Source organism: Taurulus bubalis (genome assembly GCF_910589615.1).
Source record: "Taurulus bubalis genome assembly, chromosome: 9".
Classification (NCBI taxonomy): Eukaryota; Metazoa; Chordata; class Actinopteri; order Perciformes; family Cottidae; genus Taurulus; species Taurulus bubalis.
Window position 1 is genome coordinate 18628528 of NC_136597.1, and position 70577 is coordinate 18699104.

Here is a 70577-nt window from a genome sequence, read left to right on the forward strand (position 1 = left end):
CTTGTTGTTAGCTTCACTCAGCTGTTCTTGCACTTCAGAGTGATTCTGTCTTCTTTGATTCATCTCCTCTATTTGACTCAACAGCATCCTCTGTGTCTAAGTACACAGAGACAAAATGCCCAAGCATTACGATGGAAGTATGAAACAAAAACAAAATGGCAATACAACAGACAATTGCAGTGCACTTTGTGATTTTGTCGAAAAGAGAATCAACAGTACATTTTAAGATTTCCTATATATATTTTTAAACTGACCGCTGTAGATGTCTGGAGTTTCTGGAGAGCCTGGTTTTGTTCTTTTTCTTGTGTCTTTGCCCTCGCCTCAGTATCTCTCAGAGCCTCTCTCAGCTTGCACAGCTCTGTGTCAACCTTCTGCCTCTTCTGAATTTAAGTGTAAGAGCAGTGTTTGGCCAAGAATATTAAATTATTTAGAACATAGATCTATTTTCATGATTATGACGTGTACACACCTGTCTATTAAAGTCTTCCTGACTCATTGGTAATGTTTCTGCTGGTTGATCATTGCTTCCTCTCTCCAACATACACCTCATTTGCACGAGGTCCTTCTCCAGCTGTAGGACCCTTGTGAGTGAATTTTACACATAGGGACTTTCAGGCTTTTCTTAACTGTTTCAAAATCTCTGTTTCATGTCTTTTACGGCACTTACTTTTCATGAAGCTCTCTACGTTGCTGGCCCTTTTCAAACTGGGATAATTTAGCTGCCTCCTTCTCCTGCTCAAGAGCACCTATTGTGACTGACAGCTGTTGTGAAAAATAAAAAAGATGCTGTGCTCAGATGAAACACTTAGCAATCCCCTTTTCATCATAGAATAGATTATATAGTTTACATAGACATATAAAATTATATTTTTCTTTAAACTTACCTTATGTTTCATGTCAAGCAGTTGTGAAGTAGTTATGTTGTAGTTCAGCTGTGAATTTCTGGTCCTCAGCTGGTCCAGCTGAGTGTCTAACCGCTCGTGAGCATCCTGCAGCCATTGCACCCCTCCTGCTTGTCTAAAGCTATTTTCATCTCGGGCAGCCCTTAATTCAGCCCCTGGAGATGGAGGAAAGGGTCGAGTAGCACCCTCAGGCACCAGATGGGACAATGACTGCCACTTCCTCAGACTTGGGTCATTTGGTCTCAAGCCACCAGCGCTCCCAGATGTGCTGGAATACAGTCCGTTTATCAGTCAGAACTTCTTACACCACCCTGGTTTAAAAATTAATACAACTGTGACTCTGTCCCTTAAAACCTCTATAAATCTCCCCCTCACCTTGTGCTGACGTTGGACAGGAACCCTGTCCCAGAGACAGTTGCCATACCACACCATGCTGAGGTCTAAAAAAGAAAAACACATAAAACATTTACACTTCGATCAACATGTTCTACCAGAAAATATATCATATCTGGGTCTTACCTGAGCTGTAAAGCGTGATTTGGTGTCCCACATATCAAGGTCCGAGGTGGGGGGAAATGGACTTGAACTTCTGTATGAGGGTCTGAACATATTAGAGTGTCGTCTTAGATCTGAGTTATCTCTCCCCTTTGTATGGGAGAGGTTACAGTTCTCATCTGCCCACATGTCAGCCCACGCTTCAGGGAGAGGTTTTCACACAAAGGTGACAGCTTGAGGTGTTTGGCTATTCTTGGATCATGTGGCTTAATATTTCCACTGTTTGCTTGACGGTAAACAACTAGTTTTAACTCTAGATGGTTATTACAAGGTGTTTGTTATCTACAGATGTATTTTCTCTTATCATTAGTTAATTACATCTTTGCCATTGTACAAGTATGTCTCTATGAAGTGTATTGCGAACTGTACCGTGGTGCAGAAATCCTCTCCTCTCCACACTCTTGCTTGTAAGCAAGCTTTCCCATAGTAACCCATGTACACAGGAGGCAGTGAGGTGGGTGTGTCATGTGCTCACACTCCTGGGATAGTCTCCACATGATCTCACTCAGTCTGCTGACTGGTTGTTAAGAACATCTCACAAACAGTGATCATAACACTCATAGCTTAGCCTATCTGATCAATTATTTATTACAGTGAATGCGTCTGGACTAATTAATATTTACTTTGGGGACATATAGTAAAAACATTTTTTAGAATGCTCTGAGGTGAAAAGGTTTTTAAAAGGGAAAGCCAGCATGTGATGAATTGTCAAATAGTATACCGTGGCTATATAAACATGTTAAAACTCTACAGCTCTGTGTGAAATATTACATGCAACTGATTCAATCCAAGGATGTTTCTTTGCATGGGCCAGTCAGACCATTATTCAGCTCACAATAATATTGCTCATCTCAATTAATGCTCAAATAGTCATATGAGTATGTGACTCTATATTTTTTAATTAAACAAAACAAACGCGTAAGCGCTTATAATCAAATTCATTTGGATAATAGACACAATTTTAGATTTTGCAAATTTTCATCTTCACCGTTGTGCTCTTATTGTGAAAAACGCCTTGTATCGGAAGCAGGAAGCAGTCATCTTGAAGCTAGCAACAGCATCCTTTGACCATTCAATAAGCTAAAAGCTAGCAGTTTAAAGGAGCTACGGTTTTCCTTTCAGCATTTAATTTGACATTTCATTAATTAGAGTTCTTGGGAAGTGTGTTTCGCGTCATCTCCGAGAAGGTACAACACTTTGACTCCTCGTCTTTAATCAAATATAGCGTTTGCGTCTTGGAATTAACGCTAGATAACAGGCCGACGCTAATGCTAGTCAATTAGCATAACTTCGGTAACTCCACGCCAATTTTTGTTCCGACGTCCTGCTGCCAGAAAGGTAGCTTATTTGAACAGAAAGTGTGTTTTTTTTGTGTGTGTTTTTTAAATAAAGCTTCTCTGACAATTAACCTGAAATCAAAACTTCTGTTCTTCAACGTTGTGCAGTCATGGCAGCGGATTGGTTGGGTAGTTTGGTGTCAATTAACTGTGGGCCAACACTGGGAGTCTATCAAGGAGAAGTGGTGTCTGTGGACCAGTCCAGCCAAACCATCTCCTTAAGGCAACCTTTCCATAATGGAGTCAAGTGTCCTGTTCCCGAGGTCACATTCAGGTAATACTCGGCGGCCAAATGTTTTCTCTCTAGATGTTTTTCACGAATTGGGCTGTTTGACAACCACCGTTTCTTCCTGTTAATAAATATAGTATTCTACCCTGTTTTTGTCCTGTAGTGCCATCGACATAAAGGAACTCAAGATTTTAGATACCAGAAATCGCAATGCTAGGAACAGCTCTTTTGCAAATACAAAGGCAGGCAGTGCTCCAGTTACAGTGCCAAAGGGTGATCCCAGGCCTGTGGAGAAACTTAACTCTCCTCAGCACTGCTCAAAAAGCTATGGAGAACGTCACCTGGACATACCTGGCCAGCCAAAAGCATTTCGTAGAAGACACAACTCCTGTAAGTGCAATGTAGTACAGCTCGATCAGACGATATTATTGTTGTTGCTGTGTTGAGTTACTGTGCATTTTTTCCATCAGGGTCATCTAGTAGTCGAGGGGCAAACCAAGTGACACCGAAGAAGAACGGAGTGAAGAATGGTCAGATGAAGCACAGAGACGACGAGTGTTTTGGGGATTGCACGGACGACGGACTGACTACAGACTTTGATTTTGAAGGAAACTTGGCTCTGTTTAACAAAGCAGCAGTTTTCTCAGAAATCGATATATCAGAGCGTCGTAATGGTGCAAGGTCACGTGGGACTCCTCAAGATCAGACACCCACACGGTACCGTCACGATGAAAACATCCTGGAGACCAAACCTGTTGTGTACAGACAGATTACTGTACCGCAGCCTGGAACCAAAGAGTACTGCACCGGTAAGTTGTTTCACATTAATGAGCAAATGGTAGTGAGGGCAAATTATCTATAGTACACCGTTTTGATTTATATATATATATATATATATATATATATATATATATATATATATATATATATATATATATATATATATATATATATATTTTGTTTCCCCTTCCAGATTCTGGGCTTGTTGTCCCCAGTATATCCTATGAGCTTCACCAGCGTCTATTGTCGGTCGCTGAGCGCCATGGTCTCTCACTGGAGCGAAGACTTGAGATGACTGGAGTGTGTGCAAGTCAGATGGCACTTACATTGCTGGGTGGGCCCAACAGGTAAGCATGCAGTGATGGTTTGTAAGCACAGATGAGAACAGCCGTAGGTAAATGAAATGTAATTTATTTTAATTTTTATTTATTTATTTTCTTCCAGATTCACGCCCAAAAATTTGCACCAGCGTCCCACAGTTGCTCTGCTGTGTGGGCCTCATGTTCAGGGTGCTCAGGGCATCAGCTGTGGTCGTCACCTGGCCAATCATGAAGTTGAGGTCATCTTGTTTATGCCCAATTTTGTCAAGATGCTGGACTCGGTAACCAGTGGGCTCACCCTCTTCAACAAAACTGGTGGAAAACAAGTGTCAAGTATCAAAGGTGGGCATATTGTTCTACTTATAATTTGCTCAGTTTTTTAATCTCTTGCCCACCAGTTAAAGTTATGTTTTTCTTTTTCTTTTTTCTCCGTCTACACAGACCTTCCAGACACTCCCGTGGACTTAATCATAAACTGCCTGGACTGCCACGAGAACACATTCCTGATGGATCAGCCTTGGTACCGAGCAGCTGCAGACTGGGCTAACCAGAACCGAGCGCCAGTGCTCAGCTTAGACCCTCCTGGTAGTGGAAAGGGACATGCAGTCGAGGCCAAGTGGTCCCTCTCTCTCTGCCTCCCCCTTCCCCTGGCTGAGGGGGCTGGCAAGGTTTACCTGTGTGACATAGGTATTCCTCACCAGGTGTTCCAGGAAGTGGGAATCAAGTACATTTCTCCTTTTGGTTGCAAATTTGTCATCCCCTTGCACTCTGAATAATGGGACGAGTGGTAAACAAGACACCTCCGTGACCACACACAAGGTTGTGGCCCCTTTATATTCCAGAGTTCATCCATTTAAGTTTCTAGCTCTTCAACATGTGAATGGGACCACTAATTAGTTCTACAAGGAATAGGTTCTATGGGTGGGATAGGGAAGAACTTTATTGAAAAAAGTAAATGTGTTGACCATCAGAGGCCTCAGCCATCATGTAGATATCATTGAATTTACATGATACTAAAAGATATTTGGAAGATAGATTTTTTTTTTTTAAATACAGCTGAGGTGTCAAAAATAATACCACTAGTATTAAGTAGTTTTAGATTGAATAGGACTCTCTGACTTAACATGGACACATTTCTGAATGTCACTGTAATCTAACCTCATTCCAAAGTCATCTAGTAAATAAATGGAGATCTACCATATAATACATGCAAAGGCGAGGTTATTACAGTAAGCTGGATGAGACAACAGAAATCCAACTAGCATTGGCGCTTTCATTGCTAATGACTTGGCCTTATATTCTGCCATACTCGACAGCACTCTGTATCTGTCGCCTGATGTTTGGGATTTTAAATCCTTTGAAGAAAATGTGGAATACTTGTAATTTGAGTAATGTTATATTTTCAATCTAAGCCAGTATTGAATGGAGCAGTTTTTTCTGTTCATGTAAAATTATGCAGTCTTGATAAGGGCTTTGATAGGTTGACACAGCATGCAAATCCTCAAGCAATTTCGCTTTTTAGGGGGCTAGAACGTTTGCTAACTAGATGTGATAATATAGTCATGATGTGAGCATTTGCTCCACTAGCTTCTGTAAATCAATGCAGTCTGTCATTGGTCGCATGAAACAGTCGGCATCCATCAACAGCAGTTGTATGAAGTTAGACTTTTGTTAAACAAAAAATATTTTTGTAAGCATAGGAAAAACTACAGATTCCATGTAAAAACTACAAGCGTGGATATGGATGGATTGGTTTAGTCCATGTCCTTAAAATGTAAAGGGCTTATAAGAAATGGTGTTGAGTGTGTATGTATATATATGTATGTATGTATGTATGTATATATATATATATATATATATATATACACACACACACACCCATGAGGCGAGCCACACGACACACTGACTGTCAGTTCCAAAACTAGATTTTTAGTTGTTTGATCAGTGAGCGATGTCAATGAGAATTTTTCTTTGGAACAAAACCTGGAGGTTTCATTTCTGCTTTGGCTCTTTATTGTAACTGTTGAAGGACCATACCAGTGTGTTTGCAAGTTTCAGTTCCTAATTACAAATCATTTGTTTAATTTTACATTTTTTTTTTTTAAATATTTTTCTATTGGGTTCCAATTACTACTGTGTAGTATATAAAAATACATCATAGTTCACACAAAGTCTACAGTAGTGAAATAGTTGTTGTGTGGTGATGTAGTAAGCTTTAAAAGGCCACCGCATTACACTAACACAGAGGAATGCATACGTGGCATTTTCGGCGATGGACTATTTTTGAATAGTATCCTCGTAGATTTTCATGTTGTATGGAAAGAATAGAGTCCAACGGATGCCTGGAAGACATAAGACATTTATAAAACACAGTATTATGGTTTGCAGTTGTGATATAAAATGGAAGTGTAATTTGTAATAAATGGCGCTATAGGTCCTTTTTAAGTTTCCAACCGCCTTGCCGTTTACATTTGAGCATTTATTTTCTTTTATCAAAGTTGAGTTGTTTAACATAAGTTCAGTTTTATAAAGCATAAATGCTCTATATTTGGAATGTGTTTCTGGGAATCGTCTTGATCTAAACTCACAATGATTAGGATGCAACTAACTGTAGTGAGTACTCTCTGAACCAAATATATTGGGTTCATTTTTTTTGCTACGTGAAATCGCAAAACATTTCTTTTCATGAATTCTCTCTCCTGATATAAGAGTGTGGCTGTTTGTGTACTTAACCACTGCTGGTATTTCTAAAGTACAGAATGTGAAATATAATGCATTAAGAGCTGCTTGATTTGTGCGGCCTCTCGTCCTGAACTGAGGTGATGTTTGTGTCTCTAATGCCACATCGAGTTGACAATGTAAGTCAAACCCTTTGCTCGTTCTTTGACATGGTCACATTCATTTTGAAATGTGTCCAAAGTAGAGACGGTTTCATGAAGTTTACTGGACCTGCTGATTGTGTACAGCAACATGTTATGTAATACTGTGTTTACACATGGAGCTCACATGTGCAACATTAACTTGCACAGGGCTCATACGCTAATTCAGTGAAAAATACCTTCATGCGCAAGGGGTTTGTCCTTTCGCCAACATTCCTCCGGCCTGATGTGTTATGTCTCATCTGTTGAGACAAGTCTGGCTTAGAAACACCAGCCAGCGTTACTGAACGGGATGAGTTTATATTGTGTTCGGCCGCCAGGGGGCCATTAAACCACAGGTTTGATGGCTCTTCCTTTTTCTGTTGTAATGGCAGCTTTATCTACTATTTCCTCTTACAAATGTTTTTTCTCTTCTACGAAATGTGATTAGTCAGAATCCATGAGGTGATCTGGGGTATTTGGCGGAAAAGCATCTGTTCTTGAAGTGACTTTGTTTAATCAAACGTCGGTTACGCTTCTTGAGATGTAGTTTACATGTTTCAAATTCTCAGATATTCACTGCGAGAGTTTGCAGTTCAGAATTAAACAACCAGTGGGAGGTTGTGTCTAAACTGGACAACCGTTTCCTTTCGGGAGCAAAGTTCACCGTCTTGTGCAAAAATACTGAGACAATACAAAAATAAAAAATGTTTTAAAAAAAACTTCACCTTTGCTTCATCTTTGTGGACTTTTTATAAATATGGGTGATCAAATTCCCTCAACAAAAGTTGATTCAGTGATCCATTTTTAACCAGACTGGTTTCTTATTAACGCGCATGTGCACTGCAAAATCAAGGTGGGGCAAAAACTTGAATTTTTCAGCAGGGGAAAAGGAGTGTGGCAGTCTGAAGTAGACTCAAAGTGGTCTGAATCGCATTTTACTTGATCGCGGGGACGTTTAACCACTTGAGTTATCGCGTTTTTTCTCACACTCACACGGCTCTTTCTACAGAGGGACCGTCGAGACTGCAGCAATACGTTTTTAGAAACTTTTTTTTTTTTTTTTTTCTAATAATTTGATGCGACTTTTCCAAGTGATGTTGACAGGAGACGCAGCAACAACAGTCCTGGCTGGTTTTATTAAGCTACTTTTGGACTGCTGAAGTTTTGGGTCACCTGAGGCAGATTGCACTTCCTCATCGGGGACTTGATGTGTTTTTGCGCTTCGACATCAACTGTCAGTTAGTTATTTCGTGAATGGGAATTTGTCTTCTGTCGCTCAGAGGACGGGAGCAGAATCACCTCTTATTGCCTCAAACGTGTCGGTTGTTGCCTGCAAACAGGTAAGAGTTTATTTAGAGATGCAGCCTTAGTAGACGCAGTGAAGCGGCTGTGTTGTGGTAAAGCTTCACACGCATTTCTAAAATAGAGCCAAGCTGCCAGCTTGTACACTTCCGTTGTCTTATTGTACAGTAACTGACACCTCTGAAGAAGTGTATCAGAAATCATTGTGGTTTGGGACCTGTCACTAGTAGGCCAACATAATAGTCATGTATCTTTTCTATAATGAGTGTTGCTCAAAGTGCTTTACAGTAAAAACAAAAGAAGGCTTTGGTAAATGTGTGATTTCTTTATTTACGTCCTCCTTCAAACTTCTGCAACTTCCTCTGCCTTTTGGGGTGCAGAAGCTGCATCATGCAGTTCTCAAAACTGCCCTGTAAACTTAATGGTATATTCATGGTGATCATCCGGACTGTTTCGGGGCCTGCAACAGTTTTTAGAAACTGTTATGACGTTGCAAAACTGTCTGCAATTGCAGGAATGTGTAACTTGCAGATGGGTTGTTATTAAATGGTTTACTATTGCTTTTTTCCTCATTCAGTCTGTCCTTCTTAGGAAACAATCAAACTTAGTTAACAAGCCACCTGTGCACTAAGTGCCAAACAGAAAAAAGAGTTCAATGGAACAAGTAGGCTTAATGTCTGAGGGAAGCACCAAGGACCTCCTGGATCTGTTCAGGGCTGATGCCCCTCTCTGTCTCTGAAAAAGGCTGATGCAAGTCTGGTGCTGCTGCCATAGCCCTAGGGCTTCTTCCACAGAAGATTCTTCTTTAAGAGTATAACAAAACTGCAAAGAAGGATGAAGCTTATGAAACAAGCGCATGAAACCGCAGCAAACTGCTACTCTGTCATGTGTCAGGTATGGCTGCATCAGCAGAGCAGCGTTGCACTGCACTTTGTGCACAGCACCTCAGCAAGGAAGTGTCCATTCACTGCTCAGGCAACCCAGCTTTGCCTTACATGGTGTTTTTTAAATATGTTAATGTACTAAAAGCATCAATTACTCAAAGTGGGATCGGTGTCAAGGCCTTTATTGTGTTGTTTGAACTTTGGAATGAAGTAAAATGCAAAGTTTACTGTAAGGCCTTGATGGCAAATTAAGGGGTATTTCCCCCGACTGACAATCATTGATTTTCTCTTCCTGTTAGTCTGAAGACGGCCTTGTTTTCAGGGTTAAGTTGTATATTTATCTATGATAAACAGGACGCTATTTTACGTGTATTCCTTATCAGTATGCTTTAACGCCTTGTATTACTGAGCCTCACAGGCAAAACTGACCGTCATTAAAGTGATACAATGGCGGCTTGTGCTGCAGGGCCTACCACTGGACTCGTACTTCCTGTCTTACATCCTGCAGAGAGACCTCAGTTTCAGTGAGCAGTGCTGCTGCACTAGAGTCCAGCTGTTGTACCAGAGCCAGAGGGGATTTCCTCCTCTGAGGTACCTCAAGAACATCTGCAGGCTGTCAGAGCCAGCTGGGTGAACTGTTGGCATGCCATGCACTCTTTCTCTTTCTTTACATGTCTCGCCGCTCGATGAGTTGGTTTGCATACCTGCCAGATGATAGCTTGGGGGACATGGACAAAAAAATCATTGTTTCCTTCTCTCGGCACTCGGCCCTGCCACCCTGCTGCTGTAATGGGGATGATAACAGGGCAGCAGCATCAAAGCAGTCGCAGAGCATCCTGAGACTGGAGGGTCAGGATGAGGGGCAGATTACCCAGCTACCCCTACTGCAAATAGTAGAGAGGTGCAGGAGCACACAGGCACACTCTTACTTAAGTAAAAGCAGAGCAGCGTGATCAGTAAATTACCCGTAAAGTGTTCTTTACACAAATAAATGGCCCCTGTGACTGATGTATTATTACATATTATATTATTAGATTGTTAATACTGGTGCATCATTTTTGTAAGCAGCATTTTTGCTCGAATGAAACCATCTGGCGATGTTTAGAGGGCAAATATCTCTCTGGTGGAAATGCAAACAACTCATAGACATCAGAAATGTGACAAGGGGCCCCAAGTAGACAGTGCTTCTTTGTAAGGGGTCACAAGCCCCCAAGAAATGTGATCACTGATGTAATATTTACCAAGCCATTTTATTCAATGAGTTTGTTATATGTTTTGTTGTATGTTCATCTTAAATGTTACTAGCTGTCAGCTAAATGTAGTGGAATGAAAAATGCAATATTTTACTCTGAAATGTAGTGGAGTAAAAGTCTAAGAAGTAGAAGTAGCCTAAAATGGAAAAACTCAAGTAAAGTACAAGTACCTCAAAGTTCCACTTGAGTACAGTACTTGAGTAAAAGTGCTGTGTTTTTTTCCACGACTGATAAATATAAGTGTTAGGAGTTATATTTCAAAGACAACACATGATGCTGTTTTTGAGTGACACATTTGCAGGTCTGTCCACAGGACCTCGAGCCATTCTCACTTGCAACATCTTGCATGATCAGCATGTTCACCTCTACAGATAGACTGGGGAGTGGCAGATTTAAACAAGACCAAAGGAGACATTTCTACATTCCTGTCTTGTCTTGCTTTGTGTGCTCAGGCTACCACTGATTTGTACAGTTTAGACTAGGACTTACTTGCTCAAGACAAGAGAGACGAGACAAAATATAGATCAACAGGTTTTTATGGATGCCAATGATATGCCAAATTGGACTGGAATAGATTAGCATTGTTTAAAGTGATGTGAAATTTCTATGTATTAGTGATTGTTAAATTTAGAGTGAGTTTGTGCTCCTTGTGCTCTTTCCTTACTACATTCATGTTTAGTCTGTCACAGAGTTTGCTGGTTTCCTGTTGCTTAGGTCATGCCTAGCGTCTCCTAAAACAGACTATATATCTCAATGGGATGTACTAAGTCACTGGACCAATGGCTGTATCAGTGCATTTTGAGGTATTTGTGTCATGAGAGTCACTTTTATGCTATTTTTAAAATATCATTTACGTGATGATAACAGACCAGCAGACACAGGTTGATTGTACTCACTGAATAAAATCTGAAGTACAATTCATATCTCCAGACCTGCAGAACTGAATCATTGCTGCCCCTAAAGCTACTCACTGGACAGACTGATGATGATGGACTTCTCACTGAGACAGGGGTCAGTCGAAACTCGACCGACTCACAATGACAGCCTTGTCCGCTTCCTAAAAAGAGCAAGCTGTGGTTCCATGTGGAGCTCTCTGGAAGTGGCAATGTGACACCATGACAAACTGAGCGCTGTCCCATTCAATCGGCTGCTGGTGACCTGCCGCTGAGATGCATTCACTGTCCCAAAAGAGAGGAATTAAAAAGTGCCGTTGTGTGTCGGCCTTGGCCCCATTGATCCACACTTGGTGGGATCACTTTGCTCTTTCAACAAGGACTTTGCCTTGACAGATTCTGCCAATTCAGTTTTCAGAACATCAAAAGCATAGTTCCCTGCTTTAAGTTTTAATTCATAGAGATTTTAGTCAGAATAATGGAGTTATAAGGACGTATTAGCAGCATGGCTCTAGGGAGTCGGTCCACCACTTTGGTCCAGAATGAAACATTGTAACAACCATTGGATGGATTGGTCCCCACATGATGAATCCTACTGACTTTGGTGATCCCTTCACAAACAGCAGGTTGACATTTGGGATTCAGAGGGATATGTCTCAACAACTGTTGGATGGATTACAATTTGGCGCAGACATTTATGGTCTCTGTTCAACATTGGTGATCCCCTCACATTTGAACAGTGGTAGAAGAAGTGTTACGATCTTTCACATTAGTAAAAGTAGACAAATATCATCAATAAAATGCACTTAAAGTATAAAAGTAAACATACTGACTATCCAGCTAAAATAGGCTCTGTCATTGAAACTTTATAATATATTATACAATTAGATTATTATTATTAATGTATTTTGCTGGCTGTGGTACAGGTAATTTTACTCATTATTTATACTGTTGGCTGGTTATTGGCTTAATTTACCAATAATGCAATATAGTGGACTAAAGAGCATACATTACCATACAATATAAATCAAGGAAAGTACAAATAATAACTGAATTGTGTAAATGTAATTACTTACTTTCCACCACTGCTTTTTATGTCACACAGTGGTTGATTCATGTTATAGGAGGTAATCCAAAAATATTTCAAAGAAATACTGGATATCTTTAGCCTACCAGGCTTTTAAATATTATGTAAACAAATTAAAATTGAGAGGAGAAAATCTCTTTGGTTAAACTGCTCATGACTTGTGTTGAGCGGTCGGTCACATGGCACGATTAGTTTGGCTTCCTTCACAATGAGCACTACAGCCTCAAAGCAGCGCTAGCATGGCTTCAGACTTTTTTCTTTTTCTTTCCCCGTTATGACTTTCTGTACAGTGTGAAATGTCAAAGTGTAACGTAGAAAAGATGGGTTGGGATGAGCAGATGCAAAATGAGGGTGTCCTTTATACGTTGATGGGCGTGGGAAATGTGTCCAGATAGACAGCTGCAGTGCTCCATGGGGGACAACATCCGTCGCACCCTCATCCCACTCAGTGATGACAGTCCTCTTTGGGACGCATGAGAGTTTAGTCTAACATGTGTTGTGAAGAGGCTGGTCATTGAATGTGTGACAATGCAGACATGCCAGATTATATTTGCAATAGAAAAACGATATTTTTCAAAAATGAAGAGCTTGGAGCGTGACACACACACACACACACACACACACACAGAACGATACTTTTAAAAGGAAGAGCTTGGAGAGTGACACACACACACGCACACGCACACACAGGAAGTTGACAGCATAGTAAATGACATGTCGGAGGATGTGACCTCATGTAAAGTGGCAGATGTATCAACGCCAGGATTTTCCCTGAGCTCTGACCATTGAGCCCGACCCCTTCTCCATGGGAGCTAACACAAGGAGAGAGGAAGTGGGGTTTTGGGGGAGGATTGAGAGGGGGGTGTTGAGTGTGATTTAACCCATAGGTCATCAGTTCGTTATAACATTGTTGTGCATGTATCATGGAAACAATTCTCGTGGGTGACTCAGGCCCGAGGTTGCAGTCACCAGTGGCTGCTTTATTGACGTAAAGAAACGCTGGCTGGATGAGTCCCTTGCTGGTCAGCGCTCACCACAAGTTTGCATTCCAGCGCTGAAGAGAGCTATCTTGATCCCTACAAGGACCAGTCATTGAGGCTCAGCACCAGTGTGTGTCCACTTTGGGTCCAAATTAACTGGTTAAGCATATAGAATAAAAAGTACAAAGTAGGCCAGGTTTCATTCCTTTTATTCATTTGAATATTATTCCAAAACATACTTTATACTAAGTATTATCCATCAACAAAAGCCTCGTCTTTATGTATTAATGCGTCATGGAAACATTCTCCCTTAGTTGTGAAAGTGTGATTTAAAAAAAGAAAGACTTGTTAGTTCTGCTTTCTTTATCAGCGAGCTATTTTTACTGACACTGTCTGATCTGAAACTACTGTTGTGCATTCTGATAATAGTTGACTTGTTTACTATGAATGAACAAGCGCACCTACACAGCAAAACCACAAATTGACTTTCTTCCTGAGAATTAGTTTGTGGTTAAGTGAATATCTTTTGAAGCAAGGGCATCACTCTGATTACATTCTCTTTCCCTTTCTAGGTACTGTATGTGTGTGTGTGTGGTTGTGTGTGTGTCTATCAGCTCTAATGGTAGCAGCTAGAAAACATCACCTGTGAGAGGATTGAACCACCTCACCATGACAGAGGTCCAGGTAAGATAGAGCTCCAGAGTACATGCTTGTCAAAACTCAGATACACATCATAACATGTCCGATCTGTGAGACATTTGTTTACTAATTAGTGATCTGCCAATGTTCCCGTAGACTCCATGGCCACAGGGCACAGAGTGTGTGGCCAGGTATAACTTCAAAGGCACATCAGAGCAGGACCTGCCCTTCAATAAAGGAGATGTGTTGTCGATTGTTATTGTCACAAAGGTAATGTTTCATGGCCTAACTTATGTTCCAAAAAATATAGAGTTTAGCTCTCATGCAAAATGTCTGTAGATATAAAGACACATGGAAGGACTTCATGGTTGTGTTTCCTACTCCACTTAATTTGAACCATTTGTGACATTTTATGTTTCAGGATCCAAACTGGTACAAAGCAAAAAATTCAGCAGGTCGCGAGGGAACAATTCCAGCCAACTATGTGCAGAAAAGAGAAGGAGTGAAATTTGGAGGGAAACTGAGTCTAATGCCGTGAGTACCCAGATTATCATGGTTTACTTAGTTTCGATGCCCAATGTAATAACTTTCAAAGCAAACAGGATGAGGTTCATGTTTTTGCTGTCTATAACTCAAAAGTTGCCACTACACCAGCTTTGTGTGGCTTTTGCAGCGACGGCTAAAATAGCTAGACTTTGCCCTCTTCCAATGGCAGTGTGGTTGCTGAAGGCAGATGGGCTATTTGTCGCGGCGGTGACGCTGTAGTTATGTGAATGGGGACCACAGTTGGGTCGGGCTGTGTTATAATTGCAGTGCACTTGTTTCTGTTTCCAGCTCAGCCTTGCTTGAACTTGTGCTGCGTAGTTTCCTGTTGTTTCTTTTCTTTTGTCGACTGAAGTAATCTAAAAAATCTCCCTGTTTCCAGTCCACACGACTGTTGTGTACAGGCATGAGAGCATGTCAATGAGTGACAGGCTTATTTATAGAGCCCTTAATTACATAACAACAACCCGTGGCAAAAACCAACAAAGAAAGGTAATATCAGTCATAAAATAACAAAATAAATCCATTAGGAAGACATACTTTAGCTACTCATAGCCTTATCTACCCACCAATGACCTTACATCATCCCTTATGTATAATTACAGAATGTCTTATTTATTAATAATTATACATTTTGTGGCTAAGAATCAATTTTCCTGTACAGCAACACCAAAAATAATATTAAAAGAACAGACATGAGTTGAGGAACACCACCTGATCTTATCATAATGAAATGCTGTTGTCATTATTGTTAAATAATAATCACCAGTCATGAAGTTGAGAGTAGAATGGTAAGGGGGATCTAGGGGCATTTGCATCAAAACAACGATGATGAACATGTCTCAAAGGCTAATTGAAAAATAATCTGCTTTTTACAAGCTAATATTGTTCTGATTAATACCTCTTTAAACGGTCAGAGGCATCCCCATTGAACATTATAAACTTCACAGATGGAGTATTTATTGCAGACCTGTTGTTTTAGACTGCAATATATTTTGATATGTGTGCCTAATCAACTGGCAACTGATTGTACCTGTAATATGCTTTGTACTGATTGATGCAAACAGAAGGGAGTCTGCAGAAAGGATCTAAGTAGATTTCAGTCATTTGGTTTCTAAAATGTCTTTCCTTTTGGCTGCTCAGTCACCTCTCTGGTTCTTCTGCTCCCAGATGGTTTCATGGGAAGATAACGCGGGATCAGGCAGAGCTGTTGCTTCACCCTCCTGAAACTGGCCTCTTCTTGGTACGAGAGAGCACCAACTTTCCCGGCGACTACACTCTGTGTGTGAGCTGCGACGGAAAGGTGGAGCACTACCGCATCATCTACACCAACGGCAAGCTCAGTATCGATGACGAGGGGTACTTTGAAAACCTCATGCAGCTGGTTGAGGTAAGACATTAACACTTGGCTTTGTTTTCTAATGTTTGCTCTGGTTCTATGTAAAGCTTTGGTCTACTGCATGTTTGTTGTATTTTCCTGTTTTAGAGCCCCACGTTTCTGTGCTACCTCATAGACCACAGACAGTTCCTGGAACAAATAATGAACAGGAAGTGTTAAAGAGGAAGAGTGAACAGTATGCTAAAGGTGCAGAGTTCTAACATTAAAAGACACCAAGCTATTTACTCTTCAAATGAGTCCTTTTCCAGATTAACATGCTTATTTTCAACAGAAGCTTATGATATACTCTACAGTAGAGGAGCATGAGTCATTTTAGTCCGACCTATTTGAGAGGAAGCCTGGTCAGTCGTCCATTATATATTTTGATAATTTGATTATACAGCCCTCTATTGGTCATTATGAAACACTGCTCACTGAGTTGTATTGCCCCTAAACTGTGGTGTTGTTTTAGTTTTAGTTTTTTTATTTGAGCTATGTGAGTGTTGAAACAGGTGGTACAGTTATATGCTGAAATATTTAATAAATTAATGCCAGGTTTTGCTTTTTTTTGTAGCACTACACCAAAGATGCAGATGGCCTGTGCACCAGACTAATGAAGCCAAAAGTGGAGGAGGGGTCGGTGGCCGCTCAGGATGAGTTTTCCAGGGGTAAGATGCAACCACATTGTTTGAGCCTTTTTGTTCATGCAAAGCATGTATGAGCCTATTGTGCTATGTTTCGCTCTTTAAATGACCAACAGGTGGCTGGTCGATGAGCAGGAAAGACCTCAAGCTGCAGCAGGTTATTGGAAAAGGAGAATTTGGAGGCAAGTAGCTTCATGTTTACACGGCATAGTACAAGTGACTCAATTGTATTTAATCGTTGACATGTGGTGGGGATCAGATATGTATTATGAACATGCTTACAGGGAGTAAAGATGGAACATGACTGGTTTTACTTTAAAAAGTACATTGTGTCCACAATTATAGGTAAAAAATGAGTATTAACGTTAAAAACATAACCATGCAAACTTGTTTAACTAAATTAAATTCCAAATCATTGACTTTTAACAATGACACCTTCCCTCATGCCCCATGTGATTTAAGAGAAGGTTTTTCTTATTTGTGTTGCTGGTTTTGTATCAGGAGGACGGATAAATGCGAGTAGACATTGTTAGATGTGAGTTACCAGTCAATTGTTATCGTTTGTGATCATTCCAGATGTCATGGTGGGAGACTATAGAGGGACCAAAGTAGCTGTAAAGTGCATAAAACATGATGCTACAGCGCAGGCCTTTATTGCCGAGGCTTCTGTCATGACGTAAGGAACATCTTTTATTTTATACTTATATTCGTTTTTTTGAAACATGAATAAACGAGTAACATGTCATCTGCATTCCATGTGTGTGTGCTCCTCTCCTTCCAAAGGCAACTACGGCACGATAACCTGGTGCAGCTGCTGGGAGTGATCGTAGAGGAGAACGGGAGTCTTTTTATAGTGACTGAGTACATGGCCAAGGTTGGTGGCAGGCTGTTTGATACATTTGTTAACATCTTTTGTACTTTTCTAAAGTTGTCACATGTCGGTTTTGTTTGTCTTCAGGGCTGTTTGGTTGACTACTTACGTTCCAGAGGCCGGACAGTACTTGGTGGAGATGCTCTCCTTAATTTTGCACTGTGCGTATAACTGCAGTTTTCTACAATTATACTGTATTACAGGTAGACTGTAGAGTGTTTGATCTGTGGGGCTGTGGGAGAGCGAATGTGTTTTTACAATAAACTTGTTGTTTACCTCCTCTGCCTACCTCACAAACAGATCAATATGATCAAATAAAGGGGACAAGAACAGCTGTTCTCTGTTTCATGCAATTCCATGCATTAGCATTTGTTGATGGTTAGAAGTGTACAGGGCAGCAATGCACCAGTAAAGGAGGAGAAAAAACCATCGAAAGCAAATGTTTAAAGTTGGAGATGCAATGCAACATATTGAAGTCGGGAAACACTGACTGTAAATTAAGATATGTTGCTTTGCAAGACTCCAGGGTACTTATTAAGATTGTCCATGTTTTGTTGGATTATTAGGAAATTTGTACTTCATGTTTGCGATCCCAAGATTGAGAGTGTAAAGCGAAAACTCCTTCAGGTTTTGAATTTTTGATTTATTGTGTTTTTACAGAGATGTCTGTGAAGCCATGGAGTACCTGGAAATAAATAACTTCATCCACCGAGACTTAGCAGCCCGCAATGTTCTCGTATCAGAAGACAACATGGCCAAAGTCAGCGACTTCGGTCTGACCAAGGAGGCGTCTTCCACCCAGGACACTGCTAAGCTGCCTGTGAAGTGGACATCGCCAGAGGCCCTCAGGGAAAAGGTAAACTGTTGTTTACAAGGACTATTGCCATGTTGAGTAGTGTGCTTTGCCATATGTAGCTCCCACTAACTGAAATTCTCTTAATTTCTCTTAATCAATAGAAATTTTCCACCAAATCAGATGTTTGGAGCTACGGTATTTTGCTTTGGGAGATTTACTCTTTTGGCCGAGTGCCTTACCCGAGAATTGTAAGTATCAATATATTTTTGTAAGGAGGCATACTGAACATATTATTAGGGTTAGGGCTTTGATTTAATCAGCAATGCATTTACAGTCTAGATTAAAGTAATGTATTTACCTGAAATAAAATACAGGATAAAAAAACATCTATAAACTACATTCCTTTTTATAGAAATGTGAAAATCCAAAATGGTAATTTTGTGAAGAAAAAGTACTGCATATACTTTGTTCTTTAATGTGTTCCTGTATTTTTAACCAGTCACATTATTCACCTCAAATGGACCTCCATGTGATACAGAATACACAAATCTCACTGTTTTTTTAAAGTAAGTTATGTTTGCTGTCAACACGTCTGTCTACCAACAACTTTTTCCATTCTGTAGCCATTAAAAGACGTTGTGCCTCGAGTGGAGAAGGGTTACAAAATGGACTGTCCAGAAGGCTGTCCTGAAGTGGTCTATAACATCATGAAACAGTGCTGGAACCTGGATCCTGCTGCCCGACCAAGCTTTCAAATGTTGAAGGAGTGGCTACAACACATCAGCCAAGGGATGATAAAAAAACAATGAGACATCTCACAGAACAGACACAAAAAGTGACTTTCCTTCCTTTATTTTGACCACATGGACCATAACCTAGGAAGGAAAAATCATTTCAAAAGACTGCTCTTCCAAAGTTCATGACAAAGTTTTCTTTCACACATTGTCCATGAACTGTTAAGTAAAACAGTATGCTTCTTAGCATCATCCCTCACCTCAGGTTGTTTAAACTGCAGTGACTCTTTTTTACTGGCTCAGTCGCTCAAGTGAGTCTTTCTGTGCTTGGTTATCGACCAGTATTTCCGTAGAACACACCGTTGTCTCCCAGACACAGTGCCTTGACCTTTTTAAAAAAAAAACTATTTCATGTATTTTATGTTGATATCCTTGGTCTTTGGTGGCATCATTACATTTCATGAACATATAGAGTAGACCGTAACATAACTTGACTAAGTTAACCAAATCCATGGTACCTGTTTAAACAGGAGACGCTTCAAGAGTAGGAATACAGTTGTGATACATCATTTCTCGCTGTATTATTTTTACAGCTTCCAGGTACACGTTTTTGCATGAATGTTGAATTATTTTGTTAAAAGGACAAAGTTAAAAATAACTTTGATTATGCAGCTTAATTTTTTTCATTGCCATATGATTTGAAATGTGCTTAGATCCCTCTATAAGTCAAAAAAGGAAGCACAAGTTTTTACCTTTACTACTGATATAATAACACCATTCAGCTCAGTCATGTAGACATCATTCCCATGTACAGAAGTTTCCTTCCAAACATCAGCAACTGTTTTGATTTTGGAATCTTTGGATTTCACCAGATGTTCTGGATTTTGTATGTAATGAGAAACAGAGTGTTAATAATTTTACTGTGCTGCCATTTTCAACAATACAAAATAAGAAAACATTTTGAAAATTGTTCCACAATAGCGACTTTGACTGGGGACAGCATGATGAAAATTAGCCTCTGGCTCACTTACAGCTTCACCAGTGGCGGGCCGTGGATTTTCTACCTTACAATACATGTAGTGTATTTGTGAAAAACAATTACATTATAAAATAGCTATAACTTTAATTATAAAAATAAAATGTTTTAATTATAAAATAGCTATAACTTTGTGATTCTGTTTACACCAGCAGCGTAGGCTTAGCAGGCCCTGACGGCCCGCCACTGAGTTTTAATGTTGATTGGTGTGCATTGTCCCTGCAAAATAATACAATAAAAGAACATACACACAAACTATTGGTTATTTTTTAATAAGAGATGTTCTTAGATGCGAATTTAACAATAAAGATTAGAGCATTTCAAAAAAATAAACACAACCGGAACCATGACAAAGGGAATTCATTGCACAAAATGGGGGCTTATTTGTGTGTTGCATCCTGTGGTGCAACAGGGAAATGTGACCTGAAAACAGAGGCGAGTTGCCAGAAAACAACTCGCCTCGGGGCACGCGGATTAATCCAGGCTTTGTTCAAGTTAGTGATGGAGAATGAAGCGGATGTTTTTTATCGGGAGCTGCCAAAAGTGGTAAGTCACAAACGTATTGTTACATCTTTGGAAGAGAAATGGAGTCGGAGGAGTTTGAAGACGGTAAAATGTATTCTAGTTAAATTAAATTTGTAGCGAGCGAGGTGCTAACGTCAGCGGTTTCAACTGTCACCAGGAGCTTCACGCGCACCTCAATGGCTCCGTCAGCTTCCACACCATCGAGAAACTCATCAAACGAAAACCGCATCTCAACATTGAACACGGCATGACTGCCATCGGCAAAGGTCAGCGGAGGACACTGGATGAGTGAGTGCAACTTGAATTACAAGTTTAATACGAGTGTTATTGACGAATTCATCAATTGGCGTAATTCGTGGTTACATCATTCGTTTAAGAAAAGAAGTATAGAAACAATATAGTTGGAATTAGAGGCATTTGTTTCTTTGTATCCAGTGGTAAATAAATACATTTTGTTCATGCTGACGATGTAAACTGACAATGGAAGGAGGAGTCCTTCCATTGTCAGTCTTTGTTCAACGGGTTAACGTTATATCAACATGGCGGCATGTCCGCAGGTGTTTTCAGGTCTTTAAGGTCGTTCATCAGCTGGTGGACACAGAGGAGGACATCCTGATGGTGAGTATAGGCTGTTTGTCTGTCAAAATAAAATTTCCTTTTTTTTAATGCAAAAAGATTGTGATTTTTTTGCCCAGAATATCAGTGACAGGTGTTTATTTTTCTTTCTTTCTTCCCAGGTGGCGACAGATGTCATCAGGGAGTTTGCGGCTGATGGTGTCAAATATTTAGAGCTGAGGAGTACCCCAAGGGACGAGAAAAAAACAGGTGAAGATGTCAACATGGAGCCTCTATTTCAATGTAATTTACTGCCGAGGTTGTTTTATCAAATTATTATGTTTTCAAGTTGTATTGTGTTTTTCTTTTTATAGGCTTGACAAAAAAGAGATATGTTGAAACAGTCATCAAAGCCATCAAACAGTGTAAGAGTGATGGACTGGACATTGATGTCAGGTAGGAAACGCCTGTTATTTACATTTTCAACAAGTCCAGAAATGTATTTCATCATTTACTCGGGATAAAACCACCAAAGTACTGCTTAGTGTTTGATTGTTGATCACAGTAGTGCACAATTTTCAATGCGTCCATTTCTCTTCAAGGTTTTTGGTGGCAATTGACCGCAGGAACGGGGCTGAAGTTGCCATGGAGACCGTGAAGCTTGCTGAGGAGTTCATGCTGTCGACTGACGGTTTGGTGTTGGGACTCGACCTCAGTGGAGATCCAACGGTCAGCCAATATTGCATAATATATGCATCATCACAGTTTTAAAACAACACTTGGTGATAGCTGTGACTGATCCCAGTACGCTGGAGTTTAAGATCAAAGGATATAACAAACACAAAGACTTGGATCTTGGTGTCAACACTTTCTGCCTTTTTCAGATGGTTGATGTATTTTTCATACAGATTTGTACTCCTTATATTACGCATCATGAGTTAAAACACTCACTAGTTTGGTACCAATTGGACAAGCTGTAGTTCTTACAATTCATGTCACACAGAGATTCCCTTATGATACTATCGTTTTTTCTATACATAATGAAAATAAAATGCATCAAAAACACAACAATACTTACGGTGTTTAATTTGTTCATCCTGCTCGCTGCAGTTCACTTTTTTGAGGTTTTATGAAATAGCTGTGCCTTATCCCAGTGTGGTGGATTAGTGCCAAAAAAGTATGACTTAGTGTTTCTACCTGTTAAGAGTTGTTTCTCTCAAACCGATCACAACAGGGTCTCTCTTGTGAAATTGTACTTTTTCAAAAGCTTCATTGCTGTTTGCAAATGTTCTTTTTGACAACCTGAGTAACACAAATGAAATGCTATTGAGCGCAAAGAACAGTACAGTTGATGCATCCAAACTTTAGCAAATCATATAGAAAATTATCTAGATTGAAAACCATTTACTCATTTTATCAAGGATTTTGTTTTTCCACTAACTGCATCTGATTTTGTCACAATACCTCCTGGTAATAAATGTAATTTTCATCCTAAGGTTGGCCATGGCAAAGATCTACTTCCTGCTCTGCAGAGGGCCAAGGACTGTGGACTGAAGTTGTCACTGCATCTCTCAGAAGTATGACCGTAATGTTATTCAATATCTGTAGTGACTATCTGTGAGTGAACTGACATGACAACAAAAACTGTTGCAGGTCCCATCACAGCTGGAGGAGTCAGAGTTGCTGTTGGATCTTCCTCCAGACAGGATCGGTCACGGCACCTTCTTGCATCCTGAAGTTGGTGGATCTCCAAGTCTTGTTGACAAAGTGGTGGCGAACAACATACCGCTGGGTAAGAGTGAGATGAAATTATTATTTTTGTGTGTGTGTGCGCAGTAAATTGATCAGATCTTTCTCTTGTAGAGCTTTGCCTGACATCAAACGTCAAAGGACAAACTGTACCGTGTTACTCCGAGCATCATTTCAAGTACTGGTATCAGAGGGGGCATCCAAGTGTGATTTGTGTAAGTTTCCTTCATTACACCACAGTCTGTTACCTTACTTTGACATGTATAAAAAGCGTTCCACCAAATCTAAAGATGTCATAGCATTACTATTCTATCACATTTGTATGACATTCTACACTATGCCTTTTTTATTCACTTTTATATCACTTACTATACTTTGACTGTATGGCTTAATCCACTATGGCTCTTTTATGACTATTTTTTACATATTACATTACACAAGGAATTTTGATGACTTTTTTAATGGGATAATATAATTAGACTGTTATTCATGGTCTAATTAACTGACTTTCTGGTTTTCCGTCATACTAGATTTTTAGACCTTTTCAGCATACGACATACATATGACTTTATCAGCATTTATTCAGCATACGACATACATATGACTTTATTTGGCATATTGTCTCGTTTATGGCTTTGTGACATAATAGGTCTTTAATAGGCTTACTATACTTTTACTTATGTATGGGGATATCTTTCTACAATGATTTGATGTATTATGACTTATTTTCCTTTTATATATGATGGCTTTCTAAATTGACAGGTTTTGATTACATCAGGGTTTCTCAAAGTTTGAATGACTGAGATGACACTTACTGGTTGAAGTTAACATGAATAATGATTTATTCTTTGTCACATTACAGACTGATGATAAGGGAGTCTTCAGTACAGACTTGTCTCAAGAATATCAGCTGGCAGCTTCCACATTTGGGCTCAGTCGTGAAGCTGTATGGAATCTCTCCCAGCAGGCCATCGACTGTATTTTTGCACCTGACGCCGTGAAACAGCAGCTCAAACAGAAGTGGGACGCTATAAAGCCTCAGGTGTTCAAGTGACACATTTAAAGTGGAACCTACAGCCAATATACCTCAAATGTCAGTTTTAAAGACTTTTCCATAACATTTTTATAAGAAAATGTTTGTAATAACAAAGTAAATTATATCTATTTAGTACACCAAGTGTAAGTGTGTTATTTTATACTAATATATAGAGATGTGCAATGTTGCACACATCATAAATCAAAGCAACAAACTTGTCATGACAAACTGTAGAAATGCATCTGGTGAGAATGTAAAAAGGCTAAGAATAAAAACACAATTTCAACCGTCATCCAGTCTTTTGGGTGCTCTCCAAATTACAGATGATTACCGATTCGTGTCCGCACACAGTCCTATCAACGGAGCTGATTAGAGTCACGCCATCTTCCCAAATTTGCCACGCTTGTCCTTGCTCTTCTTAAATTTGCTGTGTTGCATTTCTTTCTTTTGTACTTTCCCGTGCTCAGGAGCCCCATTGTTTGCTTTGGCGTTTCCCCCATCCAACTTCCTCTTCTTGTCACTGATTGGAGTAGAATATCGTTACAAACATGTTTTTACAGCAAACACACTTTTTGCCAAAGATCCAGAACAGTGTACCTCTTGATGCTAATAATCGTGGTGTTTCCTGCTTTCTTCAACACCTGGTCCCATTCTTCATCATCTCCACAGATCTTGTACCTGTGAAAACAAAAGGGAATCATTATAACTGCAGTAAATATTTCCCTATACATTTTAAATTCATACCGCTTCAAATAAATAACCTCATACTCACTCTTCCATGTCCATTTCCTTCACTTTCTCTACTTCCTGCTTGTGTTTCTCATCAAACTCCTTAGCAGCTTCATTCTATTAGTAAAAGATTCATCCTCACATGAGAAGTTGAAAACGACAAATGTTTGCTTGATAAACGACTACAACGATTTTGATGGTCAATGTATTGATCGCCACATACCAGATCATCAGTAAGGCTTCCGACAGTCGGCTCCATGTTAACGTCTTTCGTGGTCGCCATCTGTGCCTCAATGGCTTTCTCTTGGACACTGGTGAAGATCTAGTATAATAAATGCATTCAAAGTATTAATGTAGTTGCAATAGTTTTAAAAGGCAGCTTGTATGGGATCTTCTTTGTCATGTTTTCAATGGATTGTGAACTTACTTGTACAAACTTCCGGATCAGACGGTTGAAGAGTCCCATGAGCTGCGAGCTTGGGAGTTCAATTTCCTTTTCCAGCTGATCTACCGATTTGTGCTGTAACCCGATACCCAGCAGTAATGCCTAGAAAGAAGAAGAAGAAAAAAAAAAGGAAAAATCAACAACTATTGCCAAAAAACTGTATTCATGAAAAGGAAATCATCATAACCAATCCGGGGGAACTTACACACTGTGCGGCTGAGAGAGACACGTCCCCGAGCTGCTTGAGGAAAAAGATGCGAGCCACTGTGGGGATCAGGTCCATGATGAGGTGGTAGTCCACCATGCTCCTCGAATACAGTTCCAGACGTTTGAGGTCGTAAGGGCTGAAATGGGATGCCAGCTCAGCGCTAGTCAGAACTGTGAAGGTCAAAGAGAAGTTAGATGAGGCCTGCGAGACTCAGAGGAAATCTGATCCGGTTCGTTACTCGAAGAGTCTTACCGCTCGTCTCCTCCTTGGACTTCTTGTTCTGCAAGATGCTGAGTGACAGGCTCGGATGGAAGCGGCTGAACTGGTAGGAGAGGAGAGACAGGAAGCGCCGACGGAAATCTAAAGAAAACAAAACCTGTTCAGTCAAACTTCAAGTTTAAACAAACCAGAGCTCCAGAAGTAGTGCAGGAAAAGTTGTGGCATTTCACCTTTCCAGAAGGCAGACAGCCACTGGCTCTGTTCTGTGGCTTCATCCGTGTTCAGCTCCTTTAGCATCACACACGAGTGCTCCCCAGTCAGGTCATTCTACAGACAACCACACACACCAATAAGTACAGCACGTGACAACAGCACAATTTACACAAACATACTAGAACATGCATTTTATACTCACAGGGGTTTGTCTCAAGTAGACTGGAGTATAACCCGCTTTCCTCCAGAACCTGTCAGGTTGCAAAAATATTTGTTGACATTTCTAAATCTGCAAAACTATCTAGAAACCCTTCCCCTTTCTCCATATTCAAGGAAACTCACTTGAGTAGCTGTTTAGTAAGTCCATAAGAAACTCCGAGATAGTCCAGCCTCTCTGCTCTCCTCTCGCTCAGCTTCAGCAGCAGAGGAGGGAGCTCCTTCCGTGGAGTGATCACCTCCTCCAGCAGACTGACAGCCTGGACAAGAGACAACAACAAGGCCAATGCTTTATCTAATCTCTAAATTGTGTTTTTACTCTGGTTACACTTCATGAATTGGTGTCTTTTAAATATAGCTGAATTCATTTAATTGTATTACCTCACTGCTGACGGACGTGATCTCATTGGGATTTGAGCCTGTGCTCTCATCCATGGTGGGAAACTTGCCCTCATAGTACATCTGCAGCATTTCGAGAGCTCTGGAGCCGTAGCCCATCTAGTGGACAGGTTGAAAACCAGTTACATACAGTACATGCTGATTTATTCAAAACTGCGCAAACAGGCTGATGTACGCAAACGCTTACCCCTTGGTAGTCTGGATTTACAGCAATTCGCACAACTCTGGCTCCAGAGAGGCTTCCAAACTCTGGGTCTTGGAACTACAGAGAATGGAGCAGAGGATTTTAATAATGTTTGGAAACGTGCGCTGTAACGTTTTCGTCAAAAGATCTATGACCAGTGTGTACCTGCTCGGACACCGTCCAGGGAATGAGGTCACCAGAGGCCTTCTTTCCTCTGGACAGACTGTTAAGGATGGACTGGCGAGATATTTCTCCCTCCAGACACACCTGAGGGACAGAGAAAGACGACAGTGAGTCAACTCAATGAACATGACAAATACAAATATAAGATACAAGCAAAAAAATAAGAAAAAAGTGGGGGGCTGAAATTGCCTCTGAATGCAAATTAGGAATGGCTGATTTGGTGAAAGACTTTCCTCTGGACTTATTTTCCTCTTTGCTTTCAAATTAATGGAATGGGCTTCACTCTTGTTTCATGAGGGTGTCTAGGAGTGTCTTACCTGCACTACAGCGAGGACCTCAGGTAGAGAGTTCTGCGTGGGAGGAACAGGTGGCAGGAGACAGAAAAGGTGGTGGGCCGGAGCGTCAGACAACATCTGCAGGTCATTTGGTGAATTCTGGAACCAAAAAATAATTTGCGTGAATAAGAATGACTTCACACTGTGTCAAGGTGGGGATGTTCCTTGAGGAAAAGCAAGTTATGTGAATACAAACTAATAATATCACCTTATAGTGCGATGCCACGTACAGGGCCATTAACCTCTGCAGGAAAGCCTCAGAGGCCTTGTGGTAACAGAAGAGCGTGTCCCTGTTCACATAATAGCTGAAACATGTGAATTAAGGACAAATACAGAAGAAACGATAACTTGTTTTGCTTTAGACATGTTATAAAAAAATAGTACGTTGAAAAAAAAACACAATATATTGTGTTGAATAAAAGTATTTAAAAAAGGCATTGTTGTACATTGAAGCAATCACAAAAAAAGTCATAGAATAGTGTGTTAAAAAATGTATTAAAAAAGTGTAGCACGTCAAAAAGTCATTAAAAAGTAATAGAAAATAGTATGTAGAAAAAAAAGATACACACCAGTCATCGTATAGTATTTTGAAAAGGTCATAAAAAACATTGTTGGTCTTAACTGGGCTAACATTAATCCTTTAAAGTGCATGAAGGATACAGGTCACACGCCTGCGGGAGTGGGCAGCCAGAAATGAGCCTGGGTATGTTCAGACAGTCGAGACAGAGCAGGTCATTCAGCCACTTCTCGACCGCGTCCCCTGGAGCGTACCGAATAGACTCTTGAAGAGAAATCTCGTGGAGAGAGCGAGCTGTGAAAGGGACAGATGAACAGCAGTCAGTCCATCCATGTCCTGCCATTTGTTATGAGTCTATCCATGTTACTCTCATTTGTGATCAAGACCCAGAGATACTTTAACTAATTCACTTTGGGCAGCAAGTCACTCCAAACCCGGAGGGAGCGATCCACCGTTTTCAGAGAAACATGGCAGTTACACAGTTCCATAGAAAATAAAAAACACTAAGATATTTACCGGCTGCTAGCCTCTCTGTGTTGGTGGTCCTGTTCTCTGCCGACATGCTCTGCTGACTCTCGGCACTCTGCTGCCTCAACTGCTGAATCAGTTTGAGGGAAAGAGAGCGCCCAGTGCCTTCATACCTGCAGAGATGAAGGGGAAAAGAAATGCAGATAGCTTCAGTTGAAATGAAGAAGCAATTTAGGAATCAACAGAAATATCAACTATTTCAGAAATTGATTATTTATAGTGACTGGTTGTAGCTTCTCAAGTGTGAAAACTTGCTTATGTTCTTAGTCTATGATACCACACTGAATATATTTGGGTTTCTTCAACATCACTGGTCATGAAATCCATAATACTTAAAATAGTTTCTCCAATTGTTTGTGTGTAATCTTGTTGGACAAAAGCAATGCTGCATTTGATGCTGTGCATATCCTCCGTCCCCATTACTGACCCGTTGATGGTCGAAGCCATGAAAACCAGATACGGCCCCAGCAGTTTCTTAACCAGAGGGAGAGGGATGGCTGCAGCCTCATCAATGACCAGCAGTTCAGCCTGGCCCAGCTTCACTGCATCACCTGGGTGAATGTACTGCGGGGCACATGAACAGGAAGATCAGATATCCGAGTATTTCTACTACAGTAAAAAAAAAACAAGAATCGGAGAAGAGTGGCGTGGTCTTGTTTACCTGAATCGTCTGTCGGTGTTCTTTGAAGATGTTCACCCGCACCACAGCTTTGTTGAAGTCTGGATTCAAAGACTGGATGATTTCATAATCAAGATGCTCCTACAAATGCACAAAAGTATATAAAGTGGTTATTGCTGTACCGTCGCTGATAAAAGGGTCAGCTAGATGAAATGTAATGCAATGATATGGAGAAGATTGGCAGGCAGCCTACCTGATACTGTAGAGCATCAAAGCCTTTGAAGATGAACTCAAACATGGTATGGAGGTTGTCCGGGCTCGGTGAGGTTACAAAGATATTGGAGTAGCTGTAAAGAACAACAGGCCATCATGAGCAAAAAGTGTAAGACAATGTAATAGACAAAACTGATATTTGTATGACATCATAAAACTAATCTGTACCCAAAAGCCACAGCTCCAGCGACAGCCAGCCCGAGTGCTGCAGACTTGCCTCGACCTCGGGCAGCAGTGAGCGCCACAGTGCTCCTCAGAGTCTTCTCTGAGGTCGCCTCAATGAACTTCAGCACTCCTTTAGCCTGGAGGACAATGCAAACCGTGAAAGTTACGTTTTATTATGGATACCGGGGTGTCATGTCTATGGAACACTGCTGTGATCTGTTGGTGTAAAGTAAATGTGTAACGGGGCTCTTTAGTGAGAGGTCCTAACCTGGTCCATGGTCTTGCAGCAATCCACCAACACACCCACAGGCTGAGTGTCCTGAAGAGACTCCTTCAGATCCTTCAGCTCTTGTTCTCGTGGAGACAGACCCTCTTCCTGAAGGGAACGAGATGACCGGTCAGAAATCAGTGACCAAGTAGCCAACAAACAAGCAAACTATATTTATTCAGCACTTGTCAAAACAGAAGACAAAAGTACTTTTGTGGTTTAAATATTCGTGAAAGACTTCATTAAATATTTTGTTTTCTTCAAACAAATTGCCAAAAACTTGGTAATATTTACTTATTAGAACAGAGAAAAGCAGAAAATGAGGAGCTCTAGAAAAAAGTAAATGTTCTTCATATTCAATTGATAATTTACTTAAACATATAAATCAATAGATTATTTTCTGTTTAACATAATTACCTGAGTCTTTGGAGGCACAGGCTTGATGTTCGCCATGTGGCTGGAGATTGGCAGGACGTTGAGTTGGTCATCAATGACAACACAGTTTTTGCAGGATGCAAGCGACAGAATGAATCTAGAAAAAGTGGAACAAAATGAAAACATATGGTAAAACGGTTGGCTCCAAATGCACCAATATTCCATGAAAGGCAGAGGAGAGCTTACCTCTCATTGAACCGTCCCACCACATCCTGATGAGCCTCTGTCCGGTATCTAGAGTGTACGTCCTGGATGAAAACAACCAACAGTTAGTCTAAGTCAATCAAATAGAGTTGGACATGTATGGCGATGGAACAGGCATGGTCTTACCATGGTCATAGTGTAAAGTTGCTTGAGAGAGTTCATTGTCCTGAGCAGAATCACCACTATGCCACCTCCTTCTACCGTCTCAACAGTTCTCGCCAAGAGATTGGGAGTGAGGGCTTCGAAGTCCTGTGTGGCACAAAAAACAATAGAGCCTAAGAGTCAAATACATTTATTCTACAGCAGTGATTCCCAACCTCTATCCTCACTTGTTTTTTTTTTTACAGCTAATGAAGAATAACTCACCTGCAGGACGCACATTCCGTAGGTGTTCCCCAGGATCTTATGTGTCTCGTTGTAGTAGCAGTATCGGATGTTGGTTGCAGCGATGAAGAGTTCAAACGGGTCATCCTGATTCAGATTCAAAGTGCCAGTTTGTATCTTCTTCTGCAGCTGTCTCATGCGCTTCCTCCGGTTGCTGTTTTAGACATTTTGAAAAAGTAAACACCCTTCTCCTTTATGACACAATAAATGGTAGACAGTTCAATCTTTTGAGATGTCTTTACACACACCTGCTGAATCCCAGCTCTTTTTTGTAGCACCAAAGTACAGACGGTCTTGCTCTGACGGTGGCTTTGGACAGCATGTGATGCAGAATCACAACCTGGATCAGAGACATGTTTAATATGGTTGATTCCCCATGCAAAGAGACATAATTGAAACTGATCAATGTCCCTGAAAGGAACAGGTAAGGAAGGATTACCTGATCTCTGCCACGATCTCCCACCACCACAAATATGGTCCGATGCTTCAGAGCGACTCCATTCTCTATCTGGACACGGATCCTGTTGTCCACCTTCTTGCGGATTGTCGCCATTGTTCACTGAGGGAAGTCAAGAAGAAGAAAAAACGTCGAAGAACATCATAGATATAGAGTGGCATAAACGTCTAGTACAACCCATGAAGTTATGTCAAAATTAAATGAGAGGAAGGATAGACTGGAGCAAACTTGATGCCAAAACAAACGGAGAGTTAATGGAAACCAAACTCTGCCGCAACGCGATGAAGGAAAGCAGAATTAAACACTTTGTTTGCAATAGTTACCTTCTTGTTACACACAATCTGGCTGTTGTTCAACCTTCATGCAATTCAAATAAGTCCAGGGCTGATTTTACATGCCAGCCATCATGCTGTTGATACACTCACGTGGAGACGTCCGTTCATGGAGGACCCCAGGTGCAGCGTCATAACTGCGCGACGGTTTCGAAGTAGGGCCGTCCTTTCCCCGAATTTAGTCTGCCAGGTGGAATCCTCTACAACTGAAACGACTTAAATTGCAGCAATACTTAGGAAATCGATGAAGTCGATCTGTGTCATTAACTTGTTAGAAGGTTTCCTTAGTTTCATAGTAAGTAAAGTATCGGTGGTTTGGGCTGATTGGGTGGTAAAAGAGAACAATCTGAAAACTTTCAACCAGAATATAGTTCCTGGAAAATTGTTGTGCGCATTTTTCGCCGTTTTGTTTAAGTTACACGATGGATCAATCGACCATGGCCTATTGCTTCAGTTAAAACTTAAAGTTAAGTGGTGTGACGATGATCGGCATTTGGGACCCAGTTTTAATGGTTTAAATCGACTGTTGATTCCAACGTCGGACGCATACCGTTATGAACTCTTGCCTGTGAGCAGCAGCTCAGGGGGAGGAAACCACCCTCAACATGTGCGCGCGGCAGCATCCCTTCTAAATACAGCGTGAACAATGAATTAAAGTTACATCTTGTTTTCTTCAAAGCAGTCGAGAATTTGTTAACACAATTACACTTTAAACAAATACAACTGCTTATTGTAAAAATAAAGTACAGCAGTTTCAACAGTGATTTGAGCAAAATGTTGCTGTATCACAGGCTGCTGAAAAGTAATGTAATACATTAAACATTCAAAATAAAAAAGACAATCAACCCAGAGTACAAAATCATTAGATTATCCACTGCAGTATTTAATAGTTGACATATTTTCATTTCATTTTACTGTACAGCAGAGAACTGAGGCTGAAGCATGGGTATGCAACACAACTTTATTGAAACTCTTGAAGCAACATCAATTTACAAACAAGGAAACGGGAGCTCATTGAACATAAAAAGGTTTTTTTTAGAACCAAAATGACAGGAAAGAACCGAGAAGGGGAATAAACTCCCATGGGTTGGACCAGCAGTGGCAGGTGCATTTTTTTTTATACAAAAAATAACTTATGAAATCTTTCAAGTTTACAGGAATATTGTTAACACAAGGCTTATGTAAATCGATGATTGGATTTACAGCTCAGCTTGTGTTTCAGACTTTAAATGATTTATTATTTCCAAATATCAAAGCAGGCATTACTTTGATTTAAGAGACAGGAAAAATACCACTGATGAACAAAAAAAAAAAAGAGAACATGAGTGAGCTTGGGCAAATGCATTCTTGAATTTTGAATTTTCAGTGTGGTGCAAGTTAATCAGTCACAGTCATTATGAAAGGCCTTTTCAGGATCGTATTGCCTGAGTGCTGCCTCTCGACACCCCTCTGGGTCCCTGACCAGCGCCGCGCTTGTAGTTTGGTTGGTAACCATCCTTGAGCAACCGAGGGGAAAAGGAGAGACATTTTAGAAACTACTTCTAGAGACAGCAAAGATGACTTTAACACATCCAGGGTAAGGTCTGAATGGCTCTTTCATACCCTCTGATAATTTCCGTTTGAGTAATCCCGAGGTGTGTTGAACTGAGTCTGTCCATAACCAGAGTTTGGAGTGTTGGCGAAAGGAGGACGATAACCATCGTAGCCACCTAAAATAGGAAGAGTTTAAACTTAAAATGCTTCTCTTGAGATAAACAAAAAAATAAGCTCTGACTCGTTAGCCTTTTTCAGATGCATGCAATTTTACATGACAACAAGCACATGCGTGACTTTAACATGTAAATCCCTGCAATCTAAAAGTCAAGCGGAGTATCACCTCCACAGAAACCCTAAAAAACTAATCTGAATTGAATCAGAATGCCTTAAAATTAACTAAAAGACAACGGCAGCATTAGGTTAAATACACACAGAAATCAAATTCACTTCATGTTCCTTTTTTTAAGAGACCTGTAATATTTATCATCAAATACAAGACAATAACACGTGTTTAATAGCTGAAAAGGTGTAACGATTCTTATGTGAGATTGGTCTATAAAAGCAGCTAGCGACCTGAGACAGCCTATAACTTTAAGCCTCAATATGATTTAAACAGGTGAGTTATATAACAATATAACCCCTGTGCCGTTGTCATAAACGAGAAAATTAGCTACCGAATGTGGTGTAAAGTTGGCCATTTTACTATGGAGGTCTATGGCCATTCCAGGAACAGCTATTTTTTGGCTTCATTCTTCAGCACCAGAGGTTGCCAACTGGTGGTGATCTTACCTCTGAATCCATTCGATGAGCCTCTGTAGCCATTGATCATGCCCCTGGCATTGCGAGGTCCGCCGCGAGACATGCCTCTGCTGTTGTAGAAGGACTGACCCTGTCTGACGAAGCCTGGGCCCTGCTGGGGAGGCTGTTGATGGCCTCCTGACTGGTCTTGGGAATGAAAGGCACCAACTACTAAAAAAAACACAAGAGTTGGTTTGCCCCAGAACAGATGCACGTCAATCTTCAGCCAAAGTCGAACACACAGTATTTACATAGAGGCAGGAAGGAAAATCTGGCACAATCAATCCAGCAAGTAAATAATAACGCAAACTAAAAATCAACCCACCAGATTGCAGTTGTTCTGGCTGCATCTCAGCCTCCACAGGATGCTGCGGCTGGCTGCTGAAGGCTTGGTTGTAGTTGTTCTGGTATTGGCTGGCCTGGTTCAAAGCCTCCGTCTCATTAGCTGGTGGGACCGGGGCATTGAGGTTGAACACCTGAGAGAACAAGGGCCATATTGTGGTGAAGCCAAAACCAGAGGAAAGGTCACAGGCTCATTAGGAGTTAAGTCCGTTACTCATTATTTCCTGGACATAGCCGCTTCACGACAAACCCATACAACTGCAATATGATGAGAGGGCACTTAAGGACTCCACAAGCAATTCCTAATGGAAGTGTTTAGTGATTCTCTATTTTAAATTCCACTGACAGTGGTGCACGGATTCCTGCGGAGACCCTTTCTTTAACTGCACGACTGGCCAAATAGTCACAATAAATGCTTTTAATACAGAAACTATTTGATAACGCAGGCAATTCTTCAGTAAGTTCCTTACTGTCTGCATTGACTGGAATGGTGCTGCGTTGACATTGATGCCACTGCTGTGTGGAGCTTTGGAAACAGGCTGGAAAACTTGCGTTTGAGAGACAGGTGGGTGAGCTGTAGAGGGCGGAGGCTGCTCTGACGACAAGGACATGGAGGTCTGTCGAAGATGGAAAACACAAGTTCAGCAGGCCGAAACATTTTTCAACGTCATATTATTTAAGTGGAGGCTTCACTATTAATTCCATTTATTTACATTTTCTTGGCCAGAACAAAAGATGAGATGGCGATATGAAGTATGCTGTTAACTGAGGTCATGTCCTTGGTATTTTCCCTGGCTATTTAAATTATTTAGCAACCTTCAACTAACTACTTGCCTCAGTGGACATTTTATAGGCCGATTCCAGTATGTTTAGACTACTTTAGTCTACTAAATACACCACTGGGTCTGGGTCTCTGTTTATATCATTATGCGGTACCTTGCTTTGAGAATTATAAACATGTTTTGAACCTTTAAAAAAATAAAATATATAAATGCACCTTTGAAAAAATATGTCTTAATAAAAATGTCTTAAGTTAGACAAGTTCCCTGAATTAAATCAGGTAAAATCTGATCAAATATACGAGGACTAACTTGTTCAAACAAAGGGACTCTTTCACAGGCACCATGTTTACCTGGTTGGGGTCGATTGTTTCTGTTGAGGGTCGAGGATCTGGCGTGTGTGAGGTCTGATACATGGGGGGTGGAGTCGGGGAGACGATAGGAACCTGAAAACAGTCAAAATTAAACATATTCTCTCTCAAGATGTCTTCAACGTGGGCACACCATCAGTGTTGTCCATTCAAGATTGATTGCTTACTTGTGTGGGCTCAGGTTGGACAGGAACAGTGCTGGGTTGCGATAGCCGGGTTTCTGGGTGAACTAAGAAGATCATTGCAATTTAGTAAACCAGAAAAGTCATGTCAAGCTCTTAAGTCTGACGATTACACAACACAAGGCATCATAACCAAGTTTTCTCTTTGTAAAACATACCTGGAGGACACCCAATCTGTGGCAAGTCCATGTTCTGAGCAGGTTTCATAGGCTGTGCTGAGACAATGGCAGGGTCAATGGGCTGTCCGTCAAACTCCAGCATGGAGTCCTGAGAGCAGAGAAGTGATTAGCAACGTGCTTAATATCTTCAGCAATCAGTGGTTACTAGCACAAAGTTCCCACCTGCATGAAGTTGTACGTTCCCTGCATCTGTGCCATTAAGTCCTGCACCACCTGCTTCCTGGCCAGGGGGTCAGATGGTGGCACAGGAGACACCAAGTCCAAGGGATGGGTCTCCAGGGCAACAGGTGAAGCCGCAGGCTGCATAGGCGGCGGCGGCTGCTGCTGCTGCTGCTGCTGCTGCTGCTGCAGCATGACACTGGCTGCCTGAGAGTGGAAGACAGGCAGAACAGGTGAATAAGGAACATACAGGACGAGGAATAACTGGTGTAGAGCTTATTGGATGCTGGTTGCACAAAGGTGATTATGCTTGACGTGTTGACAGTATTCTCTTCAGCACCAGGGGATGTACAAACAAAATATTCTGTGAAGCCCACAGGTGCAACTCCTCAATGCTGAGAAGGAATTGTAATTAACTGTAAACTCGTATCTCATATTCATCGACATACTTTAACTTCTTCCTTTACAGGGAATGTATTAAGGCCAAACGTATTTGGAACAACAAATGTAATATAATGAAACAAAGGTTGAATATCCTGTAAACAAATAGGATTTAGCTGGAAATATTATTGACTGAAATTAAATAAAAGCATTTCAAACTAAATGCCCTCCTTTCTCACATCCTGAGACATTATTAGTGAAAATAAATTGATAATTTTTCTGAATTAAATAATTTTCTTTTATCAGTACTTGTGGCAGTCATGTCTGCGCAGTGGGCGTTTAGTCAGTGCTGTAGTGTCCCCGAGCTTAAGTCAGTGATGAAGGAGATCCATTTAAATATTGACCATGCCATGTCTCAAATCATCTATAGTTAGCCGACTTATAAAACATAGTACACTACATTTCTTCCAGAGACACCATTGCCTTTCTGACTATGTAACTGCAGCTACCACAACAATAATTTGCAGAATTATGGAACAATATCGGTCAAATGGCTAAAACATCTGAAAAATACTTTCTAGCAGAGGTCACGTGATAACAGCATCAGCCACATTGCTTATTTGAGCAAAGAGTATTTTGTTGTTTAATATATGGACAAATATTTATCAACACAAGAGAGGAAAAAAGTTAACTGCATTCCCATAAAAGCAATATCTCTGCAGCATACCTCTGTTTCCATGGTCCACTCATCCCCCTGCTCCTTCTCACTGCCGCTGTATGTGCCGTCTGGAATGAACTGTCTGTTTATAAACTAGAGGGGAAAAAAAAAGTATAATCAGCACAATGCAAAAAAAAACAATATCATCAGCCAAGACTTCACTGGAAACAGGACAATTAATCTCACCTCTGTGGTTTCCACCGCAATGGAATCTGTGAACTCCTCAATTATTTCAGTTTCTGTAAAGAGAAAAACTATTTAGAGAATGCACTACCGATATTGTTATGGCTTCATTACATGAGCATTTCAAAAACAGTGAGTTTAATGTAGCATGACTTCAGAGAGTGATCAGGACCTGGATCAGCAGTCTGACTCTGCTCTTCTGCTTCCGACGATTCAGCTACTACAGCAGCGGCTACTGCTGCTGCTGCAACTGTTGTCGCAGCCGCCGCCACTGCTGAGGCTGGCTCTTCCTCTTCCTCGTCTTCCTCCTCCTCACACACTCCGTTTTGGTGAGATGGAACCCGGTCAAAGTACCCACTCAGCAGAGCCTGGTCCAAAGTCTCTCTCAGTGCCTTGTCTAGGAGAGGAATAATATAGTGAGCAATTAAATCAAAAGCAAGTCATACAAATCACAACAATCAAACAATGTTCTTAGCTGCTGCTGCTCAGTCTAAAATAAAAGAAATAAAAAAGCTAAAAGCCTACAGATCACAGTGTAGAGGTGAACTACCACATCAGCTGGCGATTGAGGCAGAAGACCATGAAATCAAGGAAGAACACCGTACCTGTAAAGCTAGGTAGGTTTGTATTTACTGTTATAATCATTTATAAATCAGCACGTGTTTACATTCAGTAAACTTTTATTATTTAATGATTGCATGACAGTCTGGACGAGGCAGACCGAAGGAAAGCTATGATTGGCACGTCTGCCTCTGAGGATTGGGACTTCGTTAAGGGCTTGCAAAGTAAATGTCTACTTTCACAAGTGAAGATAGAGTCTTTAAAAATGTTAAAAAACTTAAAAAAAACTACATAACGATTAGAACAACGATTGGTCGACTAATTGACCAAAAATAATACCACGATGTAGTATGTCCGTCCGTGTCCATCCGTGTCTCCCCCCCACCCCCCCGAAGCTGTAAACCTAGGGGAAACACTGAGTGTTATTTCCTTTACTGCATCAGGCCAAGAAGTCTGCTGCTGCCTGAATAAATATCTTCCCTGAGTCACCAAATGAGACCTCCTTACTGAGGTAAAAGTGTTGGCCGGTGTCACTACTGTGAACTGGGTCACAAGTATCCCAATGTGGCTCCAGAGATCTGACCAGTAGAACCACAGGCGGCAGGGCCACTGGCACCCTGCCCCGGCTGCTGAGTCAGGGTGAGCCCACAGCGCTCAGCCCCCAAGCAGAATGCAGCAGTGCGAGCCCTGAAGTCAGATCGCTGAGAATGCAGTACGCCCATATCCCCAAGCCCTGATTTTTCACGTCACAGCACTGCACACAAGTTGCTTTAACAAAATACAATGCATTATGACAAAAAGGTTATGTTTAGATCATTTGACAACTCTATCTACCTTGAGATTACTCAGATGTACAGTTTGTGACTATTCACTCATTGCCAGCCTCAACACAATAAAAGCTTGCCAATGACTGCTGTGGCACCAACCATCTGATACAATGGCCTGCCAACTATTTTCACCACCAGCTGGGCATCAACATAAAGCCAGTTTGACTTAAATAATGAATCCCCTTTTATGTCAACTTTATTTTGCCGTCACTGATAATTAATTTCAACACTGATCTTGCTGACAGTTATTTTGTCTGTGAATGGTTTCATCATCGGTCTATAAAATGTCAGTAAATAGCAAAGAAAATGCTCATCACCAGTTTTCCAGGCCTGAGTTATTGTCTTAAAATTGCTTGTTTTGTCTAAAAACCCAAGACACAAATATATTTAGTTTATAATTATACAAGAATAAGAAAACCAGAAAATAGTAACCAGTTATTTAAAAAAATATTTCTTAAAAATTCCCGTAAATGTCGAACTGATTATCCTTCAGTCAATCCCAAAAGGAAGAAGTGGATGACTTGAGTGTCAAATCAGCACTGACTTTCTCTTTTCTTGTCCATCATTAATTTGTTCTTGAGCGACATGAAATTGTGCTTATGGTTGGTCATTATGGTACCAATAAACTCAACAGACAATCAGTTGTGTTTCTAATTACAAAGACTTTTGTGCAAACAAATACTGTACAAACTCAATGAACTCTACTATTCAATCATTCCTAGTCTCCCAGTTAAATTCCACTTACATGTTGTCCCAACCACAGCCTTGTCCTTCCCTTCCAGCAGGTCCCAGAGGTGCACAGATGCTTCTTCATACTGGTCAACCAACCTGTAGTGTAGAGATAAGTTGTATGGTTCCCCTTGTTAAAAACAAGTATTTTGCATCTCAACTTCCCCCAGATATCAATGCCTCTGACCTACCTGACGTTTTGGTCACGGTCTGGCCCCACTAGCTTGTAGAACTCATCAAAAGCTGCAAGGTCTGCATCGGTCAGCAGTGGTGAGCCGCCAACTCCCTGCTTCAGGTCCTGCCGCACATTGTCCTCTCCCAGCCGGTCCAGAAGGAACTGCAGCTCCAGAATTGTCTTCAGCCTCCTTTGCTCTGCCTCCTCCCGCTGCAGCTGCTCCCGCCGTGCGGACTTCTTCACCACCTTCTGGATCTAATAATAATAATAATAACAACAACAATATACGTGAGCCACATAAAGTCAAGGTACTAAAAGTGGACACCATTCTGAGGCAACATAACAAATAAAAAAAATCAGTCACCCTTACATCTTGTCCCAGGGTGATGAACGTCTTCTGCAACTCTCGGCCAAATTCCAAGTTATATGTGATTTCCTGGAATTTGGTGAGTGCATCCTGGAAAGACAAAAGAAAAAAATGACACATTGATATGTTGTAAACTCTATTAATATTGAATTACAGGATTATTTGTTCTTATGTACAAAATGATGAAAGCTTCAATGCACCCACCAACTGGTCCTGATTGAGACTCTCTCCTTTCTCCTTCCTGACTTGATAGTCATCCAGTTTACTCTGTAAAAGAACAATGCAGCAAACCGTTCAATATGTTAATGTTTCTCTAAAAAAGTGACACATTTAGTTTTTTTAGGGCACTTCAGCTATGGATTGCTTCTCCATGGGACAACTGTCATGCTGTACTCATACTGTACCCTAACAAAGACATAGGAATGTTGTTTTCATAAAGGATCAGGAACAAATGGCTCTCGACAGAACTCACCTTTTTCTTCTCCATGTTGCGGACCTTCTTGTCGAGGACACACAACACTTGCTTCATAACTTCAGACTGTCCGCCGAGTGCAAAATTGCCCATTGACCCTGGAGCGGATCCCACATCTGGGCTGGCAGACTGCACTGTCCTATTTGCATTCATCGCTGAGGGCATCTAGAGATTGTGAAGTGTGAATGGTTAACCTCTAGTGTTAATAAAGAGGCCTCCACATATAGATATTAAATAGAAAAAAAACAAAGGATTCATTGATGCTTGTCGTCAGAATGAGTTGAAATATGTCAAAATTATGGTTGATCAGACTTTTAAGTCACTAAATGCTGCATGATGTCTATTGTGGACAAAAAGATTAGGGCTGCAGCTAACAATTTCTTTCTATATAGATTATTTTGTCAATTATGTTCTCAGTTTAATTAATCACCTAGTTTGTAAACGGTCAATAATAGTGGAAAATGCACCAATCAAATACTCCAGATCAGTATAAGTGCCGATTCAGTTTCTTTGTCAATAGCATTATTCATTACATTAATTCAGCCATGGCAGGCCCACAACTCAGTTATGTTTACTTCAAAACAAGTAAATTTATTTCGTGACAAGTAGATTTTAAATTTGGGAAATAGAAAACAAAAGATATTTGGATGAGCCATTTGTATCTGCAGTTACTCTAAGTTGAGTTATCAGGAGAGTTAAGGTTGGATCATTGCGTTCCAAAAAAATAGCAACAAATGTCAGGTCATAGTTTACAAAGGCCCAAATAAATATATTCAAATTACAAATAGTCCAAAACCTGATGGTAAGAGTTTGCCGTTTTCAAAATAGAGTGTAGAAACCTGGGCACATGAGTGTTCACATTTGTGAAGCTGGAACCTGTAAACAAAATAGTTTGGGTATTTTTGCTTTAACAATAACTCAATTGACTGTTTACAAAATGTGTTGTACAGTGGGTTGATGGATTTATGAACTGACATGTTCTACATGAGATAGTCAGATTGCAGGATACAGTGAGCCAAGATGAATAGATTGACAGATGAGATGAATGTCACATAAATCAAATGTCAATTAGATTACACACGTACTGACAAAAGTAAACATCGTAATATACAGAATAACGAAAGTGGTTGAGGTGGGATTTAATAGCACAAGAACAGCAAGTAACAAGTGGTGGCTCACGATCAATGTAAACTAACGGTAAGCTAGGTATAAACAAAATATAGACAGGAAATATAGCTTCATAACTAAATTATACCGCAAGTCGTTCTACAGTCTCAAAACCCGTTTCATCATGGCAACTAGCTAACTTTGGTCTGAACTGTGTGTGAACTGAAGGGAGGACGGATTTAAACCCCGCGTTAAACCTTTTCACAATATTTCCCTTACAACTGCAGCCACAATGCTGCATCTTCGCCTCGCAGCAGTGTGGCTAAAAGCCCCCCAAACAGTGGGGTCAGCTCGCCGTTGTTATCTCTGAGGTTTGGTAAAATGGCCCTTGCCGCACACCCGTTAGCACAGACCATTGACTTAGTAGCATCTTCACGCATTGCTAGCTTGGTTGTCTGGTAGCTACAGCGACGCGTGCTAATCAGCAGCCGGCCGGGAGCTGCGTTACCTTGGCAGCACGACTACGGATTCACCCACCTTGATGGTATGTATCCACAGGGGAGCTTGCTAGCGAATTGTACGAAACGGCCAAGTTGTTATTATTGTTGTGTTGCTTTATTTTTCTCTTTCACTCTAGTGTGGGATCCGCCCCGCCGGCCTCACCGACAACTGAGACTGTACGAAAGACTGAGAAACTCTTTATAAAGGCGAAGGTCCGTTTTCAGCTGTCAAAGATATACCTGAACAGAAAAAACACACGAACAAACTCCGAAAGAGCTTAGTTTTATCAATAGTAATATATTAATCCAAAACATGGAAATAGTTTATCGAATGTTTAATTACATGTTAACTTTGCTGCAATTAAACGTTGAAAAGCTGCTATTTGTGATCAGGCAAAAAATTCAACAGCCGCTTGGCAGAAAATCTGCACAATCATTAGCTTTGATTGGGCTATTCTATTCTATTGCTGTGCCATATAAAGTATGTTTTTCTGCAGTAGCTGTCCCATCCCACTGTAAGCATGTGCTGGCGTGGTTCACAGCTGCTTAACTTCATACATTACTCATGATAATACATGACTGTGTTATCTTTCGCACATCAGTTTGAAGTTCAAGTTCAGCATGAAATTGGGCATTTTAATATCTGAAGATGTCGTTAAAAATACCTTCTTATAAGTTACAGTTCAAAGTTCAAATTTGAGTAACTACTTTGCAAAATATTAAATAGTATGGCAAAAGTCTGATTCAAAATCCAGAAACCAAACACACTAATAAAGCCAAACTATAGATATTTGAAGATGTCCCCCATGAACCAATAATAACATCAATAACAACATCATTATTTCAATATAATAATACATTCTAAAAGTTATTTTTGATTTCTGAGTAGGTCCAATTTAAAATAGGCTGCACGAAGTGTCAAAAAGGGCTGTTTGAGTCAGCCAGACCTGTCCAGATATTTTTTTCTAAAACTAATGTAATACATCAGTACATTTGAATGAAACTATTCTTAGAACCCTGTTTATTTTAAATATGCAAATACATGGTCTATATATGACTGGTTACAATTGTTGTTCCAGAAAAAAATAGACACTTTGCTCATCAGGAGAGTTACTGAATACTCATTACCCTGTGCTGCCCATGTGGTCTGCCCCTTATGGATAAATGCATTTATGTGTTCTAAATCCAGATGGATGTAAAATTGACCATCGAAAGATTATCCTGCAATATTGCTAGTTTGAAATCCCACACCAGCAGTCCCACCTGTAACACTGTATGAGAGAAAGTGCACAACAATATGTTACTGAAATCCATACTTTATAATATGCTGTTCGTGTCTAGAACATATCAAACAAATATAAATCTGCCAGTTTTACAACCACATATCCATCTGCATCAAATGCATCCCTGTTGTCCTGACTCCAAGTTGACAAACTCTCCCAAACATATATTTCACTCAAGAAAAAAAAGGAAATGTAAAGATGCAATTCCAATGTTTCCCATCTTGCGAATTCATTATCATATAATTATCTGTGCAAGCACTTAAGTCAATGGAAAGTCTCAGATATGTGGATGAACACCGCTGGTTCTAGACAGCTGTGTGTTCTACCACCTTTAACCAATAGATGTCAGCAAAGCTCAGCAGTATGATCAACAACAAACAATTGGTTGCAGTAAAATTGATAAGAGAACAAGTTTTGCATCCTGAAATATGTAGATTTACAATCCTTTCTAATAAATTGACTGACAAATATACTAATAAGAGACCAAAACATTTGCTTACTTATACACACACACACACACACATACACATCACATATGCATACATACACAGAATAAATGTTGAAAACAAGGGAATACTTTTTAGGATCAAACATTTCCAATATATTTGGGGTTGCATTTATATTTGACTGTTTTTGCTTCATCAGGCTTTTAGGGGAGCACACTAACCAGAGGAATGTGAATCCAGCTTTCTTTTGTTTTGCCAAATACAGGAAGCAGTTAACAAGGCTGCACAGCTTTTTGATTGCACTGTTCCACTGAAAGTGTTTTCTTTTCAGGATAATACTGATAATGAGAGGATCCCGAGGGTAAGAGAAGCTCCCTTTCAACGAGTGACTCATATCCGCAGCCTGCTGTATTTCAATCAAACAACAATACAGTACACCGGCCATTTTCTAAAAGAATTCCAGGGTGTTCCCTGGTCTGACCTCTGATCTCAACACCTTGACATTTTAAAACTTACAATGAATCCTGCAGTAATTTAAACCCATGTGGAAACAGTGAGCAATAAATCATCTCCTCCTCAGACCTGTGACCATTTAGGAGGAGGGCTTTGAAACAGTTGGCAATTATCTCTTCACTTCAGATTAGGCAGGAAGCAGTCGGCTTTTCTATTGCGGTTCCAGAGTTCGCGCTATCAAAGCGTCAACAATACATCTACGATGCCTTTATTTCAGGAAATGGGCCTGCAAGTTTGTGTCCAGATAGTCCATGATGTATGGATAAGCATCTTTGTTCCATTGCTAATGAATAGATCTATTTGAATCTCTAATGATTCAACAAGATGGTGGGTAATGGTTGTACATCCTGCATCAGCCTTGCTATACTTTGCTATTTAGAGTACTTGTGACTTGTAGAAATTCACATTATTTGCTGAATGATGGAAGAAATAGCTGTCAAGTAGAATTCAGCTGTTTGCTTTGTGCTGATGCTCATTTTCCAGCTGCCCTCGAATTCCACACTGCTTTCAACTCCATAATGCTCTCAACAGGCAAAACAGGAAGCTGGACATGAGTGACACCACTTCCCAAAAGGCTGTCTACATTCTTAACTGTTTGCTCCCCAAAACTCCACATTAGTAATACAAGCAGAAAAAAAGACATGCCTGTTTTGCCCATGATATAATATAATAAATATTAAATAATTACAAATCTTATTTGAATAAATTCAAATCGAGACATGAAGCTTGCACTTTCTGGTGACATGTTCGAAGCCTAGCCGGACGTTATCGCCGAATGACAAGCTAGTTTTTATGGTGCGCTGTAAGCTGTGTTGCTCCTATCATAGTGAACCATCTGGGGTCAACCTGTCAATCGGGGAAACTATGAGAGGGGTACTATCATACATCGTGTGTGTGTGTGTGTGTGTGTGTGTGTGTGTGTGTGTGTGCAGGGGGGGGGGGGGGGGGGAGGAGGGGGGACAGGAAGTGAATGCACTGTGCACCAACCCCCCAGGAAAGCTTCATTTGTGCACGCCAGTTGTACATCCTCCGGGCTTTCCAGTCAACCCCACAGGAAGAAGTCATGACTTGAGTGTCATATCAGTACTGACTTTCTCTTTTCTTGTTTCTTGTCCATCATTAATTTGTTCTTGAGCAACATGACATTTTGCTCATGGTTGGTCATTATGGTGCCGATGAACTCCACAGACAATCAGTTGTGTTTCTAATCACAAAGACTTTTGTGCAAACAAATACTGTACAAACTCACAAAACATTATTTTAAATGCTTGCTGATGTCAAGGATTCTGTAGAATATTGAATTTTCAAAGAAAAAAAAAATGCAAAAGTCATTTCATGTAACAGCACAGAATGTTGTTCATAACTTAAATGCAGTGTTGTGTTGAAATAAGCAGATACAGATTATACAGTATGTCATGTGATAGAATTGTTGCTTTAAAAATATATATAGTGACATTAAGATGGAATGTTTATTGAATAGAAACAGTTCGCAATCACTCTCAACACATGGTCCATTCAGTGTAATCAAAATCTCAATTTGTAAACCAACATGGACTAGATGTCCTTTAAGTGCTAATTAAACAAGGGTACTTGAAAGTCTTCATTTCCATTTAGTGCAAACTCTTTGGGCCGAGGAACAGTGTGGAGAGAAAGCTCCAGATCAGCGGCTGAGTGGACCTCGTGGTGCGATTGTTGTTATCAGCTTCCTCGAGTGTGGCATTTTTATTTTGTAAAGACTATGGAAGCCATCATAGCTTTTGCACCGTGCTGTTTTGTTGTACAAAGACTATGTGAAAACCAGCACTGGGAATATTTTTTATTTAAAGGGTAATTAGTTAGAGTTTTATCTCTGTCAAGCTGCTCTGCTTTCTGTGTAGTTGGCAGAACACGGTGCCTGCTCACCTTGCTCCTGGGCTCTCTCAGTTTGGTATCTATCCAGTGAGCCTACACAGTCTAACAACTGCCCATGGATGCATTCAGCCTGAATTTAGAGTTTGCCTCCAATCTTCTTTTGTTGCATCTGGCTAAGGAGCTGACTGTGGTTACTGGAGTTGAGGTGCTTTATCTCCTGGCCCAGTCCAACTGCTGTCTGTGTCCCTCCCTCCTGCAGGCAACCCCAGGCGTTGGCAGGAGATAAGAGGAAGAGCCCACAGCAGGTCTGGTTTGAAAAGGAAAGGCTGAAAGGACACAACTATGTAGAAATATCATTTTTCACAGAGACAACTTTCAAAAGAGCTTATTTTGGAGGAATTTTAGCTTCTGCAATTTTCTGCAGTTGTCAAGTCTGTAGGCCTATCGTGTGTAATCCAAGATCTGTGGAAAGAAGACAAACACATAGAGGGAAAACATAGAAGAATAGGATTATCTGTATTTTATCTTCCACAATTTCAACAGTGGTGGAAAGTAACAAATTGTATAGAGCTGTATACAAAAGCAATATATATATATATATATATTTAAGTATATCCTTTTTATTTACTGTCTCCTCAACTACATCTCAGGGGGAAGCATTGCAATTTTTATCTGAAAGCTGTAGTTACTGGTTAAATGGCAGATTATAAATGACCATACAAAACATATGCTCATTTCTAAATAACTTCAACCACACAACCCATTACATGATAACTGCCAATTGAGCAAAAGGGTACTTTTACTTTTCATATATCCTAATGAAGAATCATTATAAACCCTTTTCTCTATTACAACCCTCTTAATTATAAGCTATTCCGCCATACTATGTGATGTCATTTTGTATGTGATTGCTGTTTTCTCTGCATCTGCTGGTCATTTCATTATGTGATGACATGTGTATTTCTTGTGTTACAAAGAAACAGGTGTAATCCATCAATTATTTTCTATTTCCGCGCGGATGAGATTGAAACCATAAAGTCAGCGTTTTAAGACAATATGCACAACTAAACAAACCGCTTTTAATATAATTTAAGAGCACCATAAGGTTCCCTGGACTTGGACTACATGTGAAAGTGAGCACTTGGTCGCTTTATTCTTTTAATATGTAGCCTACTTTAACTTGTATAATACCTTGCACCTTGAATTGATGAATACTTCTTTCACAACTATAAGGTTCTGTATTCAAAAGAATACAGTGAGAATATAGGCTACATATTACCAGAAGAAATACCAGAAAATATCAAATGTAAAAGTACTCTTTGTAGAATCACCTCTACCAGACATAAATGAGCATTTAAGGTCGAAATCGTTTGTGCACAGGCGTTAAAACCTCATGCAACAAGATGAAATACAATACATTTCCTTGAGGAACTTCAGGGGCTTTCCTGTTAGTTGTGTTGTGGGTCAACAACTCTGTGACCTTTATAAATAAATCACAACATAGTGTTGCACAACTCCAAACTGAATAGATCGAATTAGCTACACGACATGTCACACAACTGCATGATCTATAAAGCATCATACATTATTTATTCACTATTGCTAAAGTGATTACAGCAACAACTTTAGCCCTTTATAAATGACCACATCTTAAGATCAGAAAGTAGTTCTAAATATTTCTCACATGTCTTCTACAAGGGAAGTATTGATACGCACTGTAATCACACACAAGGCATGCACTAATGATATCATTATCTTTTGTCCTATCGGCACTCTGGTGAAGCAAAGCATATAATGACCTCATTAGTCTCAGTCACGACCCGAGCGAGCCTCCCGTCTGGCAAAGCAAGGCTGGCCAGTGTTTAGCTGTCGCTTTAAGACCGATTTCCCCCCATTGTCAAACAGTCGTGAGCAGGAAGAGGGAAACGAAAGCAGAGACCGAGGGGGCCCGACGTATTTAAGCACGATGCTGCATGCCGCCGCACGACAACGGCGACCGCGGCTTCATCCGGAGGAGCGCGTCTGCAGCCCGGAGCGTTAAAAAGGACTCGCGGACACGGAGATCCCCGCAAGTGTCCCTTTGATCATTTTTAAAGAACGGACAGTCCGCAAAGTCGCTTGCAGGATGAGACAATTTACTTGAGAGTGTCACCGTGGGTTATTGCCTCAGGAAACGATGACAGTGTCCTCCATCACCGCGTAGCTGCTTAGAGAGAAATTGTCTTGTCTTGCGGCCATTTCCACAGGACTCAGTGGACAATTCGTTTGACACACACACAACAAGCCCGACCCGCTGTGGGAGCAGGTGCAGCGTGTCGTGGATCCAGTCTGCCCGCAGGCAGCTTCACAGGTAGCCGCCGAAACCTCATCTGCATCCGGCTGGACATCATTAGATCATGTCATCCGCTATAGAGAGGAAGACGATGGAAGTAAATGAGTAAGTATAAACCGGCAGATATATTATTTCTGATGTGTGTGTGTGGAAAAAAACAAGGACGCATTATCTGACAGCCAGGCTCCGGGACAATAACTGCATAATATGATAGCATGGAGGTCAGGAATCTCCTGCTGATAAGCAAGAACAATTATCACGTGCATGTTCAAGGGCATAATGTTAAATGTTTAAGGGAGGAAGTATTGCTCTTGGCAAGAAAAAGTTCAGTGTTTCTCAGAATAAGATTCCTAAAGGTAGGGTCATATTTTTAACTCTGCAGGCTGATTGTCTAAGATTATTTTACAGTTTATTTTATCGACATTTTTTTTTGGCATAAAGGCCTGTAAAAGGTATTTCCACCTCAAAAGCAGATTCACGTTGACCTGATCACAAACAAACTTTGCATCCAGACACAACTGTATTTTAAATTCCAGTTGAATAAATACCAAATCTGTCAGGCGTTGAGATGATGCACATACATATACAATATGTACATATGGTGTAGCCACCACAACTTGAAGGGTTCCTGAGTTTGAATTTTTTACAAACCATCATATAGTTTCAATGAAGAGTACAATCCGATACAGAACATATATTAATAAAATGATCTCAACAACCTTAAAGCTTCCTGCTTGGAAAGAAAAGGGTCACACTTAATTTTAAGGGCTTTATAAAGTATACATTTGCTGTGTGGCTACAGTTCTGTATTGATAAATATCCAAAGGCACCCTCAGGTGGACAGCATGATACTGCAATTGTACAAGTTACTTTTGGACAGTTTAGAATCAGTGGACCAATAAATAGCGATTCAAGATCATATTGGAAGTCTGAGCTTTGAGCTCAAAATATTAACAAATCAACACACATTTTAAATCATATTCTCATGTAGTTTTCCAAGTAATTTATTGAATTGATAAACAACCAATGTCTTCTTTCTCATCCAGGGAGCCGGTGGATGAGGTCCTCCAGATGCCACCGTCTCTGCTGACGTGCGGCGGGTGTCAGCAGAGCATTGGAGACAGATTCTTCCTGAAGGCCATCGAGCAGTACTGGCATGAGGACTGCCTGAGCTGCGACCTGTGTGGCTGTCGACTCGGGGAGGTGGGCCGCCGACTCTACTACAAGCTGGGAAGAAAATTATGTCGGAGAGACTACCTCAGGTGGGTCCGATGGTGTTGGAACATTATGATTTAATCAAGCAGTTTCTTAGTTAGCGAGACCAATATGTCTACGTAGCCAAATGCCTGCTATGTATCTTATTCCTCCGTGACAGAGATTTTGACATTGTTGTCAAAAACTATTAAAAACACGTCGATGTGTTCAGTTTATTTTTAAGTCAATCTGACCACCGACACTGCTCTGGTGCTGCAAATACTCAAAAGGACACCAACGGTTTTCCACAGCTGAAAATAGTATATATTCAAGACACATTTTTAAAGATTTACATTACATTACAGTATAAATGAGCTTGGGGGTCGGTGCATTGTTTGTTTAGGTCTTTTCAAGGGGTTTGTAGACAATAACAGAAAACTAGAACCATAAAAAAGGTTGGAAACACTGACAGACACCATTATATCACATGTTGTTGATTAATTGTTTAATGAGTGAATTTATAAACATATATATTTATATAAGGGACATGGGGAAACAGCTTGGCCCTGTAACTGGATTTTTTTTACTGGACATTTTAGAAAAGTGCAAATGATTTGTGGAGACTGAAGTTAAGCGAGAGTTTCATTGGGGATGGATTACTAACCAGGCAAAGTGGGCAACAGCCACAGGACAACTGAATCTCCCACTATTACCTAATTTCAGTGGACATTTGTTTTTGCAGTAATTTGTACAATTGTGCATTACAGCCTAATCCTGTGACACAGTCTTGCTGTATATAAAAATGTAGACGTTTATTATTTTGGTTCTATCTATTGTGTTTCACCACAAACTGGATCACAGAAATCCTGAGATCAGGTTGTATTATTCCAGAATAGGTGCATGGCCAGGGGGAAAAGATCCACAGTAGTTAAATAGAGACTCAAGGGATTCCTGAAAGTTTCCTGTTTCCCATCTATGTCTCAGTATTATGCTGACATCTTCTCATCCATTCAGGCTTTTCGGTCAGGACGGTCTATGCGCTTCCTGTGAGAAGAGGATTCGAGCATTTGAGATGACGATGCGCGTGCGGGACAAGGTTTACCATTTGGAGTGCTTCAAGTGTGCCGCCTGCCAGAAGCACTTCTGCGTGGGCGACCGCTACCTGCTCATCAACTCAGACATTGTGTGTGAGCAGGACATCTACGAATGGACCAAACTCAACAACAACAACAACATGGTTTAGCAGAATGCAGAGTGTCACCCTGCCTTTTCCCACTGGCTTCAAAGGGAATGAACCATTGATAAACACGCTATCATGCATCTGACATTCATATGAAGTTATTTTATCACAGAAAAGAGAGGCGACATCTCTGCACTGCTCCCTCCTTGGAGACTACTGAAGACTGCACCAGCAATAACAGAACGCTTTTCATCATAGGCTTTGTCCTTAAATGCAAATAAAAAAAAGCCTAAATAATGGAAAAACTGAAACATGCAATAATAATTGTTTGTTATACACTGGGATTTTTGATATTTAGCAATGAAAATCTTTGTCAAGTTTGTTTTAGTCAAACACTGTTTCATCAACTTAGACTTATCTCTTCAAATGTGTGTTCAAAGTTTTCAATGAGAATTTCAGTAAAGTTTCATTGTATGGGTTGTACTTTCCTGAGAAATTCCTGGGAAGAACTTTGTGACTTGGTATTCATTATAAGGAACATTTTAACTTTGTTACTCATTCATTATTGGAAGCTTAAATTCTCCATTTATGTTAAATTGTATGTTTGCCTGCGAAGAAATTTCCTGTTTTGGATGTTAAGCTAACCTGCTGGACTGTATCTAAATAACAGTGGTTTTCTCACCAGAAAACATCCCTAGGAAAACCAAATTATTTATAAAAGATAAGATTTAATTAGGAATTTACAAACCTGTAAATTGTTACCAACAATGTTATGACATGTCCAAGTAATGAATGCAAAGTCCATGTTGAAAAGTCCTGATCAGAATGATTGTGCTGTATTGGCAGGTTGACCTGGTGGCGCCCTCTAGTGATCAAGGGACCCCATGCAATACTAATTTGACTGACTTTGAAGCTGTGTGTCTTTTGTATCTATTCCACCTCTCTTGGACATGCACCCACGACTTTTTGGACATTTACTATTAAATGCATTTTGATTGAGAGAAACACAGTTCTTCTTTGGCGTGAGTGTCTTTCTGGGAGTTACAGATACACCTGAAATTCGTGCAAAATACTACACAGCACATTTGGTATCAGTCAGAATTTTAACAAAAACAACACTGATGTTTGAGTGTGGTGTTAAGGGACACTGCGGTGCTAAAAAATAAATGGAAGAGCTGGAAGACAAATCTAATTTTGAATATTTAATAGCTGGTTGTATTGAAAAGTTCTAGTGTAATTGCCTTTGCACAACAGACGCATTGTATAATTTCTTGTCAGTAGAAAGTAAAGTATGTTGTTTTCTTGTACACCTGCAAAACAACAAAATACTATTAAGATTACTCTGCAAATAGTGAATATGAAAGTGGGACACAGCTATGGCTTTTAAGAGTCTAAAGACTACGTGTGTGTTTTTGCTTTAACGGAATAACACTAGATTCTTATGCTCTACTCTTTATATGGGGTTCAGCCACAAGAGGTCACTAAAAGATCTATACATTTCAATCATCCAATAATAATAGTTGAATCAGTTATCATGGCTGTTTGGGCCATGGTCACAGAGCTGCTGTGTTTATACTGTTCATTATTGTAAATCTATTATGGAATGCAGCTATTTCTCATAATAAACTCTCCTGGCAGGGTGAAAAGAGAGTGAATACTAGAGAGAAAAACAAAAGAAATTGATGTTAATGAAGTCATGATGTTTTGGGCTGAACGTTCACTGTCTCAGGCTTTCCCCTCATTACTGTCTTCAAAGCTGGTGTCCCTCAGTGTTTCTGCTGTCTTCTTCATGTCTGCCAGCTGTCAACCCACCCTGAGCTGGCCACAAGTCGTGCTCCTCCAGTGCCATCGCACAACCTCCTGCCATCCCCAGTTATCTTTACAGACATAAATTCAATAATTGAAACCATGAACTGCTATTGCGTTCGAGGTTGGGAACGAAGGCGCCTGACCACGCCTTATTAGCGGCTGAAAGAATCAGCCTTAACTGGAATTATAAAGTGGGAGAAGAATGTAATAGGGAATCAATTTGCAACAAAGACAACAGAGAAAAGGAGGAAAAGAGGGTAAAGCAAAAAATCAGAGCACAGAAGCTCCAGGATGAGGCCTTTAGCGTGTGACAGTAGTTTCATAGATGAGGGAGGAGTGAAGGAACATATAGAGTTAAAAACCCACCCAGGCTGACATTACGCTTCTACTGAAAGAGATACTTATAGGGAAGCTAATACGTTTTCCCACAATAGAGATGAGAATATACTGTACACCGAGGGATGCTGGGCCGTTGCTCATTTGGAGGTCTGCAGATTGAAGAATTGTCAGTGTGGCATTAAGTAACGCTTGAGGAATGGCTGCAAGGAAAAAACTACTGCACGGTGGTCTCAACAACAAATCAGCTCCATATTGAACACCAGGCTGAAGATGTGTATTCGATAAATAACATAGTAACGGCATAAACAAACGTGTATAGTCGACATTGTGCTTTGTTGATGTTGGCTTCTTACTTCCTATTTGCTTGGGGTCTCCCAAATCACACCATTGTGAATAAAAATGATGATTATTGCAAAACCTGACAATTTCTTCAAATATATTTTTCTTCTGACTGCACTCAACTCCAATATTCAAAAAAGTGTTACATTTTAAAGTGATAAAATACATAAATGCCCATAAAGCATTTTTATTACACTAAATAAATAATTATTTCCTTTTCTGTTTGTTATTTAGGCAAAGATGAATACATATCCATTATTTTTGTTTGTGAAAAATGTATTGACAGAGATATTTGTGTTGTCATACAAAGTGATATTGTTTCAGGTCAGTTAACTATTTTTCCCTGTTATACCAAGCTGTTATAATGTCATAACAAACATCCCAATAGACTTGTAATTAACCCTTTTTAGCCAAATTAGCAGCGTGGCTCTATGGATGGCAATGTCGATCTGTTTAGTATATCACTTTAGTCCACTGAAATACTCAACAAATGAAACTGAAATCTCAAATCTCAAATATCTCAACAACAAAAGCATGGGTAGGATGACATTTTGAGCATCATGAGGTTGAAAACGTGGACAAGTTTACAAGTCTCAGATGGATTACCACAAAATGAGGTGATACCCATTGGATGAACATAATGGTGATTCTACTGAATCTTAACAACTTTGGTGATCCTCTAACTTTTCATCCAGTGCCATCATCTGGGTGAACTTTTAATTTGTCCAATACTTAGGTTTACAATCAAATAACTGTACAATATTACATTCCCATCAGCCTCAGCTGTTGTTGATAACTGTTAAACAACAAATATTGATGCATGTTAGGATTTAGTTCAAAGCACCACGGTGCCTCAGTACAGCCTCACACAGAGCTTTGAGCATGACTGTAGACTTGTTTACAACTGTGGTCTCTTGGACCTCAAACAGCAAGTAAAGCACCTTTTTTCTGTAAGCAATTATTTTACAACTACGACAAGTTATTAAGTATTAATCTGATGAAACAACATGACGTATCTTTTTTGAGCTGTCAAGGAAACCTGGGAGTCCCAAACAGAACTTGAGGGTTAAAGGAGGATGCTGTCTTTATCTGTGGCTCTCTTTCTACGAAGAGTTCACTGAGTTTAATGAGACTTTGAGAGAGTTGAGGGGATGCCAGGTCTCATCTCACGACATTCACACACACAACACACCGGTCTACAGAGACCCACAGCGTCGGCCAAGTGGCCTGCGTTGCATCGGCCAGCTCTCCTCTGTTGCCCTGCAGGCTGAGCTTTGCCAGAGCACTGCCCTGACTTGTACAGCAGCCTCAGCAGGACTCAATAAAGCCCTGTGCGTCTTGTGTCATCCCTACCAGCTGTACACAAGGCCGGGAGTGTAGTGCTGTGTTTGTGTGCCGAGTGAGGCCTGTTTCATCTCCAGTGCCCATGTCACAGCAGTCCCGTACGGGTAAATCTAAAAACATCCAGCTGTGGGCCTGGAAAACCAAGGAGACTTTCTGAGGATGAAACCGCAACGGCTCGCAGCTTGTTTTTATCAAACAGCTCACCCCACTGAAACAACCACCATGCATAGACCTCACGCTGCTGCAGTGTGCAGCGTGAACAGCAGATGGCAGTTCTGATCCAGGTGGACGGTAAAATGCACAAGAAAAAAAGTTTGTAACTGTGCGTGTGTAAAATAACTGACAGGCCGATTAAGGGAAAGCTGCTTTTCGAACGGATGCCAGTTCAAGAAAAGATTAATTAGAACTGAACTGAAAGTGACGAGCCATATTCAAAGCACTACAGACATGACCGTGAGAGTTCAACGACACCTACAAAGGAAGATGTGGTTGGACAATTATCTGCAGCACCACGGTGATTAATCACAGCGCGGCCTGTCAGTGTCAAACCCATCTGACAAAATGAGTCAAGTGCTATTGATCATGCCCGCTTTGGGTTTCACTTGCACTCACACTTTATCAGATGGAGCTAATTGGGAACATATTCAGTCTGTGGTCCTGAGAGATGTGTCTGTCAGGAGTCACATTCCTGCTCCGATTCTCTGATAGCCCGTAGCGCCTGCAGTCTGGATGGAGGACAAGCTGTGGGAGTAGAGTTTTGGAGGTTAAAAAGGGGGGGGGGGCGGGGGATACACTCAGAGGTAGGTTTGTGAGTAATAAGTGTGCATCCTTTAGCTCTCGTCGGGCTTGTCCTCTGACTGGATTAAATATGTGCGAAGGATTTATTATGTATAGGAGACCTCTGGGGCATCAGAGAAACTATGTCTCAACTTTCCTGCCAATTTATACTTTCTCTCTTAATACCTCACATAATATGTCGCTCCTTCTTTCATCTACCCTCCCATCAAACTTGTGTATTGATGTGTGATGTGATTCTGTGATTAGTATTACTATTATTATTATGTTTATTACTTTAGCCTGGATGCCTGCAGACGTGTATGCCAAACAGAGAGGCCAAGTGACTGGAGCGCAGTGCTTAAGGAATTATTTCGATATTCTACTAAAACAAAAGTAGTCAATAAAAGTAAAAATAATAAGAAAAAAATTCAACATATCCTAAAATATTGAATATAAAAGTATTCAATGCAGGAAAACGTTCCCTGTTTGAGTCAATCTATTATGTATCATACTATTTCATTATTATTATTATTATTAATGATGCATTCATTTAGCCTTTCACTTTTGAAGTTGTTTTTTGTATGTAACATCTAAATTTGTAGTATAACTATATCTTTCAGATACATATGTAAAAATTATTATACTTCCTCCTGAACTGTAGTGGAGTGGAAGTGTAACGTATAATGAATGAGAATACCCCATTTTGGGAGTTATGCTTATTTGGACTCTTGCTGAGAGTTAGATGAGAAGATTGATACCTCTCTCTGTAATCATGAGGCCACTGTCAACAGTTGGTTAGCTTAGCTTAGCATAAAGACTTAAAACATTGGTCTGCTGGTCTGGAGTCTCTGATGGTTGCCTGGCCCCAAAATCGTCCATGGAAGGTGCTGATAGGCAGCTTTTGTTACTGTTGGACATAGCCAGGCTAGCTGTTTCCCTTTGTTTACAGCCTTTTTGCTAAGCTAAGCTAAGCTAACTGGCTGTTGGCCGTAGCTTCATATTCATTGTACAATGACGTTGCTGCCTCTCCTCTTGTCATTTAACTATCCCAAGATGTCTCTTTGTTACATGCATACACACTATTGCATTTATCACAACTGTAGATCTGCAAAAGTATCTAATACAAGTGTAGTAAATCAGTTTTGAGACAGTCTAGCCGGTGTTTTTTTACATATGTTTCTTTGGCCATACACCTCACCCTCAACCCCCCCACCCCAAAATGATCCCCACATGTTAAGCAGTGTTCCTGGCTTCTGATGAACCGGCTACACATAGCACACAAGGTTCTGTTCCAAGGCCTGCATCAAACATTCCCTCATGGTATGGGTGGGGTGTTAGGTGAACCTAACTTTTCTTAAACTGACAAGCAGCAATATTGCAGAATAATAACTGCTGAATGTCAGGACCACATAGCATGGTTTAATACTGCAATCATATATAATATGTGTTTTATAACTCCAAAACCACCAACTAGTTTGACTTTCATGGATGAATAGTCAAGAAATGAACTAACGTGAAGCATAAAAACATTCTTGAAGGTTTGGTATGACCATGAGTGAGTGGATAAGCTGTTACAGGTCAAAGGGGAACTTTGTCTGTGCTGCAAGCAGAGAGAGCGGCTCGTTCTAAAGAGTAAACCTGTCCTCTTGAGTAGAAAAATGATTTTCATATGGGGAGAGTTTCTCTTTTACGTGTGAATAAGTATGCTATTTCCGTTATTAACAATTTAGTGATTGATTCCTGGTTTCTTTCTATTCAGCCAAATATTTCCATCTTCTCATAAAAACAAAAGACTATCATGTATAACATATTTTATCCTGACACATGTCAGAGACCTCATACATTTAGACATTTTACATAAAAAAAGTCATCCTGTTATGAATCTAAAGCTGACTTCCACCTCCTTCTCATCAGATATCAGTAAAAAGCCAGACCGCTACCAGGAAGCAGACCGTGGCAGTGCATTTCTCTTTCAAGCAATCAGTGATGGAAACCAATTCAGGTGGTGGAAAAAGGTGGCTACTGCTTTAGAGAAATCGGTGCAGATGTGCAGGTAAGTGACCATGCGGCAAACTTGTGGCTACATTGCGTCGGGCTTTGTGCAATTTCCGTCTCTAATTGGACTTCCCATGCAATGCCTGCTTCCAATCATTGCAGAGAGCCAGCGTAGCAGGCACACTGGCAGGATGGTGGACCACAGTTGGACAGATCGTGAGGAACTTCAGGACAGAAAATTGACTGGCCAGGGATATTACATAACACATTTACAGACTTTCTATGGCTGTTGTCAGTAATGGAAGAAGTAAAAATACTCCAAGAAAGCATCACTTTAATGTTGTAGCTGGTCGAGATGTGGCAAATTTGAACTGTATCCTGGGTAGTTTCATGCATCATTTATTCGGTCCAAAAAATCTATTGCAACTACTTTGAAAATAGATTAACTGTCATTTTTTCAAGCAAAAAAGGCAAACGTGATGGATCTGGGCTCTCAAATGTGACAATTCTGGTTTTTCTTGGTCTGAATATTAGACATTTGGTGACTTCACCCCGTGATCTGGCATATTGTGATTTATGACCGAACATTGGAATACTAAATCGAGAAATTCATCGTCAGATTAATAATTTATGAAACTAATCGTTAGTTGTACAACCCTAAAGCTGATAACATGTTTTGTGTGTCAATAAGAGTATTAACTAAAGTCAGTAGTAACCAAATAAATGAAGTGGAAGAAAAGGTGCAACACTTCCCTCTGAAATGAAGTGGAGCACACAAGGGAAATTACCTCAAAATTGTATACTTGTACAGTACTTGAATGAATACTTTCCAACACTGGCTTTCGTCAATGAAAATCCAGTCTATGATTTAAAAAGACACTTTCTCAGACTGTTGAAGCGCAGCAGGGAGTTGCCACCCACCACAACATTTGAGCTTCATCGCTTCTCTGCACCTGTTGTTCCAAATCGTCCCTTAAACCTTGAATCCTGGCAATGCCATCCTTAGCTAAAACATTCTCTTTTCCCTTAGATTTCCTCCCTTTTTTTTGCTTCACCTGGAACCAATCTGTAACACAATCAAAGTGTCCTAACATGAAAGCTCAGTTTTTTCCTTTGATAGTTCATTTCTCTCCACACTTCTTCTTTTCTCTAGTTGCTCAAGCGGCCATGTCTGGAAAAAATTCTGCTTAAAATAGAGACTCAGTCACTAGGCATTATGCAAATTTCCTTGAAACAATTCACTGCTGCTCTGCCTTTTGCAGACAATAGAATGGGCCCTTTGTCTAAAAATAAGGTGTGCATAATGAAAACTAAGGGGCTGGCTTGTTGAGAAACTGAGAACACTGTTGCGAGGGCTTTGAACATTTTGAAGTGATAAAATGTAACTAGAAGGAAGAATAACTTGGTTCTATAAAATGGCCATCCAAGTATAATTTTGTATAATCTGACGGCTTCACAAACCGATTGTTCCAAAGCAGGCGAGAGACAGTTTTGAATGAAATAAGAAGCGGGAAATCTTTTTTTCTAAAGCTCATTCTGTGTCCTCATCATTGGATTGCAGTCATCCATCCAAAGCGTTGATTGCAGCTTCTGGATGAGTTGATGCCTACAGTTTGTAAGCTGCGTGCTCATCAGTCACCCCTCTCGGCTTCAGAGTGTGTCCAGGATCGCAGGGTGATTAAACTCTAATAGCAGCCGTTTGAGAAGTCCGGGGGGATTTACTCCTGAGTCAACATGCCAGACCCCATTTCCTCCTCACTCACTGCTGCCTCTCAACACCCAACCGGCTGCAGCCACAGATCTCCACATGGAACTTGTATAGATTGAGAAAACCTTGGAAGTGACCCTGCACGAGGCCTTAGACATACACAGGGAACTACGCCAATATGACCCATTTCTTCAAATAATATCTAATTTACTTTGTTGACATTTCAATATTAAAAAATTAAACACATGGATAATTCATTTTTGTTTAATTATCATGAAATACAGATACATAATTATACAAGGAGAAGTCATTTCAAACAATAATGTTTTATGATGCTTGAATTAATTTAATAAAAGCCACAAATTGTATTTATTTATGTGAACTATAGTTTAGATAATTGGTTGTTTTTTCAAATTAATGAAAATATGAAGATTTGCTGCTTTTTCTTGCTTTAGTAATATGAATATGTTTGGGGTTGGGACCGTTGAAACGATAAAACAAGCAACCTGAACTTGCACTATGAAAAGTACCATTCATAAACTACATTTAGGATGGGGTCGGTACTAATGATTTGTTGTCTTGAGAACATGAACGTCAAAGCTGTTATTTATACGTCATATCGTTGTGTGTCATATAATCCAATGTAGTTGTTTTTAACCATTTTAATGAAATGACTAATAATGATACATTATTTTGTTTTCTTATATGTTACATGACCAAATCATTAATCGAGAAAATAACCATCAGATTACTTGATCATGACAATAACCACTTAATGAAACAGAAAAGCATTCACTGTACATGTACCGCTCCTGGTAGTACACCTGTTACCTCCAGAAGTAATGAATACAGTCAAGAAAGCGTGACTATGTTTTGCAAAAATCTGTGTTCATGTTAATTTGATATTGCAGCAGCCTGTGCGTAGATTCCTTCTGTTTATGCCAAATGTTGCCACATCAATATGATTAATTTGCAACAGATTCCTCTTTCCACCCCTCAGTTATTAAATTATGGTAATCACTTCATCAGGACAGATTGACTGTATTGTTTTTAATTGACAAAAAAAAAAAGGTTTACAAATTTGTTGTTGTTCTTCAAACCACTGTTGTACTGATATCTGGATTGACAACCTTTGAGTTCTCTCCTTGACTCTTCTCACTAACAGGACAGTCTTTTCTGATCACATCATTCTTTGTAAAGTCTGGACACTTATTGACAAATCTGTTCAATTATAAATCCATTTGAATAACTGTATAACTATACAGAAGACGTTTAGGGGAAATGTTGCATATATTAAGGAAACCTGGAACCATCTAATCATGTGAATTCACACATTCATGGAGGTGCTTTCCCAAGAATTCCAAAAAATAAAGGTGATTGCAGAGAGTAAGACGCTTGTCATAGTACTCACATTTCCGACATCTTGTTTTAAAACTTCCCACGAACAACAACACAGCGCCCATTATCCAGTCCAGTGGCTCAGTGGAGACAACGTGTGCTGCTTCTCCATGTGACTTTAATTGAGTGATTAGATGTAATTCAATAAGCAATCGAAGGGCAATGCGCGTGAGTTTGAGGCGTAAAGCAAAAGAGCACTGGTGAGTGGAGCCTTTGTCCTTGACCCTCCATCATTGATGCTACCTTTCAGGCTAAATCACGCGGCCCGATCGGCCTCTGGCCAAAACCCCAATGTGGACCCCTCCACTCTAATTGTCTGTAGGCCACCAATTTCAGGAGCCACACAGTTTACAGGTTTAGTGCTCATGCTAGCCATGTCTTGTGTTTGCCATATGAGACACTATCTTTAGACCGGGATCAACAACAGAAAAACATCCGAGTTATTATTTTCCAAGAGCAGAATTACCACAAATCCCTTTGCTGAGATACTCTGAGATACATCAAGTTTGGGAATGTTTGCCATCAGCTAACTCTGATAAGTGACTATTCAGTCTTAAGCCATCTAGCACATCGACTTGACTGCTTTCAACAACTGAAAGAAGAAAGCTTCAAGATTGTGAAATTACTCTGAATTGTGACACAATTGATCCCAGCTTGAAATATTACTCCTGCCTGTGGACCCATTAGCCCCACAGTCACACAGCTGTTTACTGTCAATCTGCCACAGCTCATGCAAATTTGGCAGGAAATGGCTGTCATTATAAAAAAGAATATGAAAATGGCCCACTCCATAGCTTTACTATGATGCAGTGAAATAGTTCCATAAATTACTTCAAGTCTGCTAATTCTCAGAGTAAATCAAAGTCCCCAGAGGAGCTGAAGTCTGTGAAATATGGCGCATTACTAAGCCAAAGGGACACAAGACCTCAGTGGGATTACAAAGTCAAGGCTAGTTACAAAATACAAAAGAAAGAGTTATTCTTAAATCCACGATTGTAGAAATGTCAGTAAATTCTCGCCACCATTCGAGGAGCTGACTGGTGGAAGCAATCTTGGCAAACGTGTGTGTAGACATTTGTGTTATCCAACATGTGTCTTTAATGCTAGGTCAGCCCACTTGCCAACTGTCATATTGTTAAAGATAGACTACACCCTCATGGATTGTGCCAAGAAGGCCCATAGATTTACACTAATACTCCGCAGCACAATGGTGAGCGCAGAGGGCCTGCGGGGCAGCCAGATGCCCGGTTCGTATATGTTGTAAAGCTTTGTTACTGTAATTGTTACAGACTCCTGGATACAATGGTGACTACTGCAGCTGACTCAGATCACATCTGAACTCACAAATCACAGTTAAGTCAGCATCACATGCAGTGTGTTTGAATCGGCATTGCAAAGCGGGGCTGTAATCGACGCTCAGACACTATCATCATATCTATGACCGACATACTCATTTGTAATATCATATTCATTTATTACCCTGTTCAATAAAGACAGGATTTCACTGTCTTTTAAAAAAAACAAAATCCTACATTATTAATACTGTCAGCATCTGGCATCAAATATGTTTTGTTAAATGGGGTGGTACACTTGATAATCATAACAGAAATGTTAAAATAACACTGTGGGCAAACGCACAAGAAAATAAATACTGAATAAAACCAGATACATTTCATACCAACCAATGAAATAAATAATATGCAAAAAAACAATAAAATAAAGCATACAGTTTTGAGTTTACTATGAGCCATAATTTAGACTTTTTATAAAAGCTATACTTAACATTGTTTGATGTCAACAATGGATCAAGTTGAAAGTGAAAGGAGTCGCTTTTAGTGATGAACACACGGATACTCATTATCACAGGACTCATTGTCACTTGACTCTCTCACATCTTTAATGTTTTGATTCACTCTTCCAGCTCTCATCAATGTAGTTTTCAGCTGCAGCAGGCCACCATTTTTAGCAAAAATTCTGACAGAGAAAGTCAGCAACTAGCTGGTGAACACAGCGAAGCATTTAGCAGCGAAAAAAACAGATTACACACTGCACTGACTTGCAGTTGTGTGTCTCTAACCTTCAAAGGTAACCAAGCTGTTGGAATATGTTTGCCAACATGTGCCCTTGGTATCACCGCCAACACAACACTGATTCACTTATTCTGCGAGACCTGTAATTTCTTCTCGAGTGTTTTTGCCCAGACGTTCAAACCACGGACAAATAAAACAATCAAAGCAACACAAAGGTAGAAGGGGCCATGTTGTTTAAAGTGGCAGCGAACGGATGTCGAAGAAATTGAGACATGGGCAAGGCTGTGAACTATCATTGTCCTGTGGTGGTCATGCAGGGGTAAGATACAGAGCCAGAGGACAAGGCAGTTGTTTTACAAGTGTTCTCTGAATTCAGTGCAGGGAGCATGACTCTGATTATAACGCCATGTGAATGAACTTCTTTCTTCTCTCAATGAGGACATTCCTTGCAATTAGGAGGATGAGTACAGCTTTGTTTGTCTCTCGTAGGCGACCTTGTCTGTTTGGTCAATGACTACCTGGAAGTCTAAGATGCACATGTGATCTATCTGTATGCATCTCTGCAGTGACAACTTTACCAAATGGCAGGTGAAAAGCCACAATCTGTTTATTAGGCTTACTAGTTACAAGAGGGTTCAATTTACAGCAATTATAATAGATGCTATTGTTCAAGATTGGTCTGTTTTACAAAGAGAAACTTTAATTTATTCATAAATCATGTTCATTGGGCCAACTTAGCCTCTAATGTGCCTCGGGTTGGGGGGCTTTATGCTCAGCTGCAGTGCCAAGCAAAGAGCATGAAAAGGAATGTCACTTGGCCAGGATCTTTCATGGTGCAACCACAAAACCAAATCCTGATATTGCCTCTTGGGACGTGAAGCCTCCTGGAACACTTTTAGTGACAAACTGGCTCTAGAAACAATGTGCGCAAGGGAGCGACGGGACAAAAAGACATAATAAAAGTGGTGTGTTCCTCAGAAATAAAAAGGGAAAAAAATACAAAGAAGCAAAAGAAGCAAAGAAGGCGAAAAACAAGAAATGTAACTGAATGACATATTGTCTGACACAAACACCCCAAAATGGGTCCAATCCCCAGGTGCAAGCAACTGTGGTCAGAGTGCTCTTTAAGACAAGAGTGACATGGTGTCACTTCATCTCCACATCAGTAGAAACACATAAAGTCCGCACTACCAGCAAAGCACAAGCCCACCAAGTCATCTACTTTTCTTGAAACCACAAACAAGTCTCACATCTCCTGCTTAGCCATGCTAGCAGCATGGTAAATGCAGACCGTAGCGCAGTGGTGAGCAGGGTTGTCCTCCAATCAGAGGATCGGTGGCTCGATCCCCGACTCCGCTAGCCCATGTCGATGTGCCCTTGAGCAAGACACCTAACCCTAAATTGCTCCCGTAGCTGCGCCTACGGTGTATGAATGTTAGATAGTCCTGATGTGGCACCTTGCATGGTAGCTCCTCTCATCAGTGGGTGAATGATTCCTATGTAAAGCGTCTTTGAGTATTCAGAAAAGCGCTTTATAAAATCATGGATTGCTATAACATTTTACACATTCATGAACCCTAGAGGATGATGCCAATATCAGATCAATACCTGCAAATTTAATGACAGTCCAATCAGCCCCAGATGGACTTTGTGTTTAGTGCAAATTTGTATAAGATCACACACTTAGCTAAGATAGTGCACATTGTAAACATCATATCTGCTAAACATCAGCATGTAGGGATTGTTATTGTGAGCATGCTTGCATGTTGATGTTAGCATTTAACTCAAAGCCCTGGTGTGCCCGCAGCCTCACAGAGCCTCTAGCATGTAGACTCTACACTCGATTGTCTCAATCACGAACACTCTATACTTTCATAGTTGAACAAGATGTATAGTATAAAGAGTTTTGGTTTCAAGATGGAAATTAAAAAAATATTTTCATCTCTTTCATTTTTCATGTTATGGTTGTACAATGCCACTATTATATTCTCATAGTTTAAAGTTTATTTCATTGATAAAGCACCACAGTGCTTCACAAAGACAGACGTATACGCATACAAGCATATAGACACATGTGTGCATAGATGTTGTCGATATATAAAACAAGATAAAAATTTGAAAAAAAAGTTAAGACACAATGTAAACACAGGAAAACAAACAAAAACAGGCAAACACAGTCAGAGAATAAAAGGTGCATCTTAAAAGCAATATCAGAGTCTATTGGCCTCCGGCAGGCTGTTCCAGAGCCGAAGAGCCACTCCAGAAAAGGCCCTGTGCACGGTGCCCAGCGGATCTGAGAGGTTAACTAGTGCTGTGAGAGGTGAGAAGCTCTGAGATGTATGTACAGGTGACACCATGAAGAGATTTCAGATGAACAATTCGGAAACACTTCTGTGCAAAATGTGTACAAGGAGAAAACTATAGAACTGATTATGAGGGGAAACTGTCTTGATGCAGAGCTGGAAGGAAGTGTAGGTAACCACGATCGGGTCAAGATGGACTCTATCCTTGTGTCCCCCATGGAACATATGCAGGCTGGTGGAGGAGGAGGGGGAGGCTGGGTTAGTCGACTATAGTCACCCACAGTGTCCTCCTGTTCAACCTCGTCTAAAGCAAGCTCTCTATTGGATTAACATTGGCCCGAGGGTGAGAGTGGGTAGAGGTAACCTAAACAGAGGGGAAAGGGGGGGTCAGCCAACTGTTTCAAGTGAAAGTGGAATTTGGGGCATCTGTGTTTGTTTGTAATTGGGTGTGTTTGGGGCTGACTCTGACATCCTGCAAAGCCTAAGGGGTAGGGCAGAGGTTAGCCATCGTAGTCCATGGGTACATTTTGTCTCAAGCTGCACATTGACTGCTGCTGTTGAACTTTGAGCATCCTTCCTTTTCAAATGTATCACTATCAGTTTCAGGTATAAAAGTGATTTCTTTTCAGACCTGTGAGGCTGCATTTCTGCTCTTCTCGTATAGCGACCAACCAGAGGCTATTGGGTGTGATGATGTCCGTGCACTGTTGCTGGCAGACATTAAAGGAGCAAACAGGTTTCTGATGACAGCTTCTCTCCTCACCTCTACACTCAGATTGGATTTTCTAGAGCTGGCCTCCAGTTTGATGATGCATGCCAGGCTCTGCTCAGATAAAATATGGACATCATGCTGACTGTGCATTATGCTAAAATTACATGACTGAGATTTGAACTCAGAAATACATATGATTTTCACCCAATAATAAAACATCAAACTGTGTTTTGAAGCAAAACACTGACAACAGCTCTCAAGATTTGTTGAAATATTAGTGTGTTTCAAACTCATGTCATGGGATAGCACAGCGCTCCAGGAACGGCCTCCTATGGCCCACCTCTGAAACTCCTGGGGTGAAAGGTTACTGCTGCGACAGTGCCGGCTCATCTGAGGATCTCTCTTTACCCCAAAAGCAAAACACCCGAGGGCAGAATGGTGGGCTTGTCAGGCCACCCCAACCCGACTCCCCAGGATCCTGGCAGGGAGGCAGAGAACCCAGGATCAGGGCTCCCCCCTGCACAAATACAGACGGGGTCGTGGGTCATCTGGGGAGCTCACACAAAGCTTTCATCCCAGAGAAGCTCATTTCAGGGGAATGTCTTTCCTCATCTAGATAGGAGTCCTCCTTGAGCCCTGTGTGGCTGCGCTGAACCCTGGATCGACAGACATGCTCCCTCAGACCGGTTTGTTTTGTTTTGGTGCTGCATCTCTGCTCACATCCCTTCGCCTGGTCCTGACACTGCTGTGGGAAGATCAGGCTGGGTCAGCACACACATGGTGCTCTGTTACAATCCAAACACCCACTAAAACTGTATCAAACGGAGGCCTGGGTAAAAAAATAATGTTGCCGTATTTTGGGCTATTCACTTGCATGGTCTTGAGATGACAGTCGTGGCTGATATATGTAGATTTGCAGACTTTGAATAAAGTTTCATTAATTTCAGACATTCAAGCAAAACATGACTTACCTATTGTGAGCAGGAGAGACTAAAGCTTATAGTATAGCTAATATAGTGTAATTATCTGTTTATTTATTTAGTTCAATGAACCAAGTACTAAAGTAAATTGTAATTGGGAAGTTTCACTGTTTAGATACTCTACTGACATGTACCCCAAATGAATACTCTTGTTCGGCTTTTGTAATTATAACAAGCTACACTTCAGATATCCGTGGGCAGGCCTGCCATCACCAGCAGCAGATAATACTACATATAGCTTACAATCACATTTGACTAATAGCAAGATGCAGAAGATATTAGGATACAATCATTTCAGCAGTAGCCGAGTGAAATTGTGGCATACGATGGCTTTATCGATGCTTTGCATGAAAATTTGGTAACAAAGCACATCTGGCTTTTTCAACAATACGAAATGTCAAAATTACAGCATATTAGTTTAATCTTTTCAGAATGCTTGGCACGTGACTCATTTTCTGTCTGCAATCAGTTTGCACAGCATTAACAGAGAGAATCGTTACCTCCGGTGTTCGTCTGCAGCTCACGGCGAAGATGCCCCCGAGCTGTTATCAACTAGTGCTCAATATGAAGACGTTTAACACCCGAGCTGAGACGATTCTTCTCTTGGAAAACATTACTGTTGTGTGTGCGTGATCTCTTGCGATATTTGCAGCATGTGTTCACAACTGTTCAGCCTTGTCCTCTGAAGTCTTCCATATGTCTCGTGTTTGAACAATCATGAGTGCTGCTTCAATTTTTGCGTTATTACAGCGGGGCACCTCCATGAATATGTTAACACTGTGGAGCAACAAATATATTCCACATTCAAGCCTCCACATTTACAATGTTTGATCTATTTTAAGCACAATTGCTTTGTAATATGCATTGATTCCGTGTTCCTCTGAAGTTAGAGAAGGCTTGATTTTAAGGACTTTCTTTCTCTCAACGTCTATTTGATTATATTTTGCAGAACGCAAGTAGATAAATACTATAGTTCAGTAAGTAATGAATGTTTGGAATTTTTAGTTGAAAAACCACTGAAACAGTCAATTATTTAAAATTGCAAATTCAGTTGACGAATCGTTTCACCTATAAATAACTTATAAATACAGTAGTGATAATAGTAGGAATGGTTCATTATACATTTCTGGAAGTAAGCAGCACAAGAGAATAAAACAGAAACACAAAAAGTAACCCAGTAATTAAAAAAATGCATCAAATTATTTCTTTTATAAAATCCATAGAAGCCAGACACTATTATGATCTAGAACAACTAACTATTGTTTAAATTATCAAATAATCCTTGGAATATTTGATAATGAAAACAATTGATCTCAATTAATTGCTTAATCATATTACCAATATAGTGTCAAAGTGCAGAAATAGGTACAAATGCTGATTAAAATGTCCCAAAAAGCAAAGTGATGTCTTTAAATGTCTTGTTTTGCCCAACCAACAGTCCAAAACCTTTAATGGTATTCAGTATATTATCACATAAGAAAAAGAAAAGCAGACGATCCTCACAATTTAAAAGCTGGGACTATAGAATGTAATGTTTTTGCTTAAAAAATTATGAAAACGATTAATGAATTATTAAAAGCATTTTCCGGTCGACTAATCAATCTAACTCAACTCAACGAATTCTTTCAGCTCTGTTAATACAAGATTACAAGAGGTTTTAAAATGGATTGCCTGGGCGAATAATTTAAGATTCAGCACATTACTCTCAACATCCTTTACGTATCTATATTCACTTCATGTGCGTGTGATGTTGCAATGATGATGGATGGAGGTGTACTCCAGTGTCTCCCGCTCACGGGTTAACTGTCCTTGGTTAAACCAGATATAGAGCTGAGAGATGAAGGCAGTACAGCATCCCCTCTGTCTTCTCCTGCTTGGTCCTGTTTATTGAATTAAACATCAGTACAACCGCCGTCTCTTTTTTCTCTCCCCTCATCTCGACTTAATTTGATCAGAGAATCTGCTGATGCAGTGTGTGCCCAGCTCATGTGAAACCAATTTAAAGCTACACATAAAAATCTGGTGTCTCTTTTCCGCTTCTCTCTCACACACACACAAACGCACACACACACACGCACATGCACACACACACGCACGCGCACACGCACACAGTCAGATATACAGAGACCTTCTTCTAATAAGAAAAATCTACCTGTGTACATCTCAGTGGGGAAAGACCAGATAGTTTGTCCACAGGTGAGAAAATATCTCTATAAAATATAGTAATGTTGCAGTAATGTACATGCTACATTTACAAAAATGTATGTGGTTTGAAGGATTTTGCATTTATATGCACATGCAGATAAATATTATGGCAACATTACCGTTGGTCATTGTTTTGTTGCCACTGCAACGGATCAACGGTTTTATTGTGGATGGGACCAGCTATTCGGGGACTGAGACCGGAGATGTAACATCCTCTCATTAATACAATAACTTGACTGACTGTCACCCCCGTTTACATGTAAAGATACACAACAAATCCAATGCTTCACATCCACAATCAGTAATTAATAACTCACACGTGAGCTATATTTTCCAAGAGCAGCTATACGAGTCAAAAGAAGCAACACTCACATTCCCAAATGTAAACTGAAACCAGTTGCTCCTGCTGGTCTCGACACTGGTTGTGAAGAGATTCTTGTGAAGGCCACTCTTATTACTGTCCCTCCACCATGGCTCAGTCAGTAAACACATGTCCACGGAAACTCAAGAGAGAATTCATTTTATAAAGGAGTCTTCAGGCAAAAAAAAGTGAAATCTAACAAAAAAATTGCAGCTAAGCAATTCAGCATCATCTAGCAAGGAGTTGCGTTGGCCAATCGAATACGTGCACACTGAGAATTGTGTTTTCGCCTGAGAATGAGCCGTAGCCACACACGGAGCAGGTCCTCTTCACAGAGCCGGCCGCCATGTTTCTACAATACCTACAGTTCTCCTACACACTTAGCACAGTGGGAAAGTTTTAGTTGGTTGCATTCTGCAACCTCACCAATAGATGCCGCCAAATCCTACACACTGCACCTTTAACACAAATCGGTTGTCAGTCTGAACGGCACTTAAATCGCATAAGATATCGCAACTTGCTTAGAGAGAACAATTACACTGATCAAAAACAATGTGATTGCGACGTGATTGAAACAGAAGTGTTATTTTAAGATGAGCTATATCCTTTTACGTGACCTACAGCCCCAAGAGATATAGAGAATAAAGTGAAAGGACACTGCTACTGCAGGGATTCATGCAGCCATAGAGGACACTGGGAAACGCCACCCTGAAATAGACATTGGGACAAATGACAGAGTGGGCACTGATCCGCAGCTGTGACAGTTGGAGGCTCAGCTGGTTTATGAATTCCCAACATGAGCGAAACTGGGCATCAGGTTCAAGTCCAACTCCAGTTTCAATTAAGGGTTCTCACTGCTGTGATGTGTGCCTGCCGATTGACTTGAACATCTGCACAACAAATTCTAAATGTTTGGTGATTGGTCTCCTAGCTTCAATAATGATAATAACTTTAATTTCCTTTTCAATTTAATTCAAGAATGTTTAAGTGTATACATTTTAAAGATGGACACATGTTTAATATTGGCTTCATTGTAAACAATAACTATCTGTGAACTATCTGTTCAGTCCAAACTGCCATTGTGATCATTAGCCTTTTTGTAGCATACGTGTGAGAAGGGAGCCACTGCCGCTTTTGAAGAAGCATTGTCGCCTTTTTTGGTTTGAAGGAAGAGCCAAACATCAACCAAAATGTTTTATTTTGCCTTAAAACATTTTGATACACATATTACAAAATTAAAGTTATGAAAAAATATGATTGTGCGTGGTTCTAACAGGGGTATCTCAAAAAGCCTTTCTTTGGGGATGTGTTCCAGACTTCGATCATCGTTCTAGAAAGATTCCATGCTGTTTTTACAAAATTGCTATTTCAACATATGTTCCCATAACAACAAGATACAGGTTTGTGTTTCCCATCTATATGCCTGGCCTTTTCTACAGCCAAATTGAACATGGCATTGCTGAGACATAAAGTCTAACCTACAGCACTTTCTCCAGCCCATTACTCGCACAGCCACGCCTCCCTACAAGAAACTCAGAGCCAGAGGAGCTGCAGGGACCCCGCTGCTGATACACAGGCCTGTGCCAACATAAACCCCAGAGGCTCTGAGCTGCTGCATCATGTGTTGAGCAGCAAATACCTGGACGTGGTTCCTGCTGGAAGTTAAACAGACAAGTCGCCATTTAGTGGAAACCTTTTAGAGAGAATGCCACGCATGAGTGATGTATATCTGTGACAGCTGAGACTATAGCCTGTAGCAGCAGAGTGGTTTATATTAAGGGAGGCCTATACGCTGCACTCAAAGCTGTCATTCTTGATTGTTTAGCTGTGTGACAACCTTCAACTTCGAATTTCTAGTTTCTTTACCGTGACAATTTTATTTTAAAATGTTTGTCTCAGATTTTCCTGCA

The 70577-nt window shown here is 40.4% G+C and overlaps 6 protein-coding genes across 9 annotated transcripts; 4 read left to right on the plus strand and 2 right to left on the minus strand.

Annotated features, from left to right (window-relative positions):
• Positions 1–2904: 2904 nt before the first annotated feature.
• Positions 2905–5242, plus strand: edc3 (enhancer of mRNA decapping 3 homolog; the record flags this gene model as incomplete). Its single annotated transcript, XM_079224336.1, has 6 exons — positions 2905–3068; positions 3187–3413; positions 3494–3832; positions 3997–4150; positions 4248–4465; positions 4565–5242. 6 exons carry the CDS (start codon positions 2905–2907, stop codon positions 4897–4899), a joined length of 1437 nt encoding a protein of 478 aa, XP_079080462.1. The 3' UTR covers positions 4900–5242.
• An 8735-nt stretch (positions 5243–13977) lies between these two features.
• On the plus strand, positions 13978–20270 carry LOC306740805 (tyrosine-protein kinase CSK-like). Its single transcript, XM_079223038.1, has 12 exons — positions 13978–14067; positions 14179–14292; positions 14444–14473; positions 15752–15955; positions 16518–16611; positions 16704–16769; positions 17164–17263; positions 17371–17461; positions 17546–17619; positions 18119–18314; positions 18416–18502; positions 18878–20270. The coding sequence occupies exons 1-12, from the start codon at positions 14053–14055 to the stop codon at positions 19061–19063; spliced, it is 1257 nt and encodes a 418-aa protein (XP_079079164.1). The 5' UTR covers positions 13978–14052; the 3' UTR covers positions 19064–20270.
• Positions 20271–20632: 362 nt separating this feature from the next.
• mapda (N6-Methyl-AMP deaminase) lies at positions 20633–24259 on the plus strand. The gene is made up of 9 exons (XM_079223992.1): positions 20633–20837; positions 21107–21167; positions 21287–21374; positions 21479–21560; positions 21707–21833; positions 22601–22681; positions 22758–22896; positions 22968–23068; positions 23716–24259. Exons 1-9 carry the CDS (start codon positions 20797–20799, stop codon positions 23905–23907), a joined length of 912 nt encoding a protein of 303 aa, XP_079080118.1. The 5' UTR covers positions 20633–20796; the 3' UTR covers positions 23908–24259.
• Positions 24260–24261: 2 nt separating this feature from the next.
• On the minus strand, positions 24262–30566 carry nat10 (N-acetyltransferase 10). Its single transcript, XM_079223991.1, has 26 exons — positions 30396–30566; positions 30156–30278; positions 30012–30073; positions 29808–29922; positions 29391–29498; positions 29126–29259; positions 28938–29031; positions 28727–28825; positions 28493–28629; positions 28054–28178; positions 27681–27831; positions 27229–27325; positions 27003–27119; positions 26668–26769; positions 26506–26580; positions 26301–26417; positions 26046–26179; positions 25906–25954; positions 25721–25817; positions 25524–25631; positions 25269–25441; positions 25046–25165; positions 24842–24940; positions 24662–24735; positions 24487–24567; positions 24262–24409 (listed from the first exon to the last, which is right to left on the minus strand). Exons 1-26 carry the CDS (start codon positions 30549–30551, stop codon positions 24265–24267), a joined length of 2892 nt encoding a protein of 963 aa, XP_079080117.1. The 5' UTR covers positions 30552–30566; the 3' UTR covers positions 24262–24264.
• Positions 30567–32149: 1583 nt separating this feature from the next.
• caprin1b (cell cycle associated protein 1b) lies at positions 32150–41730 on the minus strand. 4 transcript variants are annotated; one of them, XM_079224309.1, is made up of 18 exons: positions 41606–41730; positions 39962–40126; positions 39694–39756; positions 39493–39579; positions 39139–39377; positions 38964–39046; positions 37003–37227; positions 36834–36886; positions 36657–36740; positions 35552–35755; positions 35369–35477; positions 35196–35257; positions 35011–35103; positions 34349–34495; positions 33862–34012; positions 33528–33704; positions 32805–32911; positions 32150–32698 (listed from the first exon to the last, which is right to left on the minus strand). In XM_079224309.1, exons 2-18 carry the CDS (start codon positions 40124–40126, stop codon positions 32612–32614), a joined length of 2136 nt encoding a protein of 711 aa, XP_079080435.1. In that variant the 5' UTR covers positions 41606–41730; the 3' UTR covers positions 32150–32611. The 4 variants fall into 4 exon arrangements, with proteins under 4 accessions (XP_079080435.1, XP_079080434.1, XP_079080433.1 ...); XM_079224308.1 differs by having other exon boundaries at positions 33528–33707; XM_079224307.1 differs by having other exon boundaries at positions 39487–39579.
• Positions 41731–48038: 6308 nt separating this feature from the next.
• Positions 48039–50430, plus strand: lmo2 (LIM domain only 2 (rhombotin-like 1); the record flags this gene model as incomplete). Its single annotated transcript, XM_079223685.1, has 3 exons — positions 48039–48098; positions 49040–49255; positions 50202–50430. Exons 1-3 carry the CDS (start codon positions 48058–48060, stop codon positions 50428–50430), a joined length of 486 nt encoding a protein of 161 aa, XP_079079811.1. The 5' UTR covers positions 48039–48057.
• Positions 50431–70577: the final 20147 nt, after the last annotated feature.

Bases quoted from the DNA above. Each gene is read 5' to 3' on its own strand.
- caprin1b (XM_079224306.1), bottom strand. From the start codon at position 40,126: ATGCCCTCAGCGATGAATGCAAATAGGACAGTGCAGTCTGCCAGCCCA. The intron at 39,047-39,138 runs GTAGGTCAGAGG...TCTACACTACAG, and splicing joins GACCGTGACCAAAACGTCAG to GTTGGTTGACCAGTATGAAG. The intron at 36,887-37,002 runs GTCCTGATCACT...TTCTCTTTACAG, and splicing joins GAGTCAGACTGCTGATCCAG to AAACTGAAATAATTGAGGAG.
- LOC306740805 (XM_079223038.1), top strand. The intron at 14,474-15,751 runs GCAGGTCGCGAG...TTTCATGGGAAG, and splicing joins GGTACAAAGCAAAAAATTCA to ATAACGCGGGATCAGGCAGA. The intron at 15,956-16,517 runs GTAAGACATTAA...TTTTTTTTGTAG, and splicing joins ACCTCATGCAGCTGGTTGAG to CACTACACCAAAGATGCAGA.
- nat10 (XM_079223991.1), bottom strand. From the start codon at position 30,551: ATGAGACAGCTGCAGAAGAAGATACAAACTGGCACTTTGAATCTGAAT. The intron at 29,923-30,011 runs GTAAGCTCTCCT...CACTTTTTCTAG, and splicing joins GTGGGACGGTTCAATGAGAG to ATTCATTCTGTCGCTTGCAT. The intron at 28,630-28,726 runs GTAAACAAGACC...TGTGCCCCGCAG, and splicing joins AACACCGACAGACGATTCAG to TACATTCACCCAGGTGATGC.
- mapda (XM_079223992.1), top strand. From the start codon at position 20,797: ATGACTGCCATCGGCAAAGGTCAGCGGAGGACACTGGATGA. The intron at 21,834-22,600 runs GTCAGCCAATAT...TTTCATCCTAAG, and splicing joins ACCTCAGTGGAGATCCAACG to GTTGGCCATGGCAAAGATCT. The intron at 23,069-23,715 runs GTAAGTTTCCTT...GTCACATTACAG, and splicing joins GGCATCCAAGTGTGATTTGT to ACTGATGATAAGGGAGTCTT.